Here is a 70,641-nt window from a genome sequence, read left to right on the forward strand (position 1 = left end):
TGTTCTTAAATTTTACTAAAAGTTTATTTTTCATCCCTAAACTATTGAAGAAAAATTCTTTTTTCATATCTATTTTTGTCTATAAACTATTGAAAAACTCTTAATTAACAAAGTTTAGGGATAAAAATAAAAAGTAAAAAATAAAAAATAAAAAATTTAAAGTTTGGAGATAAAAAAACAAACTTTTATTAAAATTTAGGGACCAAAATAGTATTTTTATCCTATTTTTTATTTATCCACATAGCATTGTGGGCCTTGTGGCTGCTTTAATTGAATGGGGCAGGGGGCTGACGGGCCTCTTTTTGGGTGGGGCTGATCATCAAGTCTATATTCTAAAAACCAATGGTTGGGTTGGGTCCAACTCTTGATTGGGCTAAGCTCCATTAAGGTAAACTCAGCAGCCATTGCACTAATTTGTTTTTAAAACCCCGTGGGGAGGAAGTATTGTTGTTAAACTACACTCTTGCAATGCTGGTTATATATAAGCGGTTTTCATACTTATTTTTTTGGTGGATAAGAAATATATTTTGTGGTTAATAAAGAATATTAATTTTTTAATAAAGAAGAAAAATTTTCTTTCAAATATATATATATATATATATATATATATATAACAAGACCTCTCAACTTTCAATGACATCCATTCATCACATAACTCTCCATTTTCAAGGACATTTACTATGGAAAAAAAGACTCCTACACTTTCGAGAACATCTTCAACATTATAAATAAGAGGTAAAGCCTTGAAGACAGTCAAAACCAATGACAGTGCCAGTTTTTAGATAAGAAAAAGTCAGAACTTTCTCCTATAGACTTATATCTATCCTACTGAAAACCATCTCAAAAAACAAGTATTTCCAAGTGTAACCAGTCTACTACATTTGTAAGCACTTTCAGTTTCTTCAATAAAATCTTTCAGTTCAGTCAAGATATTTGCATTTTACTTTAAGTTTACATATTTTTACAATTTACTTGAATATTTCATATTCTTAACAGTAGGAAATCTCAAAATTATTCCCCTTATACTGGAATTTTAAATCACACATGTAATTTAGTATATAATAGTGTGTGTATGTGTGTGTATATATATATATATATATATCATATAATGCTTATATTAAACCTCATGGATGAATTCGAAGACAACTATTACCTTTTTCATAACTCTTATTTTGCCCCATTCAATTAATCAAAAGAGCCAACAACTGTGATCACAACCATCTTATTTATTTTAATTCACAAAGCAAAAAAAAAAAAAAAAAAAAAAACCATCTTATTTATTTTTCCATACAGCATTGTGGGCCTTGTGACTGCTTCTCTTATTTGAATGGGACAGGGAGCTAACGGGCCTCTTTTTGGTTCGGGCTGGTCATGAAGCTTATATTCTAAAACCAATGCTTGGGTTTGGGTCCAAATCTTGATTGGGCTAAGCTCCCTTAAATAAACTCAGTAGCCATTGCACTTTCAAAAGTATAATTGTAATTTTCTTCCCCACATTTTTGTTGCTAAGAGCATCCGCAGCCCAAATAGCATATGTCATATCTTGGTTCAATTTAACATATAAGCATAAAATAACCTCTGCATCCAGACTTGTATAATGCAACTATTGCAAAAAAATTTAGAATTGTGTAGCACAATTCTACATATAGAATTGCACTTGCACTGTAGTACAATTCTAAAACAAAAACTATTATTTTATTATCTTTCTCTCTCATCTGTCTCTCTGACTCTCCCACTCTCTCAAACTCTGTCTCCCACGTCTCTCTCTCTCAGACTTCTCCCTCTCCCTTTACCCTCAATGCCAAGCCCAAGCCGCCATTGGCCACTGTCTCACCCGACGTGGTTTGATTGTGGAGATCGTGGCCTAATCGTGGAGATCATGGCAAATCGTGGTTCAGGTGGTGGAATCGTACCTTGGGTTCGAGGAGATTGGGTTTGAGTTCATGGGGTTCGTGGGGTACGAGAAGATCGAGTATTTGATTTGGAGTGGGATTGATGGCTTGTGTTGCCATTTTGGTTTTGCACATTTAAGATTTTAGGTTGAAGAACAGATCAATGGCTTGTGTTGCCGTTCTGGGTTCTGGTTTTGCGTTTTCTGGGTTTTAGTTTTTTTTTTTTTTCTTCTGTTATGAGTTGTGACGCTGGGTTTTATTTTTATTTTTTAATATGGGTTTTTGCTCCAGTGGGATTTTGGTGGGCAGTGGTGGCGTGGTGGCCATGGTGGAGGCGCAGTGGTGGTGATTGGGCAGTGAAGGCCTGGTGATAGAGGTTGAGGGAAGGTAGAGGGGAAACTTGGGAAAAAAACAAAAAAGAAAAAATATATATTTTATTGTGTAGAAATATTATTTTAATGAGTAGAATAGAAAAATAAAAGTTGGGATGTTGGAAGTATTGTAAAATAGTATGATATAATTGATAAATTAGTTTTTTAGGATGGTAAAATAAAATGAGATATGAAAACCGGTTGAAGATGCTCTAAGCACAACCTAGGCGCTACCAAGATAATCCAAACTTGTTTTTAAAACCAGCGGGAAGTTAGCATTAATGTCAGAATCTACTACTACTGATTAACAAAGGAAGTACAGTCCTTTTACCAAAAAAGAAAAATCTATATTTTTATCCAATTACTGATTAATATTTTCACATCAATAAAAACCTCATTTACTAAATAGACACATTACTACCTTAAACAGAAATTTGAATATGCTAATACTTATCAATTTATACTAAATAGACATTACTGCCTTAAACAGATATTTGAATATCCCAATACTTTATCAATTTAATGTTGCCGCGTAGCGTAGCCAATTTTTTGACGCGGCTAAAATCTAAATCATAAATTTAGGCAGGAATTGAATTGATACAGCTGATGATCACATTACTTTTCGTTGCGTAACAGACAATCGGTGTCTCCCATGTGACAGCCGACACCGCCAGCTGCATACTACCATGATTCATGACCCGTGTTCTCTCCTATACACACCACCATTCTATTACAACCGCCACGTGTCCTCACTCACCGCTACAAAACCCACATAAAATGACGTGGCACCATGTGATGAAGACGTACACTTTTCCTTATCCTGCATGCGTACACAGAGAAACACCGCTCACGCGCTTTGATTGCCCCCAAAAAAAATTATCAGCGCTTTCCTTTACTTCACACTAAAGGCCTGTCCTCCTCTTTATTACTCATATCTTCTCTCACACACTTCTCACTACTCACAAATACACTTTCCCATTTCACAAATTTATTTCTCTCTCTCTCTCTCTCTCTCTGAAATCTGAAAAAACCAAAAATGGCGAAAATGGCGTTGCTCTTCGTGCTGTGTGTGCTTCCAGCTTTGGCTATCGGCAGCCGACCAATGAGCAACCCATTCAACGTGCAAGGGCGCGTGTACTGTGACACCTGCCGTGCCGGTTTCGAAACCTCCGCCACCACCTACATTCCCGGTACTTAAGTTCGTTTTCTCATCTTATGTTCTAGTTTTATATGTGTTGCGTTAGTTATGGTTTATATTTATGTAACTGGTGTTGTTGATTTCAATTTTCAAGTGGGTTAGAAAGGGATCTAGTAGTAACCGTTTCTAGATCTGTGACTTTTATTTAGCGGATCTATGAAACTAACTAGCATTATGTGACTGTCTCTGTGATGTTTTGTTTTGTCTTGTTTGGATCTGATTCTGGATGATGTTGAATTAAGGTATTGTTTGGATTAGGGGTAGAGAATTGGACACCATATGTTTTTTAAATTAGGCATAGACCTAAAATCCTGTCTAGTATTTTTAATATTTTAATTTTTTTATTAAAAAAAAAAAAATACTAGTTCAGTTGTCTAAAAACTAAAATTTGGTCAATATAATTACTTAATCAAAACCAATGAATTGGCCCATATTAGCATATCAGTTTGTTCAGTTCACCTTGAATTGATAGTGACTCAAAATATTAGCTTTGGGTTTTCTTTTATTTATGTAGTAGTATAACGCATTTAATTGTTGATCTGATCCATAGGTGCCAAGGTTAGAGTGGAATGCAAAAACAGGAGCACAATGGAACTCGTATACAGCAAGGAGGCTACAACCGACTCGACCGGAACCTACAATATCGAGGTTGATGAGGACCACCAGGACCAGCTTTGTGATGCTATGCTTGTTAGCAGCCCCCAGAGTGACTGTGCAACAGTTTCCCCAGGGCGTGACCGTGCCCGCGTCATTCTCACCGGTCTCAATGGGATTGCATCACAAAAACGTTTTGCTAATGCAATGGGCTTCATGAAGGAGAAGGCATTGTCTGGCTGTGCTCAGGTTCTCAAGCAGTACGAGGAGTACGACGAGTAGATATGATTTTGTGATTTGAGTTCCCCTTTTATGTGCCTAGTTATTAAGTTATATATGCTTGGTTTATTCTAGTATCTATTTACTTGTGTCTTTATGGATTGTTACCTCAACATTTAGAGGAAGATGATTTCTTTGTGAATTGGACTTTACTAATTAAATTAAACTTGGGTCTTTTTAATCTCTAGAAACTGTAGTGATTCGCTGCTGGTTTCAATAAACTAATATTCCTTATTATGGTTCTGATTACATGCTATACTACATTGCATAGACAAGTAATTCAACCACATTTCACTAGCAATGTTACCTCCTCACACATTATAGTAGGCTTCATTGATTAAGTTCATCCACTATCTATGTGAGAAGAATATGCTCTTTTCCTTGCATAAACACCTTTTCTGGAGGGAACCTCGATGAACTATATTTAAGAACCTTACTCCCGGCGGTGGGGGATCCTTAAGTGATATTTGTGAGGGTGACAGACGTATCTGCCTGATAAGATCAAGCCATTACTGAGTGTTTTTAGGGTTTGCTATGAATTAAGTTGGTCGTAATGTGTTCATCAACTTCTTTTCTTTTCTGGTAACCTGTTCCTTAGTATCAGCTTCAAACTACCAAATTAGGAAGAAAAATTTTAGAACTCTATCGAGTTGCAAACAAGTCGCCAAACCTTATTATCTCTTTTGTAATTTTATCTAATATTGTACAAGCTCTCATTTTAAATATTTGTAATACTTAATTTTACTAAAGAAATTAATCAATTTGAAATTAGGAGGAGAATTCACGTAGCTAAATAGTAGCTCACTGCGAGCGGATTGCTCAACTCTACCATCAGGATTTCATATTTCCCTAAATGATATACCCAGTGAATTGCAATGTGATGCAGCTTTTTCTGCTCCATCTCCCCCACAAGATGATTGCCACTAAGGAGAGTATAAAAATAGCACTGGACAGGGAAGGTTTAGAGGGGGGGGGGGGGGGGGGTGGTGTGCGGTGTTTTGGTTGGTGGCGGGCACCCATTCCAACGAGTGTTATTCAAGTCTATGGGTCTGATGCTTTTAGGGTTCTCAAGCTTGTGAGAGTCTTGCTCCATAGAGTGGGCCTATAGGGCAATTATTGAAGGAGGCCGTGTTGAGGTTAGATGAATCTTTACAAATGCCATAACAACAATGGAAGTATAGACCTATCAATTTTTAGTGAAACATCAAGTGTTCCCCATCCCATGCTACATTTCCTCTTCCTACCACTCATATTCTTCTTTACTATTATAAGTCTACATGGATTATCATTAGGAGTGTCATTCAGCTACTTCGTTTAGATGAAGTTGGGTATGTGGTTTCAATAACACAAATTGAGAGGGGCACACAGAGAGCAACTGACTGAAAAAAAATAAAATAAAATAAAATAGTGCTTTGTGTAACACTAAAGGAAAAAAAAAATGTGAATTTTATTTTATTCAAGACACACAAGGAAGATAAATTGTGAATTTCTCTAAGAAGATTCTTTAAATGTAAAACCACAAAGAGTTGAAGATCTTGCTACCGGGCTATGTGGTGAGGTTGTATTTGTTCCTAGAGGTATTGTTATGTTTTTCCAATTTATTGTGAACTCAGGTTCTGGATATAATTTGAGTGTTGTAATTTCTATTTTCTATTATAGTGGATTGATCGAATTTGTCTCGTAGTTTTTTCCTCTACACTTGAGGATTTTCCAAGTAATTATTGGTGTGTTCTTGTTGGTTGATTTTATTGATGCTTTCGTAGATTTCTACTTCTCTATGAGTCTCTTGCTTGGGTTATATTAGTTTAATTCATAGCGATTTATCCCAATAAGTGGATATGGATTATCTATATCTTTTGATTCACATTGTGTTTATAACAATGGTTTGTTATAGCTTGAAGATGCAGCAATAGTGAGCCACAATTCCATCATAATTCACTAAATGATGTACACTAAACATTTAAGTCACACAAGCAATGCATTAGTAGCACTAGCGCCAAATTACACCTAAGCAGCTGAGACTCTCAAGCATCCTCTTGTCAATTTATGCAAATTACTTCTCTTATATTATTGCTCTTCTTATATTATTAATTTTCATATAACATTTCAACCTTATGAGTTTGTCACAAACAATTTATGTAAGCCATTTATAAAGTTCAACCTTATAAGTCATTTATGTAATTTTTCGTCTATTGTTTAGCCATGATTATCTTTTACTTATAAAGTTCTACTTTCACTAAGGGAAAAAATGTATCCTTCTTGGAGCACCATACAATGAAGGAAATCTAGTCCTGACTCCCTTTGACGGGCTCGGGTCCAAAAACTCCTTAATCAAAGCTCGCATGTGGCAAGATGACAAAAAAGGCCCAAAACTTGCAACATTGTTAACAACAGAGTTATGGTTAATGTTGATGGCGATAATTAAAGTAATCACAATAGCAATGATACAATTTTCTATTGTGTAATTTTTTTTCAATGGCCATTTCTGGTAGGTGCTTGTAGGGTTAAGGGCCCAAATCATATATTGGGCTTTGGCCGAGAGCGTGAGTAGTCTGAGAACGAACGAATGGTAATGAATGGTTCAGACTCAGCACTTAATGAGCAAGATACAAATGGAAAGGTGATCCGAAGAGAAATATCTCCTTGAATAAGTTAAATATAGATCAGATGTAAATCCTAATAATCAAAGTGACCTTCCAGAAAGCTCTAATGATAAGAATGTGCACCATAAATATACAAGAAAGATGGAAACCCAAAAATATCTAAGGAAAAACTGCTACCAGTAACTAACTCCCTGGCCGCATTAATGAGGAAGTGGCCTCTGAACAGTACTTTTTCAACCTTATAACCATCCCCCAAAGATTTCTAGAGGAGGCTGATGGGACAAGTATCAGCATAAACCATCAATTGTCCACGTGTAGGGTAAAGATGAAGGAAGAGATGTAGTATAAATAAGAGTAGAGACCCCAGAGAAAGGGGACCGAGAAAAAGAGAGAAAAGGCACTGTAGCAATCCAAATTGCACTTGTAACGTGTCTAATTGATTTATATGAAAACTTACCTCCTCAGACAGTAAATTCATTCAACTCTATGTTCCTTCTTCTTGCTTAATCATCTTCTACATCCATATTAGCAGTTGTCAAATTCATTAGGGCCTAATTCTTTAACCCACTCTCTACAAATTTATTGTACTAGACTCACTAGACCAATATCCCACACACTTTGGGCTTGGGCTGCAAAACGTGTCCCTACAGTGCTCATAGATTTTTGAAATTTCATTTAATCTTAGCCTAAATAATGACAATTGATATTATGGATTTACATAATTTATTCACAAAACAAAATTCTTATGTCAAATTACATAATTGATTATAATTTTTTTATTCATAAAAAGTAAAAAAGAGTGGAATAGATGAATTTTTTTGGGCATAATTAATCCTCTAGCCCACACTCCAAAGAGAAAACTTAAGTGATATTTTGACTTCTATATAACTTACTAACTTTCAAACAAGAAAGGTAACTCCATTGATTTTTTTTTTCGTTGTTGTTGGGTGGGATACATGAGTAGTGAGATTAAATATACAAGACAACCCAATAGTCCTGTAACTCAATTGGTAGCATTTTTTGATGTGTTCATAATATCCTAGATTCAAATTTCCTCTCCCCATCACGTTATGAAATCTCTACCATTGATCTAAGTGGATTTTTTTTAAAAAAAAAAATTATGAAGAAACCATGACTTTCTTTAATGTCTTAACATGCGTGATTCTACTCATAAAAGAATGATTCATTGGTTCTCAAAACATTAAAATTACATCAAGAGTCTTGAATTGGACAACATTGCTTCATAAAGCGGTCACCTTTATAAAACTAATATTCAAATCTCTCTATTATTGTAACTATCAATTAAAAAATAAAACCCATATAATTATGGTTCATTTGACCTTCATCTTTCATTCTCTCTCGCTCTCTTTTTTTTCTTTTTTCTATTTTTTCTTTTTAAATCTTTCATTCTTATTTTTAACCAAATTCGAGTTAATGAATCATTCTCAAAAATTCTGCAAAATTTTAGTCTCACCCTAACGCCAATTTTGTATAACCCCATAGTTCTCAAGAAAGAACATTCTGAGAGCATATTCTAAACAAAAGAATCGGGCACAAAATGATACCATCTTTGCCACGTGAAAATAGAAAGAATACATCTGTACTTAGATGTCACAGTGACATAGTTCATAGTTCAAAGGCCTCATTTTTTTTGAAGCAGAGGAGTTAGGTGGGCGTTGTGGGCGTTTTGCTTTGGTCTAAAAGAATTTGTAAGTCATATTGTCATTACCACGTGTTATAACTCATATCAAACCCCACAAACAAAACAAATGAGGTTGGGTTAGGTGGTGTTTATTGGAGACTTTGAAGGGTTGCTTTGTTAGGTGTGTACACAGAGAAGAAAAAATAAAGAGTGTGGATCGTATGGCAATGGCTTTGGAGGGTTTGGTTTGGTCCCTATAACTTCGCGAATGGTTAGTTAGAATTTTTTTTTTTTTTTTTTAAATTTTACTGTAGCAAGTTGCATTAGTGAGTATTTAAAGTTTGACCGTTTACCCAAAAAAAAAAAAGTTTGACCAACCGTGCCAGTGTTTCACAAGAATAATTGTGATTTAATTGTGACCCAGGACCAAAAAAATAGACTTCATTCTATAAAATAAACATTTAAAGTTATAAAGTCTTTTGAAATCATAAAAGAAAGAGCTCTAAATTTCACTAAATAAGAAGAAACTCAAAAGTCTTTTTTTTTTTTTTTTTTTTTTACAAAATAGAAATTCTACTCTAACCTAATTTAGATGTATATGCATGTGAAACTCCTTTTTGGAAACTTAAACCCCGACCTTTACCTCCCATATCCCATAAGTACTTATACTTGTGAAATGACTATCGCACAAAAAATGTATAGTGGTCAAAAATGTTATTTATTAAAATAAGAATTGTTGTATGAATTATTTTTCCCTTTTACACATTGTATGTCTATTGATATTGATATACTTCAAGAAATTTTTTACCATTTTTTTTAAAGAAACCTTTTTACTAAGTAAGAATATATTTTCTATAAAAAAAATACTAAGTAAGAATATTCCAAAATATACCATAAGAATAAACTATAAATAAGGACCCGATTCTGACTAAATTTTTTTTTTAGAACAATTAAAGTAAGGAAATAAAATCCAAAAACATTGCATGCATATATATATGTGTGTTTTACAAAATCATTTTACCTACTAAGAATATTCCAAGAGATCAAGGAAAAAAAGTAAGAATATTCCAAAATATATCCTAGGAACAAACTAAGGAAACAATTTTGACTAAGAAAACTCTAAGGTGGCTCCTCTTTTTTCTTTTTTTTAGTCTAAGATGGCTCTTGTTTTGAGGAGGTCTATAATCTATTGAAGTAGTGGATTTTAATTAGTAGTGAAATTACTACTGCACACTCTTGGTGTGATGGTCACTCCATAAGTATAAGTGTTTGTGAGGTGTGAGACGCAAAAACTGGGGTTCAAGTCTTTAAAAGGGAATTTTATACATGTATACACTTAGATTAGGTTAGAGTATAATTTTTATCTTATATAAATAAATAAATAATGACATTAAACTCAATTTTAAAAAATAAGGAAATTTTTTATTAAACCATAAAGTCTAAATTTTCAAAAAGTAGAGGAAATCTCTAAAAACAACTAAGAATAGGAAAATAAAACTCCAAAATCTAAAATCTAGAATATCTCTAATTTATAGTAATATAGTATATAATTTAAGAAGTTTGACTTTTAGTTCAACTCATAATATTATACCACATGAGCTAGCTTATGAAATCTCACAATTTTATACGTTGCTAATGGAGGTGCCAATGGGTCACATATAAACTCAACCCTTGAGGTGAATTAAGAGGCGCCACAGCCCACAAGGCCAAGAGACATTTGGCCATAAAATATCAGTAAATAATAAATAACAAAAACTAACTTTCATATTTTATCACATCAATAATTATCTTTTTTTTTTTTTTTTAGAGATAATTATAACATGCTGCTAACCCCGCAACTCGAACCCTTTCCCTCCTAAACCCCCAAGCACTCTGTGCATGGGAAAGTGCCAATTCAACTACAAGGCCTTTGGCGCATCAATAATTATCTTATATATTGATTATATATGCTTTCTTCATCTTCTAATGTGTGAGTCTTATAGTTGTGTGAAACTCACACCTTGAAGATGCATATATCCAATGCATGAAATACACTATCCAAACATTAATTCATAATTCAAAAGAATATAATAGTACAAATAGGGCAAAGTTGAACATAAAACAATACTTTTAAAGATGTAAATGTAAGAATTAAGGTACTGTGGATGGAAAGTTATGAGATTATGATTTTTACTATGTTTGACTAATTAACTTTTCGCATAATCTTACAAATTAGTATATCATTAATCACAAAAAAAAAATGCATTTTTAAGCTTTATTTATTAAGTTGCTAAAATGATGTGATCACATTTCATTTATGTCTCTCTTTGCAACATTTTTACAAATTAATGATGTGGCTAATTTTAACTAGTTTTCATTTAGGCCCACTATTAACATCACATTTTTAATTATCAATAATCACTCTGCAACAACAGTTTGAAAAATATTTCTGAAAGAAAAAAAAAATTGTAATAGTTTGTAACTCTAATATTTTTCTAAAATTAAGAGTAGATTAAATATTTTCCATATTAGGTATAATTTTTAAAACCTCACAAACTACCTTATTTATTAAAAATGGGCTCCATATTGACCTCACTGTTAAAAACAAGTCAATTTAAATTTTAAACCACACACACTAAAAATACATTCGATCAAGATCAAGCAAAAAAAGTCTACATATATTCATTAAAAAAAAGCAAATAAAAACAAAATTACCTTAAAAATAAATAATAAATGTCAATATCAGGCAACCTAGTAGTAAGCTCCATAAAAGGCCTCCAAAATTTGGTTACTGTTAACAACAGTGGTGTGGCGTGCGTGTGTTAGCCAACTTGTCATCATACCGTTCCTCGTATGCTATGATCTGACCTGAAAGACAACAAAATAGCAACGATTTCTTCAATGTAAATATAAAAGGCTTAAAGCCAACACTCTTCTAACTATCTTTCCCTCTCAATATATATTTTGGTTTTGTTTTATGCTTGTATAGCTGGTCGTCTTTTTCTTCTTCTTCATCAGTGTTTCTTTTCTTGTAATAAACTCTCAACCCCTTATTTGCACTTATTCTCTTCCTCGGTTTCTTCGCTCACTCCTTTATATATATATATATATATATAATCAGGTAATACTCTCCTACCCATTTTATTATCAAACTCTCTGATTTTCCATCTTCCATTTCTTTCTTCCTTCTTGGCATTTTTGGTTTCTGGGTCTGTTTTTTTCTACATACTTGTGGAAGGTGCGTTTCTGGGTCTCTATGATGTTTTTGGCTTATGATGTGGGTCTGTGTTTCTGGAAGATTTTCAATGTTTGGTTGTTGGGTTTATTTAATTTAGGATTTTTTTGGAAATCCCATGTGGGATATTGTTGATTCTAGCTTGAGAGTATTTGGGTTTGCTTGTTGCTTTTGTTATTATGCAGAGCTATTAGTATAGATCCGTAGTTTTTCTTTTTCAAATAATATATTGCATTGGATTTGATTTTATATGGGTTATGATCCTCAATTGGTGAAACAAGTTTATTGAGCTTGTTGCCTCCTTTTATGAGTTCAAACATTATGGGTGCCTTTTCAAATCGTTGTTCTGTTATTCTATTAAGTTTAATCTGCTTTAGGTCCATAAGGACCATAACTAAATGATTTAGAATGCATGGAATCCCTTGATTATGTCATGTGATTGGGATCGTGTTCAATGCATTTCTTTAATTTCCTTTTGGTTCTTTTCCCCTTCTTTTTTACCATGGTAAAACATGCATAACATTCTCTTTATTCCTTGAGCAAAATTAGATTTCTATTAATGCTTTTCCCTTTGAGTTTTTGGTAGGGCTGAAGTATGTGCTGCCAACTTTATGTTTTATTATTTTCCAAAATGGACAGGACATATACGTATAATTTGTATCCTTACATTGTTAATTCTGACATTTTGATTTTCAGAATGGCTGCTGCAGTATTTCACCAAGCTATTGGGACTCCTTACTCCAGTCTTCATCACGAGTTTAGGGAAAATTCATTGCGATTGAATTCAAACAGTTTCAGGCTCGAAATTGGAGTGTCAAGAAGAGGATGTCATCGCTCTGACCAGAGGAATTTTTGTGTAGTTCAAGCCTCAACATCTCAAACTTCAGTGTTTGATCCAGTTTCATCCCCCTCAACTAACAACACCAATAACTCCAAGAAGAAATCAAGTAAGCCTGTTATATTGAATCTAAATTGGATAAATAATCTGAAGAGCAGACAAGCATTGATAGATGTCTTTTCTTGATCATAAGTCATATTTTCTCAATAAACCTTAGTCCTCTTTTTATGGGTTTAGTTACAGATATCATTTCTGCAAAAAAAAAAATTCTGAGGCTAAATATTTACAACCAAGTTGTTTCCAATTATTGATATCTTATTTAATGCAATCTTGTCACTTAGAATCCAAAGTTGTCCCTATTGTGGAATTGTCTAACTGCTGTTCTGTTTTTTCATTCAGATGAAACGGCTTTGATTCTGATGCGGCATGGTGAGTCATTATGGAATGAAAAGAACTTGTTCACAGGTTGTGTTGATGTGCCACTAACCAAGAAGGGTGTGGAAGAAGCAATTGAAGCTGGCAAGAGAATCAGCAATATACCTGTCGACATGATCTATACATCTGCACTGATTCGTGCTCAGATGACTGCCATGCTTGCCATGACCCAGCACCGTCGCAGGAAGGTAAATTCAGGAAATATTTTTAGGTGTTCAAACTTCGAAGACAACCATTTTTTTCGTGGGTGCTAAATCTGAGAATTCAGTGACATTTCAGCTAGTGTTACTCGGCACCCAATGTCCATGTAGAGTTGATTGGTAATTTGTTACTGGTCATCCAGCCAGTAATAAATTTTGGGATGAGAAAATTTTGAATCTATTTCTAACCCCCCCCCCCCCCCCCTCTCTTTCCCCCCCTTTTTTTTGTCCAGGAAAAAATTCAAAAAAAGAAAAAGAAGAATGCATTACCAAGTTGTATCATGTTCCTTGCGCTTGATCCAGATATTAATATGATTAACTCCATTATGATTCACGGTTTTACTTTTTCGTGGAAATATGTTCATCTTGATGCTGTAGAAGATTTGTGTCCAATTTCCTTTCATATGCCAACTTGTTAACTGTCAGCCTGCTTACAGGTGCCAATAATCATTCATAATGAGAGTGAACAGGCAAGGATATGGAGTGAAATTTTCAGTGAAGATACCAAAAAGCAATCCATTCCAGTCATAGCAGCTTGGCAATTAAATGAAAGAATGTAATCTTTCTGCCTCTGCTTTAGTTATTGCTTTTCTTGCCTGTGATTTCTGCTTTAGACTTTCCTGCATCTAATGTGGTTCTTCCTTTCAGGTATGGAGAATTACAGGGCCTCAATAAGCAGGAGACGGCAGATAGATATGGGAAGGAACAAGTTCATGAGTGGCGTCGCAGTTACGATATTCCTCCTCCTAATGGCGAGAGTTTGGAAATGTGTGCTGAAAGAGCTGTTGCATATTTCAAAGATCAAGTATGGATGACTACATGCTTGCTTATATGTAGTTCTCCTCTTTTCTGTTTCTTTTTCCATATGATGTTTTATGTCCAAAATCAAATAGATAAGCATCATAGGTTCAAGTGATCATATAACATTTCAGTAGCACCTGACTACAGCAACGTTGTGCTGCAGATTGAACCCCAGCTTCTGTCAGGAAAAAATGTAATGATTGCCGCCCATGGGAATTCATTGAGGTCCATCATTATGTATCTTGACAAATTAACTTCGCAAGAGGTAATATACATTGTCTGCTATTGGGATTTCCTGTATTTCTGCGGCACTCTTGTTTTTAACAACAATAGAACAAATATCATGGTCACTATTCCCCCCCTAACCCCCTTTTCTCTTTTGCCTGGCAGGTTATCAGTTTAGAACTATCAACTGGAATACCCATGCTTTACATTTTCAAAGAGGGAAAATTCATTAGGAGGGGAAGTCCTGTAGCACCTACTGAGGCAGGAGTTTATGCTTATACTAGGGTATGCAACTTCTGCTTCTTGTTCTTGTTCTTCTTTTTATTTTATTTCCAATATATTTTTATTTTATATTTTAGCTCATACTCATATATTCATGTTCATTGTGTAAATGGTGCCACTGAATGCGTCCATGAACCCCAGCTTAATAGCACCTCCTTACCTTGTAAGAGCAAGGTGGAGGGTAAAGCATGTGGGTACAAAACTCTCTGGGCAGGTCTAAATAGTAAATACCAATAAAAAAATGGTTCCATTTAATGATATCACAGTACTTAGGGTAAAAAAAAGGGGGAGGGGAGTGTGGAAGAAGGAAAGAATCCACTCGAACCATTTGTTGTTGACAAGAAAGGGTGGATAGATGAACCTTAAATTAGGCCAATCTTTCTTGAAATTTTTGGAGAATTCTAGATGTTCTTTGAAGAGTCATTACTTTGGAAATCTTTTCTTTTTCACTTGTTTCTCAACCTTCATTTTAGGCCATGATACTTGTCACAGACATGGACCGGCTGGTATCTCCAATATAACTGTCCTTTGGCTTCAATGTTGATGGAGAAATATCACTAAATAATTTATTTTTTTAAATAGAAGTATAAATGGTGGTCAAATGGTAGGATTCCATTCAGTGATATTTGTGTTCTTCTCAGAAAGGAAAATGTGTACAGAAGATAATAAGATGAAAATGAAGCATTACATCATCTGGCTAATGATGCTTAGCACCCGTCACATACTTGAAACTGCTTGTTGAATGAATCAACTGATTAAAACACAAGAGTTTCAGGAAATGACTTCCATTAAGAGAGAGAGAGAGAGAGGGGTTGGGGGGGATATCTGTTTTGGAGATAATGAATGACCCTTTTGAGATTATATTCTTGAGAAGTGCTGTGGTATGACCTTGGGACTAAGGCTTTGTGGTGGTTGTTCGTAGTGGTGACTCTTTAATTATATTCTCTACAATAATCAATCCTGAGTAAAATACTGACATTTGAATTTTGTTGCAGGGTTTAGCTCAATACAGGCAGAAGTTAGATGATATGTTTCATTAATTTGCCTTGAAGTATAGGTAACCTCAATTACAATGGCTTTCTTTGGCTTATAACTCCTTTAGTATGCTAACATTTTGCTTAATGGCTTTGTGCAGTGGCTTTACCTGTTGTTTGTTTTTTTTTTTTTTTTGATGGGAAGACTGAGAATTAATATTGCTCAAAGACGGGGAACAAAAACATCATATAGAAGAGCTTGTTCAATAAAACAAGGATTCTCCTCTATCCAAGTAGAAAAATCCGCAATGCCTAAGGCATGATTTGCTAGTAGGTGGGACATAATTAGAGTACAAAGGCAAGAATTGTTCTTGATACTGTTACATATGTAAGAGCCAGCTGCATGAAGTATGTATCCGTACAGTTTACAATTAATAGGTCAGAAAGCTGGCTGCTATTCCTGTGTACTTTTTGGATGTGTGATCAAGCCTAGATTTACGTTCCTGTGGCAGATGTGTGGAGACATATAGGTCTTATATTTATTTTTTACTTCTTAAACCCCAATGTTTAAATTGTATTGGCAGACCTGAAATAAGAATATCATTTTGGCACTACTAGTATTTTTTTTTTACTTCTAATGTTTGCGATTTGCTCCTTGAACCCCCCCCCCCCCCCTTTTTTAATAATTATTATTATTTACCATTAAGGAAACCTTTTTTTTTTTTTAGGTAAACAACAGAAACTTTATTTATTTGTTAGAGATGATGTGGAACCTTACTAAAGTAAGGCTCTTTAGATTGACCTTCTATTAGAGATTTAGTATATAAAAAAATAAAAAATAAAAAGACAAGCTCTTTTTTTTTTTTTTTTTAGAAGAAAGACATAGGCTCTAATTAGTTTAAACTAATGGTAAAATACAAAATCCACGCCTAACTCCCTATAGGTGTTACTAAAACTTTTTAAAAATATCCAATTTGTATCCTAAGCACAAATGATACCTAATACCATTTATGCTCTCTTCCCCCCAAAAGTATTTGTGGTCAAGTGACTAATGTTGTTTCCTCCATTAATAATTTCTTTTGTAGTTTGATTCGATGAGTCAATGACATATCCTTCTTTCTAAAAAATAAGGGCACATTAACATTTTTCCCTTGCATTAAGTTTTGCCTCACACAAACCCTATAATTGTTGCAAGGAGGAATCTGTTGAGAGTAATCCTAAGATACTGGTTAAGAGTTCTGAACCTAAGATCTCATGGATTTTATAAGGTTTTAGGAACCACTAGGTTAACATCTTGGAGTTTTTCTTGCCATTTCTCCCTTATTGAAAATGGTCACATTACATGAGATCACATTGTCATCTAAAATTACATTTTATCAATGCAACTCATTATAAATGTATATATAATATATAAACTATTTGCATTACACTCCCTGTGTAATTAAATAATATTCTTCTTATAATTTAAACATCATGTTTGTTTGAAAGAAATCATGCTATATTATATGTCATGTCAATATTTTAATTTTAGTTATAATTTATGGTTGAATTTTAGCTGTAACAGTTAAGTTAGCAAATTTTTAGCTGAATATTACTTCTATTTAATTTGTCTATCTATATAATTATCTATCTTTTACAGAATTTCTATAGTTGATTTTTAAGAAATTATCACTGTTTTTATTGTAAAAAATATATATCATTGTTTAGAGATTAATCTTTGCTGACTATTTATTTCGTATTGTGCTTTCAATCCATGATTCCAACCCAATCCAATTAAATGCAACCCATGTTTCAAATTGGATTTTGGTGGGTTAGTTAGATGGATTGATTTTTTTTTCTTTTCTTTTTTGAATGTTAGGTTGGGCCAATAGGTAAAATTTTTAATATATTTATATATGTGTGTGCGCATGCACGCTCATTTCAAATTTGTTAGTTTGATTTATTTTCAATTTTGGGACTTGGGTTGAAGCTAAGTGTAGGTTGGCTGGATATGCACAACATGTATCCAGATTCCAGTCCATTGTACTGGTTGGAGCCTTGGAGGAAGCTCCACCTTGGGTGAAAGCCCAACTCCTCTCTGATGTATCAACTACTAAATACGAATTGTAATGGATTACATTTCAAGCTTCGTATAATGGGTTTGGGGATTTTCCCTCCACAAACAAAGTATTAAAAAAAAAAAAAAAAATTCGCTACATTTTTTTTATATATAAAAATGGCAACTTTATTAACAATCATATATATATATATACCATTGCAGTTAAAAGACCCATTGGAAGAATTACTCTTAACTACTTTTGAGTTTTGATTACTTTTAATGGATGTGAAATGAATTGTAAAAATTTGGCTCATACTTTCTCGATTCTTTCCACTGTAATGCCAAGATGCTCTTGCGCTTTCAACTACTTTTGCATGACAATTGAATGGTAAAAACTGGTTCTTACTACTATTACTTCCTGAATGTTTATTGTTGCTCTCTACGAGTTTCGATTCCAATTACCTCCCATTATGCAAATAGTGCTTATTTTATCTATAAGAGCATTAACATTAGTGGTACTAAAAAGTGATATTGCTATTTTTAGCACTGTCAATACTAAAAAACATGCTGCATGGTGGAGGAAAAGCCAAAAAAATTGATTACTGAGCTACAGAATCTAAGATGGTAAAAAAAAAACAATATTTTATTAAAAGTTATATTAGTTTATTGTGTTGGTGGTGGTGATTGTGATTGTTGTTTATTATAATAGATATATTATTTTATTGTATTGTTTATATTATTTCATTATATTGAATGCTAAAATAAAACCACTAATGTTGGGTGTTTTGTAAAGTGAAATAGTAAAATAAAGAAAGTAGTTTTCTGTAGTGCAAAATTGTTAAATTCTTGGCATCTCCAATGCTAATACTCTAAAAGAGCCATCCCTTTCAAGTTGTATTCAGAATTTTTTTTTTTTTTTTTTTTTTTTTTTTTTTTTTTTTTTTTAACTAGCTTTAAAATTGCCCTTCAGTCTTTAGGCTACCTTCCGAAGGTCCTAAACTAGTAATCTTTCCCCAATTCCTACTCAAGAAAATCTTGTATCAACTATACTTCCCTTAATGTTTTACTTTAAAGCTTGTATTATAAATTTTTAATATATATATATATTAAATTATGAAATGTGAAATTATGAGTAACCCTTTCTACTCAGTTCCAAGAACAAACAATGAGGCTGCTCATAGGCTCGCAAAGATGGCTAGCTCTGAATTGGTTTGGCTCGAAGAGACTCCTGGTTTGGGGAGTATTCTGGAGTCAGATGTATCTTCCTAGATTATTTCGATAAAATTTTAAACCTCTTATCACACACACACACACACACAAATAGTTGGTGATAACAAAAGGTTAATTTCTTGAAAAACATGGGCCGCAATCTCAATTTACTGATGGTTCATTTGCACTGCATTCCCTCCCACAACTGCACAAGTGTCTTACTCTTAAACTCTAAATACAAGTGTCGGGCCACCTACTATGAAATGCAATGGTAAAGAAAGGAACACAACATGCAATAAGCATTCATTGCCAAATTGAAGGGGACACCAACTTCTTACATTTATAAATGGGGGAAGTAGTGGTTACAACTTACAAGTGGTGTTGTAACCTAATAAGCAGTTCTCCCTTTTAAGGAATAAATCTGGGGTTTAACTACATTGGAGACACAGGAAAGAATGCTGAAGACAGAAACATGCATACAATGCCTGTTGTAATCTCCATTGGCTTTACTCCACATGGGAAAATCACCCATGGAATCTTCACAATGCTAACAAGATACATTAAAACGGTCAGCAAGGTACATTTGTATGGTTGAGTCACCATACCTTAATCAAGATAGGGTTCAAGTTTTGTTATTCTTCATTCTAATATACATCTTAGATGGCATGTTTGCTTCCATTAGTTGCCACCATATTCTCGCCTGGGGAGACAGCTTCCGATTCCACCTGGAGAGAGGGTGAACAATCTGTTTTCTCATCATCAGAAGCATCAGAAACAGAAACAGAATTTAAGTTGATTGAATCTAAAGCACATGGCAGAGATGGTTGTAGTGCTGTTGAGGCAGGGTGTTCTCTTGTCCAAAAAGCTGGTATCTTTTTGTCATCTTCTCTCATCCTTTCAGCATATTTATTTATGTCAAACCCCATGCTATCATTTCCACCAAATGCAAACTCAAGGTGTTCCATATCAAATATATCCTCCATTATTTTCTTGGAGTTGAGGTCATCAGAGTAAACAAACTTGACTTTATTTGCAGTTTTGGGCTCTAAAAAGGGCTTCACCACCTGCATTAACATGTTCTTCCGAAGTCAAAACCAAGTAGTATATAAAGCTATGCACAAACCTACTATCAACTAACAGATAAAATAGCAGATCACAATGTGCTAGATTGGTAATCTACCGTACCCAACAAAGAACCATCAATGAACAAAATACACCAGAATACGGCCCTAGCACAATGTTCAGTAATCACCTAGGAAATACCCTAAACGAGAAGCAAAATATTAAACTGATAGTAACAAAGTAAACTTTTGGCTATACAATAATTTTCTAAATCAAGTATTTAAAGTTGAATTTTGAATTAAGTTTTGTGAGGTTTAAAACAATATTGGAGACTAAAATTTTATCAGAACAATTAGAAATTTTGGTACAATGGCTGAAAATATCCAGTATTTAACAGTGTTAAAACTTCATAGTAACTCAAAATCTTAAGGAGACATAAATACCTAAATCCTGTTAAAGACAGAAAGGTGCTATTAATATGTGGCTCTACAAACTAAGAGTCCAAATATAGGTCACTCAGTATACAGTCCACAATCAAACCCGTATACTCCCAAAAGGCATAGTAACAACTTTTTACGAATGATAATGAACAACAACATTGAAAAACAAAATTTAATTTGGGTAATACCATCCAGAATGGCTCGAAAAACTTAGGTGGGTTGTATAATATTGCCAGACCAAGGCGTTCAGGATAACATTCTTGCAAAACATGGGCAGTTTCTCGAGTCACCTTCACGGAAATATGTGACAAATTGAAACCCTCAAAATCAATTAGCCAGACCATCTGTTCTTGGTCTGGTGCCAGGTTTAAAATAGCATTCTCCATGCAATACACCAAATACTTGATTTGTCCTTTTATCGACTTTGTGTTCTGCAATAAAAATAAATATGCAAATGTCATTAAGTAAACAAGCAACAGAAGGCAAAGTACTTTTATTCTAAAACTTGAACTTCCAGGGCATTATAAGATTGCTCTTAGTTTGACATATACCAATAGATCCTATAAGCCTAATATTATTTTGAATAACCATATCATAATTGCACAATAAGGGGAACAACAATTAATTTCAGACTCATATCATGGGTGATATGCTCAGTTTCCAGATTATTAATGTATTAAACCCTCCTTGCAATAAGAATCTTCTTAATTTAGTAAATATTTTGCTTCAAAATTAAAAAAGACAGTTTACATTGTACACAAGAAAACATTGCTTTTCTCCATTTTACTGCTTAAAACATATCGACATAAAAACAAATTTTCTTCTATTATTAGGTGATGACTGGTACATAAAAGCAGAGAGATAGGGAGGCATTGTCAGATGAAACCTGGCGACTAGGTCTCATGACAAGGACTGTTCTCCCATGCTTGTCAATAGAAGTTGATCTGTAGATTTTCCCTGTCTCTGCTTCATTCACAATGTCCTCCTACATTACAGGCAAAATCAATGGCATTTAGAAAAACCAGTTCTCGAGAAATTATATCACAAAGCTAACAAAATTTTACCAAAGCCTACAACTCTAGGCTAAAATATTTCAGGTTGATCTTGCTTATTAACCGTCGAAATAATTTAAATTATTTAATAAGCTTTACTCAAGCAGCTCTTCCATACCTAATTAACCAATTTCAAACTTTTCTATAAATTTTTAATTTATTCATAGCATTAGGATTTAGATTTTTTTTAATGGTAATTTACAAAACCCTCCAAGGATTTTAAATCCATGACCTCACCATCTACTAATTCTTGTGGGGGAAAGAGATGCAATTTGAGCCAGAGCTCATTGGCAGTTTGATTTGGAAAATTGGGTAGACTTCCAATCAGGTCTGGGTCTAACCAACATTGAGGCAACTGGCCTTAGATTGAGAACTTTGAACCAGACCCAAGGAACAGAGCAAGGAAAAATATCAAAATATACAAGTAAAAAAGTTCAAGAAAATGAGAGAGGGAAAGGAGAACTATTCAAACAAAAAGATGCACCAGTGGGACAAGATCATCAGGCCTCCTATTATCACTAACTATTTGTATAAACCTTCTAATAAAAAGACTGTACCAAAAAGTTTTTTTTTTTTTGGTATTCAAGCACACTTTCTATCCATGGATTCTAACTTCAAATTGCAGATGAATACAACAGAGATTATGGAAGCATACTGTTATGTGTCTAGCTTATTTAATTAATATTTGGTATATAATGATAGGGGTGCTGTGTTGATTCAAATAACTCAATTTGGATTAGGAATTAGGATGAGTTATGATCTGTTTTATTAAAAAAATCTAAGAAGTTGAAGTTTATTTTTACCTAATTGAAAATTATAAATAAATTCAGATATAAACAATAAATAAGATAGTCTTGATTTGCCAAGTTAGAAATTGTTAGCTAGTCTAACTTGAAGATATAGGTTTCCTCGAAGCAAATCTTACTCTTTCATTTCTCATAACCAAAATAGAGAAGAGTAAGAGGAGACTAGTTAAGAAAATTAACCCACCACTAGCAAACCAATCCATTACTACTTATAAAAAAAAAAGCAAACCAATCCATTACTTTTTTTTATTTATTTTATAAGTGCGTTAGTAAACCAATCCATTACTCGATCTATTACGTAAGCTCATAACACTTACCCAGCGTATCTCTTCTGGTTTGTACTCTAATCTCCACTTTAAGGACGCTTTCAGCATTTTAGTTGCTTTCTTGACATGCCAGTTACGTGCTCGTAGATATCTTGCGATGCATGCATCAGAACAATAAATAGACAGCTTATCAGGCAATTGCCCTATCAACCTTCTCACCTCCTTAATCTGCAAACATAGAAAAAAAAAAAAAAAAAAGAAGCTTAACAAGCTTTTCTTCCCACAATAACAGTAGCATTTTCAAGACCCAAATGAAAGAAGCATACAAGTGGCAGAGACCTTAGTCTGCTCCTCTTCAGATGTCGGAGCCTTCTCAAAGCCATTTGAAGGGGACTTCTTTGAACCCGAACTCATATTTTTCAAAGAAGATGCCTGTAGTTCAAAAGTAAGAACTTAAGAACTTAAAGTCTATTAGGTTTGTCTCTATCTAAGCACAAACTCATCTTCATCAGCTTAGTGAGTAGAATGAATGTGCAAGCAAGTGTAACAAAAAGCAAACTCTTTGTCCCATTTAAACAATAAAGAAACTTATTAGATTAATAAGAAGACATGCCAAAAAGCTTTGTCTCTTCCTTTTTCCAAGCCAGTCAAAAAGGAAGTTCTTGCCATGCACCTTTTGGAAAAAAATTTCAAAATTCTATCAAATATGCAGAAAATTGAATTACACTAAATTCATGTTTAGTTGCTAAGAAAAATATAGAACAAAACAAAATTTGAGAATTAAATTTGCTTTATACTAATCAAGGGGGGGGGGGGGGGGGGGGGTTGTAATCAAGTAAGAACTCCAATGACCACATGGTAATAAGCTCTAAATAGCATGAAAGTGAGATTAAAACTAAAGGAAATGGCATTTTGTCATTGTGAAAAATCTTGAGCACAAGCATAGCCATCCAGACAGGAACTCCTTGTATGTGACAAAACTAATTTAAACTACCTTTAAATTGCATCTTGTAGATGTATGTCCAACATCATTTAATTACTCCTTTCTAGAGAGGTAAGAAACTACCAAGCCTAGTACTAGGGGAAAAGGAAGACAAAATGAAGATTAAATGATTTTGGGAATATATTCCAAATGTACATATATCTTAATTTTAAATTGGGAAAAAAAGAAACAGATATTTTAGCCTCTAACTAGAATACAGAAATTTTGAGGATGTGATTTTTTTAAATAATTTTTGGCCCCAAGGGGAGGGGGAAAGGGAGATTCAAACTAGTGACCTCTGATGAATAAGGCGGAGAATGAGAATAGTTACAATAGACCCTTCAAAAGATCTGAATTGTTACAAGATCAAATTATTCTGCAAACAAAAAAATCAGATATTTTGGCGTACACCCAGTTATCAAAAGCCCAGACATGCCAAGTGTAACACATACATAAGCATGATACAATTCAAATAGCCTCAAAACACATTAATAACGCCATCCATGATTTTTCCCACGGGGTCCTCTGTAAAAAAGGACTTAAAACCGTTTTGGCAGCCAACTTGAGTGTGCCCAAGCCTATAAAACTGGGCTGAGATAACATGCATCGTAAAACTGTGATAAACACAAATTATGAGGATTGGATTGGAGATGACTATGTGTTGTGCAAGAATGTATCAAATGTTTACTAGGTCAATTTGGGCTAAATAAACAATTACAACGAGTAACCTTACTAGTACTTTTTTTTGGTATGGTGCAGACATGGCTAGCGCTTTTATTTGGGTCATGACAAATGGTATCATAACCAACATAATAATGCCATGTGGCTCGGGTGTATTGTGGCGCAATGTGGAGCCTAACTAGGACATTGGGAATTTTAGAGGGGGAGATTGTGATTCCTTGGAATATATGGATTGGATGAGTGTGTGCCACATTGGTAGATGTGACTAGTAATTTCCTTTAATTGTGAGAAAAACCATATCTATAATTAGTCACCCCTAGTGGAATGGTAGCAACATTATACGTTTTTTCTTCTTCATTGCCAGTTCAACACTAAAGCCAGTTCATTCAATCTCTTAGAGAGTGTTTGGTGGGAGGGGAACAAAATCACTCAAAATCAAACATTAATTACTCCAATTCCAACCCCAAGTTTTCATTAGTAAAATATATGGTCTTGCCAATCCAACAAAGCAAGATTGTTTATGTTAAAACATGGTACTTGAGTTGTTTGATCTACTGTTTGATCTACCCCCACAATAAATAAGAATTATAGTTATTTTCATTCTTTACACAACAATTCAAATAAGCTATTTAAGCTGGTAGCTTTTACATGTCAATGTGAAATTAACACAAAGTCATATCAACTCACTTTTCTTTTTCTTCTTCACTCCCCCAATAACACAAAAAAAGAGAAAAAGAAAACCAACCCACATGTTAGGTACCTCTCCATTTTCAGTCCATGGTTAAGATTTCATTTATTGTATCTATAAGTGTACATGCTCATGTTCTTCTCGACATAGAAACCCACATTTTTTAATGGAATCCAACCAACCCACAAAGGTATGAGCAACCAAAACATAAATTTAGCATTTGCCAACATAGTACCCACCAAATTATTAACATCAGAAACGGAGTTGTTGATAGTCATGAAAACAATAAAAGCATAATAATAAAGAAGATCCAGAAAACGAGTGCTAAAATGAGCGTATAAATTACCTGACCGATTCAAAAAAAGCCAAAGAAAGCACAAATCTTTCGGAACTCCTCCTCAGCTCAGCTGCCAGAGAGAGAGAGAGAGAGCATTGAAACCGGGTCAACAGTGAAAAAAGCCAAAGGGTCCCTTAGGAATAGGATTAGGATTTAGTATTGAAACTTAAGAGGCAAATGAGGTATCTACTACCATTTCGTAAGGAATATTACTCATCAATCATATGACAGATGAGACCATAAACACAATGCGACATATGCTAAGGTTGTTAAATATTATTATTATTAATACTATTAAGATTTTTTTTTTTTTTTTTTTTTTAATGGACAAAGACTTTCTAGAACATCCTTTCAAAAAAAAAAAAAAGACTTTCTAGAACACATGTGGAGATTATGGCCTATCTCTATCATTCATTTTCCATTTTCTACGTCTATATATAAATATATATGTGTGTATAAATATATATATATATATATATATTTTTTTTTTTTTGGAGATCCTAGCCCTTTGGCCTTTTCGAATTTGGGGCATTTAATGCTCTTTAAAGTTAAAAAAATGTACGCATGGCTTTAATGGCTTTTTCTCTTTTTTTTCTTTTTTGTCAAAGGGTTGTTTTGACTTTTCACAATTAGGGGAGCATTGTCCATTGTCCAATCCTATATTAACCAAGTTTCAACTTTAAAAACCTTTTGATTTGACTTTTGAGGCAATCATAGTCATAGATCACATTAGCCATTTGATCCTATCTAAATCATATGTTGTGTTTTTTTTGTGAAAGTGCTAAATGTAGTTTTGGCGGGATGCAGGAAGCTAGCTGTTGATAGTTGACACAGTCAAACTGTTCCCAAATTTTGTAAAATCTAGATGTAATTCTACTAACTTTCTCAATGAGTATCAAAAAAAAATAATCTTCCAAATCAACCAAGAGGGAGAGATTACCTCAAGATTTCTATGAGAATTTGTTTTCCCCTTAAATAATTCGATAATTAAAATAATGGAAGAGAAGAAATTTGTATTTTAGACATTTATATTAGAAACTCCAAAAAATGTTTGTTGAGTTACAATACATTTTGTATGATCATTTTATTTTACAAATATTCACATAAATTTATTTTATTTCATTTTTTCTTATTTTTATGACATAGTGTTGACATCATGACATGTAAAAAAATGTTGGAATCAATTTATGAAATTTTTGTAGAAGCACATCGTGAAGCTAAGGAAGAACAGCAAGAAACAAAACCAGAAAATAGCAAAGAGACAACAACCTCATGAATGTTATTGATTGATCCTAACACCATGTCGACAAGCTCAATCGAAAAATGAGCATCTGTTCAACTTTGCCTTAAAAAGAATGATCGACTGTTCAAACATGATCATCTTGACATTTATTACATCACAACTATTTCACATTACATTTAATGCGATGTGATCTATCTCTTTATAAGAGAAGTTATGGCCCTACAAACCAACACTTCTGCCCCAAAGTATAAGTTTGGCAGGACTGCCTAAGCAATAAAAGGAAAGGAGATCAATCTCCGCCTATAAATAGTCCCTCCATTTCCATATAAAGTTTTTTTTCTTTTTTTATCCCACCTCTAATTGCAAAAATCTCGATGAAAATGAGTTGGTAGGCGCCTATAATATTGACGAGACATTTTTAAATTTTAAAAAAATAATTACTTTTGAGTAGAATTTGTAAATTTAGAACTCATTCCCTCTCCCTTTCTTTATGTGTGTTTGCTTCTCGAAAGTTTTTATTTTTGGGTGAGAAATCATGGGTTTCCTATACTCGTTTTGAATAAGTTGAGCTGCTGCTCTCTTCCAGTTCCAGCTATTAATAAAAGTCACCAAAATAAAAACAAAACTGGACCCAAATTTTAAAAAGTTGTCTGAATTAAACAGATATACATCGATTGATGATTGATCCATCCACCTCATATATCCAAAGAGAGAGAGACAGGCACATCTTCACCTGCCCAACAGTCTGGAGGACCGAGCTCATACATCAATTCATAGCCGTTTGATTAGGAATGAAGCCACGTCCAACTCGTGTGCTGCCAAATATGCATTATCCATGCCATATTATATATGTCAATGTTAGCATACGTGGATACATACATGCATGAATGAATGATTATTATTGGTTAATAGTTGGGCCCCTTACATCACATGTGAAGTGGCCACCAAATTACATGGCTATGCTTAGCATTCTCCTCTCCCTCACCCTTTCAATCGTCACACATGAAAGTGTTTTATTATTGTTAATATTATTATTTAATTTACAACAAGTGAATAGATCAAGTAATGCCATTGAGATACACATGCCAATGGGCCGCAAAGTTTGATTGGTGTTTGGAGTTTGTCTTTGTAGTATATAATTATTGATAATGGAGATCATATTCTTGCTAAACCTTTTTTTTTTATACCAAACAGAGGAAGAGTTCGTACATGGTTACATAGAGCAGGATTGTACCACCTATGATACAAAGGTGTGTGTTAGTCTATTTGGCAAAACACCACACAATCTTAACTACTACATGAGGAACAACTAAAGTATTACAAAATAAACCATGTTGAGAAAGAAAGTTCAGATTAGCTATCCTACTGCTATCCAGCCAATTTGCGCTTTTCCTCGATTTGAAAACTTAATGGAGATTAACCCTGTCGATTAAGAACAAAACATGCTGAATGCCATAGTTTTTAGCTATGATACCAACTTCCACCATTGCTTCAAGTAAAGCACATATTGCTGTGTTGGCGAGACTGCAATTAACCCCTGAAAACATTTCTGCTCCCTGCATATTTACAGCTACAAAAGCATATGCACTCCTTTGTGGCTTTGTTCTTCTTACTTCAGCTAATTTGATGATGAGCTGATATGGCCCTGCAACTGTGACTCTGTGAGATGGGCTGACTTGACTGCTCTAAGCTTTCTAGTAAGATGAAGTTGACCAACGTAAGACTTCTTGTACCTGCAAGATAGAGTTTTGATTGTTAGTATAACCTCTTAAGGGATTTGGGTTCAAGCCTTGGTGAAGCACTTTGTTTCTGTAATTCCAAATTAACCACAAAACAATAAACATTGATTAAAGGATGACCAAACTTTGATCTTCATTATTTAAGCAAGAGATGATATGGTCTTTTAGCCAAAACTAAACAGACACATTGATGATCTCAGAAGTGTGTAGACCAAGATCCGATCCAAACCAACAAGCTTTAGAAAAACTACATAAGAGAAACAAATGTATAGAAGTTTCTTCGTCAGAATTACATAAGGGACAAGTGCCATCATTACTGATTCCTCTGTTATGTACAGTGGCCTACCTACCTTGCTAAACTTTGTATTAGCTCACATGTGCCTCAATCTTTTTTCTTTTCTTTTTTTTTTTGTGCGTGTAGTCTATTATATTTTTTTAGTTTTTTGTACTTGAGAGTTGAGACTGCATATAATGGTTACATTCCTTCTTCAAAGAGAACTCATTTCTTTCAAACAGATTTGCTTCTTTCAAGTTGGAAAATATTTTTTTCCCCATAATACAGGGTAATAATGACATTGAGAAAATATTATTTACATGGTAGAAACCAGCCATTAAGCTTTAACGGAAATTATTAAGGGAATAGATGATTTGTCATAAACCTAAAATCCTATTACTTATTGCTCAAACCAAAAGTACAAGGACTATCATAAACCTAACATGATCCAAAGACTTAAAAAGACCTAAAATTCCTAATAATCAACCAAATTCTCCTACTCGATTAGAGACAAATGCATGTCAAAAAGCATTTGCAGCAACAGGTGGTGTGAACCAAGAACCTATCATGTTAAAAGTCACCTTACCTGACGTTAAAATTATATATATTACTGGAGCCGTGTCATTAAAGGAGCTGACTTCTGCAAACGGATACTTACATCTAGAAAAAACAAAACTATCAATATTTATACTGCATAAATAAGCAACAAAAAGGCAACACGTAATTGCTTTTTTGCTATGGTATACATCTAAATAAATTCGAAATAAAGACATAAAAGAATTCTATGATTCTGACAAGTAATAAAAAAAATTAAAAAAAAAAAAAAAAAGGTGTATGTACAGGGCATTGGACCCCCACAAATGCCTCCAAAATTTGGATAAAAATCCTGTGCTTTTTTTTTTCCTTCCATATCTGTACAGAATTTTTGAGTTGATCTCACCCGAGGCAGGTATGTCAATTTTTTACCTCCCCTTCGAAACAATTAGAAGACAGGAGATCCAAAAACGCTCCAAAATTCTACATACCACTTCATCAGATGTCATCCTAGTGCATTTGCATGTCCAAAGAATGTACAATAGATAGCATCTTTTAAAATGTGAAGAACTACTACTTCCTAAATTAAAGCACTAATCTTTATCAGAGTACCAAAGAGCCAATGAGTGAGAACTGTACGTTTGAGAAGAGAGCTACAAAGTGACAGGGGCCATATCAAAGGAAGCCTTCCCCGCTCCTGCATCAGTTTAAATCCCCAATGTCAAAGGCAATGTGGGCTGGATTTTCCCCCACAAATATACAACTAAAAGATTTAGTAGGCTGAAGCTTTGCTGAGGCCACCCCTGGATTCTGGATGGATGGATTTACATGATTCTGGATGGATTACATGTATCAGAGACATGCAGTAAATGCACATATACAAACTACATGTTAGCATACACAAGTTCTGTTACCTTTGCACCCTGTAAGCTGGTGGATCAAGGTATGATTTCCCAAATTCTAGCCAACAGCATCCAGCTCCTTGCAAGAAATCACAGTAATCATGCAAAGACCAACTCTTGCACCATAGCAGCGAACTGCATGAATGGGTACAGCTGTCTCTTTCCAAATCCCTTTTTATTCCCTGACCAAGTACCAGAGGAAAAAGCATCTAGCATTTCCACTGCATGCAGCGGAAACACTAGATACCACCTTGTATCAGACACAGTTCAGTCCAAACTTGATACAAATCAAACATGTCCGGCAAAGAAACTCAGCATAGAGAATTTTCTCCGAGGGCTTAATGGCAATAGGAGCAAGCATCACAACATCAGGAAATTAATTAGCACTGTGAAGCTCTCCCCTTGAGGAAGAGAATTTGCAGACAACAATGAACAGCTAAATATCTCTCCTCCCCATAGACCCAGCAGGACTTTGCTTCTTCAGTATACCATATTGCCAGGCATCTCTAGATTTATCACCCAATTGATCAAAATCATCCAAAGAATTCTCCATCGGTGGCTTTAAGGGCCGGTAAGTCCCATTTCTAGAAACTACTGATGCACCCGACTTCTCATCATCTTCTGACGGCGTTCCTGACCTGGACTCCACGTGCATATCCAATGGTCTAGGTCTTTGTCCAACTGATCTCAAACCTCTCATATTGGAGGAGACCTTGCCTGGCAATGGTGTGTAGGAAGGTCCCTTAGGTATAAGGAAATCTTTAGGGAGAGAATCCATGTTCAAATAACAGTTCCTAGCCTTGGCATCAGTAATCAGTGCAGCCCAGTCTTCAGATTGCATCAAAGCATTAGCATTCCCCATAACCTGTCAAAGCATGAAGTTACATATCAGAAAATAAACCCAGAATTAAGCCATTTGGTCTGGTGGGCATGTAAAAATGCAGAAGCAGCTTATGTGATAATCTTAATCTTAAATGACAGGAATAATAGAAGACCATACCCAAAGAGCCCTTCTTGCACGAGTAAGAGCAACATTCATTCGACGGATATCTGCAACAAAGCCAACTCCATGATTTGATGCACGCACACAAGACATGATAATGACATCACGTTCTTGGCCTTGAAAAGCATCTACGGTATTGATATACAGATCCTTCCCTTCTTCTGAATTTAAGACATCATCGAATTCACGCTGAAGGCATTTTAGTTGGAGCTTGTACGGAGTGATTATGCCAATAGAGACTTTCCCCAAACCCAAAGATTTCAAAGTTTTCTGGAGATGCTCATACATGCGAAGACAAAACTGTGCTTCATGCATGTTCTGATAAGAGACAGATCCACCTCTGTGAGACTCCCGTCCATGTGTAATATCATAGAATACATAAGGTTTAAGTAAAGAGTCCTTGTAGTAAATCTCATCAGGTAAGTTTGCCACACTTTCACTGTCACTAAGGCGTCCTTGGTAAAAATACCTTGAAGGGAAATCCCGAATTTGAGGATGCATCCTATACTGCACAGATAACAACATTGTGGGGCATCCTGCTTGCTGGAACCTTTCAAAAAGGCTTCTACTGTATAACAAGGTTCCAGCTGCCTTGCTGATTACTGTTGCAGGAAGCTGTTGAGGATCCCCAACAAGAACACACCGTGCTGCACCAAGAGAAAGGGGAGGAAGGATCGCAACTTCACTGGCTTGGGCTGCCTCATCAATGACTACCATATCAAAACCGTGAGTGAGACGAGAGAATAACTTGCGACCACTGCTGGAGACAGTAGTGAAAACAATCTCAGCCTCATTTGCAAAACTTGCCTCAAGATTAGCACGGGCTTCTTCCAAATTAAAGTTGCTTCCAGCACGAAACCTACCTTCTAAAATAAGAAAGCGAGACATCTCAACTAAAATTTTATCCCTGCCTTCAACCACTGCTGCAAGGTTCTGCAGCAATGAATCCCGATTCTGGTCCCTGGCCACAAGAACGTCTGGATCAACACCAACAGATCCTTGGGAACGAACAGCAGCAGCAGCAGCATTTAGTTCTCTTTGAAGAGAAGCTATCTGCTGAGACAACTGAGCTTCACGGCCTCTTAACTGGTGCATCCATCCTAAAACTTCCTCACGAGTCTTGACCAAAAGCTGTTCAGTTCTGCGCTCAACAGAAACTGCCTGGGCAGCACGGGTTTGTGAATCAACCCCAACTCGAGCCACATCAGGCCGATAAACTTTCATCTCACCATCAATGAATCCACGATCAAGAACTCGAGCAAGAAGCTCATCAGTTGCCGCATTTGAAGGAGCACAAACTAACATTCTAGGCTTTGGACAGAGTTTTGGAAGAGTACGGAAGAGATTCTGGTCCATGTTTTGAAGAACCTCATCAATTGATCCCATAGGAATATTATCAGAATTGCTCTCATTTTGTTTATAGCTTTCAGGTGCTAGTTTCTTAAGCAAAGAAGTATAGTAGTGCTGGTACTGAACCAGATGGATGACATTTAGCATTCCCCACACTGTATGTGTCTTACCTGTTCCTGGAGGTCCTTGAACAAGAGTAAAAGGCCATGTCTTTGTCATACCACTACTTGTACCAGCAGCTGTATGCATCGCAGCCCATTGAATTGCTGCTAACTGGGGATCATTGAATGTCCTATGCAGATGATCAACAAAGTTCTGCGTGAAGCATTCAGGCATGGCAGGCGACTCCTGCTCATATTTTGGGAAGTGCTCTGGACTAGGCTGAAGGATTGCATTTTGCATCTACACAAATGAGACATCTGTAAGTTGTTATTCCATAAAAGCAATATGAACTAGAAACAACCACTAAAATCATATAAATGAATTCAATTGTCACCTGCAAATTGAGACGACGAAATGCATGCAACGCAACATACTCTCGCTGTGTTGTTGCAAGAGAACCAAGCACAGTAAGATACCAGATGCCTTTGGGTTGAAGCTTTCTCAGAATATGTTCATCATCAACCATGCTGGAAAATATAACAAATAAAAAAATTGTCAACATATTGGCCACAGGATACAAAACATTTATGATTAATAGAACAAAAGTCCTGGATAAGTGATAATCATCAAGCATCCACCCAACTTTAGGAAAGAAAATAGAGAATTTTGACATTACCTGTTAGATTCATATGAGTCCCCAACATAAAAATGGAGGATTGCCCCATGAGGATCACGTGTATCAATAGGTATGTGTCGCCTCACAGTACCAGCCATACGACCACTGATCTCAGGCTCCCCATCATCATCATTTAATGAGGTGTTGCTACGCTTAGCCCTGACTGCTTGACATAATGATAGTTAACATTAGTGGACCTGAGCTAAAAAATAATCAATATTCATACTGTAAATTCAAAAGGCAAAAATCTTATTATTGTATCAAACCTGCTCCAGGCCTGGGTGATGAAAGAATGGCAACATCACCCTCCTTAAATGTCCACTTGCACTCATGTACTGGAAGGGCAATCACATCATACCATCCTAAGCCAATAAGAGACATTCAGCTAATTAACATAACCAGAACAATAATAATACCTTCGTTATCTCAGCAGAGTATTAAACAAGGAATTGATGATATATATATAGAGAGAGAGAGAGAAAGAGAGAGAGAATGAGCGTGTAAACCCACTAAGAAAATGAGAAGTACGGTAAAAATTGTCCTAAAACACAGCTCCACTTAACTTATAAGAAAATTGCCTAGGATGGAGCAGTTGAGGAAAAAAAAAGAGCATCATGAGAAAAAAGGAATGCAAAAAGGACAAACCAAACATTCATACTGAGTTGCTGATGACATTGACCAACCCTATATGAATGTTTCAGCCTGTTCAAGGTAGCAAGCATGCTTTGAAGCTATATATAAATATATAGGACTACTACAGTTCTACAAATTTTCACATTAAATTATATTCTAAATAATCCAAGACAATAGCATGGTGAGAAAGCATCATTAGATTTATTTTCCATTTTCCAAATAAATTTGCAACTAAAAAAAAATGAAGTGAATGAAAAGATCAGGCTTGCTACCTCTTTCTCGCCTTTCAATGTTTTTTATACGGACCATGACATGAGAATCCCTTGAGACCGTTTCAGTTACCTCCTCCCACGTGCTATAAAGCTGTGCCCGGCATTCCTCAAAAAGCAAAGGCTCAAATACTCTAACATACTCTTCTACAGATTCAAAACGACCGGGAACACACTGGAGCTCAGTGTCCTCTGATGCAGAATAGTTTTAATTAGTTACACATATAACAAAGTGACCCAAAACAAAATTCTCTCCAAGAGACGGAAAGGAACAACCATACAAAAAGAAAATGAACAACACAATAGAATTGACAAACCAGACAAAAAAATACTCAAACTAAAAACATTGCCCTGGGCACATGCAATATAGGATGCAGGGAAATAAAATTAGTGAATCTCATTAATAATCATAGAATAAGCCATTACAGGAAAGGGGAACATTGGTTGTTATTTGTAGGAAGAAGTAAAAGTACAGAGAAGTAGTGGGTGGAAAAAATAAAAATATTTTTTTATATAAATTGTAAAATTATTATAATTAACAGTTTTCTATAGACAATAAAGTGGCGGAAGGCATTGTTGAAAACTAATCAAGACATCTCTTTGTTAATAGCACAGATATTATTAGCAACAATACTGCTTCTTATAAACTAACTATGCATATATAGGAACCTCCCACCAAGAGAAAAAATAAATAAAAATAACAAGTTAATCAGGAACTTTCCATACTCTACAGACGTATTTTCATGTACACATGATGAGACCAGAACTGAGAATATTAACTAAAATTCACCAATTTAAATAAACAAGAAATCTGAAAGCTCTAAAGTATTGGTGCCAGAAATGCAAGAAAAGCAATAAAAACAACAAAGTAAATAATATCCTTGTTATTTTACATTAGCTACATAATCCCTAAAACAATATAGAACTATGGCTCAATTACTCTAAACTTCAGTATGAAAGATATATTCTTCCATCCAACAGGATCTCCTGACGGTTGGACGCCCACCACATGTAGCTGTAGGAATCCCCTCCACTATGCGTGGGCCTGACCAATACAAACATCAGCTTTTACTTATTCAAAAACTTATGCAAGGAATCCTATTTCATCCAAAATTCCAAATTTTAATAGGAATAGGATACGCACAGATTAAGTAGCAAAGTCTGCAGATCTCATAACCAGTTAACCAAATGAAATACATAGGCAAATAACCTCCATCTCTCCCACACACAAACAAGCACAGCATGAGAACCATAACAAATAAAAGAGGGGGGGGGGGTGATAACAATTATATGGTGAAATTGAGTAAATCAACAGCGGTGTCAATTTTAAAGCTGACAACACACAAACACAATTATTATAGAAACAGGGCATTGACACAAGATAATAGGGAATGCCACAAAGCAATTCCAATTTCAAAGAGAAGGGGAAAATAGATCACCAATAACTCATTATAAACATAGTCAAAACATATGATTAGTTTATACCTGGACGGTGCCAAAACTTTTCATTGGTCACCTCCCGTATAAGGCGTTCCACTGACGTGTCCTGATACGGGGTACTAATAGCAGTTTGCTTCTTGGGTGGAAGAGCTTTCTTGTTTCCCAATTTAGGATCCATGGAGTTTTGACTTATCAGGGCTGGCTTCCTGTTGGACACCTGAAAATTCTTCGGTTGCCTCAAATCAGTGGGATGCTTCCATGAACTCTGTCTTGGAATGGGAGGCAGGGATCCCTCTGCAGAAATATCAGTGTCACTGTTTAGCCTCCTAGGCCTACCTAGTAGTCCAGAATTCATATCACCATTACATTCAGATTTAGGCTCAGTAGATTCCAGAGAAGTGCCTCCTTCGTTACATGATATGTCAACTAGTTTCTGGTCCCTCATCATTGGCTGAGTCTGCTTTTCTCCAATACGTTCAGAAGCTGGAGGAGCATTACGGACCTCTTTTATTGTTCGAGTGGTAATGGGTGGTGGAAAGGTTTGCCTTCTTGGCGTTGTAGTTTTGATAGGACCAGCTTGTTTGACATCTTCCAAATTAAGAAACATGGTCTGCCTATTACGTTTCTTGCCTAGCATTTCTTCCCTTTTCTGGTCTATCTTCCTCTTTCCAAGATTATTTGCAAACTTGCGTGCATGGGTTGCTTCAATACCTTTAACTTCTCTTTGTTTTGGGACCAAGCTAGATTCTTCTTGCCCATCAAAGGATGCCTCACCTTTGACATTGCCATCTAGATTTCGGCCATTAATGACTTTCTGATCATTGTGATCTGGATCCAATCCTAAAGAAGCATGACTACTGTTTTCATCCTTGATACTCTGAGACATTTTGACACCAGAAGATCTATTGTCAGCAGGTCCACTAGAAGCAAAAAGATCCCTCACTTCAGATGTCCCTTGCTCTTGTGAAGCTTTAGTCACTGCACTCAAGCTATTGTTTCCAAATGCATCAGCAGAGCCCTCAGCATCAGACCATTCTCCTTCTTCTCTTTCAACAGATGGAGCTTCTGCTGAACCCTGAACTAATGATGATGAGGCTCTCATCTCCTCATCATTACTTGACTTTGACAATGAGGTACTCTTGGGATTTTGATCCCCAGCCCTTTTCTGTTCAGCTCCCATTTCAGGGCCATCAGTGGATTTGGGCCGTATGAAAGGCTGAAAGCCAGATACAGATGATGCATGTGAAAAGGCATGATTATTTTGTATTCGTTGGATAGAAGTTGATGCAGCAACCAAGTCGGCAGTGTTGGGATTCACTGATGGAAGTGTCTTCTGTGGCTGGAAGCAGAATACACCATCACTCTCACTATCCTCAGCAGGGGGTTCATTGAGATCAAATAAAAGCCTTCCTCGAGAACCCATCTCATATGTAATCGCATACAATCCAAACTTTTAATCCAAACAAGTTCTCCAAGTGCTCTTCTAGTTTTATTTCTAACAAAAAATGAACATGACATGCCAACAAAGAGGCAAGGCAAAAGGATCCACAGAGAACAGGTAAAAGGAGTTCTAAATGGACAGTGTATTCTGCAAATCAAGTATTACAAACCAATCCATAAATACAGGGTAGGAAGAAAGGCGACATTTAGATAAAAGGTAATTCAACAAACACACACACACAAAAAATAAAAGCCCCAACAGAAAAAAGGATCACATTAAACCTAGATCTCAATGAGTCAACATATAAAGCAATAAAGTTCAGAAAAACAATTCATAACTTTAAATGCACAGAGTGCCCCAACCCCAACACCAGTTCCTAAATTTGACATGTACATCTATTTTTCCAACGCTAAACAGTTTCATAGTACTCAAAACATAGCATATAGTTTGCACACATAACACAAAAACACAACAAATAACACATACCCATCAAACACAGACATGATTTAATTAGGTATTATTCAATGTTTCCCAACTAAAACCCATCAATGACACCAAACAGTAGAACCAGTTTGCATATAACTACCCAAAAACAAACAAAAAAAAAACCCTAATCATCACAAACCAATTCAAACCCAAACCCTATTCTACAAATACATGTTAAAAACAGTGCACCAATCACTAATCAAGCAACAAAAAACCAACACCCAGATCATCAAATTATCCCAAAATCCTCACCACTCACCAACTAACCCTAAGCATTAGTTTTTTTTTAGGGTTTCCAAAGAAAATCATGCAGTTAGAGCAACTAAAAGCTCAAATCCTCAACACCACACACCTAATCCACTCCTCGAAACCAAGCATTCCAATCCATTGCAACCGCGCACACAAAAAAAATCCCCCTCACAGATCGAAGCTTTAAAGTCATATAAAAAAATCAACACCTCCACCACTCTCAAAATTGAATGCTTTTACTAATTCCCAATAGTCAAACCTCATAGATTCACTCACTGATACAACAAATTCTCATATATATCTTCAAGTTCATTCCATCAAATTCAAACAAATTTAAATTAAATTAAAAATTAAAATAAATTAAATTAAATTAAATTTTGGAGAGAGAATTTTACCTCTTAAGAGAGTACTTTTGAATCTAAAGAGGAGGAATTTTTAGATGTAATAGATTGAAGGCTCTCTATTTTGTGTATGTAAGTTTAGAGCTAGAGAGAGAGAGAGTCAGAGAGAGAAAGAGAGAATGCAAATATGTGGGGAACAAAGGGTATGGTTACGGGTTTATATAGGAAATATCGAACCCTTTTTACCGGCCCTTTTTTTCCGGCCACCGTTTAAGTTTTTCCGGCGAGTTTTTTTTTTTTTTAATTTAAAACTTTTTTATCATTCCGAGGTTTGAAATTACACAAATCGCCCTCATTAGAGTGGGGTAAAAAGGGTGGTTGGTGGGAGTAGTAAGAGGAACTGAGGAAGCGGAGTAAGGGTGTTTTGGTAATTTGGTTTTGGGGTGGTGCTGGACTTACGTGTATAACGCTCACAAGTAAGAATCTTGTGCCGCAGCGAGTAATGGACGTTTGATTTGGTTTACAAGTGGGGTCCATCACTGAGGGCCACGTGAATGGAAAGCTTGAGGGCAAAATGGTAATTTTACTGGGGGAATAGTAGTAGAAGTTAACAAAAGTAAGTGAGTGAACACTGTCCCCACGTGCGGTTGTGGCGTAGGAAACACACTGACCAATAAGTATTAGAACAGATTTTTTTTTATTTTTTTTTCGTGTGCGCCGATCTGAGAATTAAATTACGAGACTGCCAGTGCCACTTTGAGATTTTGGAGGGTGGTTGCACGCTCCACGAAAGTGCGTGGAAAAGAACAAGTTTTTGTACTAATTAGAAGGAGCACCTGTGCAGGGACCTAGAAACGGGACTGCTTTCTATTCTCTCTGTTGCTAAAATTCACATGAAAATTTCATACCCAATAATTTTTCTTTTTCTTTTTTTAAGTTCACATGAGACCATGTATTTTGCCACTTTGCCATCTGTATCCGTTTGATCTCCTAATTTTCAGTAGTTTATTTTTATAATATTAGTCAAAGAGTGTGTCTGGATACTGCTTGTTTTGCTGAGACTAAAAAATTATTACTGAAAGTACTGTAGATAAAGATAAAAATTAGTTAAAATAGTACAGTGAAACTCATGAATAGTGTCAAAAAGTACAATAAAGCCTATGAAGAATAACAAAAATAAGTTGAATAGTGAAATAATTTTAATTTATAATTCCTTCCCAAATGCACGCAAAGTGTCCATTTCGAAATAATTTATCTAAATTTTTATTGAAATTTTTTTTTAAAAGTATTATAAATAAAATAAGTAGACGATTCATATAAAACCCATAAAATAGTAAAAAAGAAATAAACAATAATCTGACTTATAAGCAACATGCAAAAAAAGTTAAAAGTCAACTTTAAAAAAAATGTTAAATAATTTGAAATAAAACTGAGTCAAAATATAGTGTAGAATTCGCAAAAAATATATAAATAAACAAAAAGTTAGTTTATAATTACTTCTCATACTCACGCCAAATCATCATTGGTGGCCACCTTTATCCAAATAGAAAAATTATAATCAGGATAGGTTTTTTTTTTTTTTTTAAATTAAAAAAATTAGTTATTTTCATCCTCAAATTATTTATAATTTTTAAATATTCAGCTTTTAATTGCATTGTTATACCATTTATTATGTAAATAAAATGTATTAATGAAATAAGTTTATTCAACCATATTTTTATAATTGAAAGGAATTGACTATTAAGATATAAATTATAATTTAATAAGAAGAAAAAAAAAAAAACTTATGATCAATGGTCTTGTACTAAAAAGACAAAATCGATGAATTAGAGATCCGTTTGATACACCCACTCAAACACATATTTTTAGTTTTTAAATAACATTACACATATTTTCACACAATTTTTCACTTATACGTATTTCCACACATATTTTCAAATACACATTTTCACTTTTTAAATACATGTACCAAACACCTCCTTGATATTTCTAGTGATGGGAAAAACCATCAAACCAATGTCCTATAGAAGGACAATTCGAGCCGAAAATTAATAATTCTAATGGTGAAAGTAGTTAGGAAACTATTCATATTCTCACCAGAACTTAGCCCAAACGTCCAAATTAGTTGATATTGGGTCAGATCCCAAGAAAGTGTCGAATAATTATGAGGCAATTGTTATACTGTTTTCTTCTTCTTCTTTTTTTTTTCTTTTTTTTTGGTTAATACTGTTTTCCAATTTTATGTACTTGTGTGTGTGAAACATGTACAGCACAAACTGGCTATCAATGAAAGCAATTATAAGCTCAAAATAATTGATTTTTGCATTGAATTTAGTAGGTTGACTATACCCTCCAGTCGAATAATTCAATCCTGCTTTTTCATAAGCACTACCATTGTACATGGTAGCCTTAATGTCTTTGCACTAATGGTTATTGGTTACCAGTTACCAGTTACCTGTTTGAAGTGGCAAGAAAAAAATATATCATTGGATGAAAGATCGAAGGCATGAAATGAAACTATTCAAAAAAACTTCTAAATAAGAAATTAATATGCTCACAAAATTTTATTGTTTTCTTTTTTTACTACTAATGATAACTAGTTAATCCAATGAAATAAGCAATAGTGGTATAGTTTACTATAAAGATGGTAACAACTAATACATAGAGAGTGAGAGTGGTGCTAAACCAATTCATAATTTACTTCTTCTTCTTCTTTTTTAATCATTTTTTTTTCAAATATAAAACTCACACAAAAGTGAAATAAAATAAAATTTCACATCACCCATCTAAAGAATAATATTTATAACCATAGTTGTTTCCTCTCTGTTTTTTATTTTTTATTTTTTTTAATCCTTAAAAGTGAAGGCATTTTGATAACTTAATGAACAATATTCGTATCTTCATATCTCAATTAAATTGTGTCCATATGAACATTTCATTATGAGAACAGACAAGAAAAATGATTCTATTGTTTTTTCATGTGTTTGCTAAAGAAAGGATCTTAGTGTAAAGTGCATTGGTGCGTGACCAAACTACCATACAGTTTGGTGGCATGCTTGGCTGGTGGCATTATTTAATACTCAAAAACCTAAGGCACGCTCAAAGTATAAAAATAAGTTGGATAATCTCTACCAAAAATATTTAAAAGGTGGATAAAAATGAAATAAAATAAAACAACAAAGAGGAGCTTGGAAATTTATAACAAATAAAATATGGATAAAAATATTTATGAAAAAAACAACAAAGGGGAACTTGGATTTTTTATTTTTTTTTAACAAAAAGTTTGGAATTTGGATTTGAGAAATAAATTCTCCTCATGACTCGGGGCAAAATGACACGGTCAGCAATTTTTGCTGTCACATAGGAGCCCATAAATGAACAGAAAAATAGGGCCCATGTTATTTCCAGATACTGGGCCCACAAACTCCTTAATCCTTATCTTGAAACTGTCTGGTACAAAAGAGGTAATATTGGATTTGGAGCCACGATTAGATAGGATTGGATAACAGAAATTTTTTGGTCCGTTTGTTAGGTGTATTTAAATAATAGTATTTAATTTGTTTGGAAATACAAGTGAGCGAAAAAAATGTATGAAAATATGTGTAATGTTGTTTAAAAACTAAAAATATGTGTTTGAACTCACGTCACGTACCAAATTTTTTGAGCTCTTTCATTTTGCATTTTTTTTACTTTATTGTTTTATGTACATATTTTTAAATCTTCATTGTTCTATTAGATACAATTACTACATTTTAATTAAATTTTAAGTTTTTACATATACATCATATAAGTACTGAAAATTTTGAAGGTTTAAAAGCAATTTCCATCATTCCAAGACAATTTATCATTAAAAAAAAAACTAATAATTTTTTAAACTACTAATAAATTACTATTATATATATATATATATATTAACTCTTTTTAATATTTCATATTTAAATTCTTTATTAAATATTTGTACATCATATTTTCTTAAAATAGTAAAATATTTAATTCCATTTACTAACACACTCATAATAATGTATATTAATAACTACCATAATTATCAAATTATATATGATAAATATGGTAGTTTTTAATTATTACTATACATTATTATGAGTGTGTTAGTAAGTGGAATTAAATGTTTTACTATTTCAAGAAAATATATTGTACAAATATTTAATAAATAATTTAAATATATATTTTTAAGGGTTTAGCTTATCTCCAGTACTTTTTTAACTAGAGATCTTCTTTTATTTTAAATACACAATGACAAGTTGTAGTGGGTTTTGTAGGTGCCAAGAATGAGTTGACATAATACAATGAATTTGTAAAGGCGGGAACTTGAATCAAATAACCTAGCACAGTTGAAGATGAAGAAAAAGACAAGGAACAATGAAGAATACTAGTCCTTGGCCAAGGTCCGAGGACAGATACTCATATTAGATTGATCTCAAGAACGATTTGCTATAGTATTTCTCTCTCTAGGATTCTCAATGAACCTCTCCCCCCCCCCTCTTTCCTTTCAGGAGGATCTCTTACATTATATAGCCTCTTTCAGCTGATCTTGGTCCTCCATTTGTTGATCATGTAGACCACTACTCGAGTACTTGTCCCATTAGATGCCTTCTCAAATCTTCTGTGAGTTGCGGTAACCAAGACATTACTGTTTAGGGGTCTTCTCCACATAAATGTGACCAGAAGGTTTGGTGGGATGCATTAAATGTGGTGACAGCTACCATCCCTTCAGACACATCAGGATTAACCCCTTCTTTGATGCTTTTCCTCTACAATGTGACCTCCTTTAGTAATGTGCCATTGACGCAGCCAAGGCTCGCCACCCCGGCCTTGTCGTCCGAGGGTATGGTCTTCTCGAAACTACATCAACCTCGGACATGACACGTGACACTATTACCATATTAAATTTCTATATCCCACAATAGCCCCTAAAAACTCCAGTTTTTCCCTCCTGTCGAGGAGAAAAATGGGGTTTTGATCTTGGGTGATTGGCTTCACATGCTTCTTTGATTTTCCTATGTGAGAACATCACTTCGTATGCCCTGTAATCGCTCCTGATGCTTTGGAGTACGTAACATCTCATTAAATGCTCCATACAACACCTTGTTCCCCACATCCTACAGTGAGATGGAGATCCTACGATTGATATTTTTCCTCAAAATTTGGGCAGGGTAACTCTCGCCCTACTCTACCTCCTATGTAAGGTGCTTGGGGGGCTCATTTCTCCCATTTTCCAAATCTTCAAACTTTCAAAAAGCACCTGAGGTGACTCCAGTCATTATTTTTGTAAGTTCCATGTTTATCCCAACCTTATTTTTAGGTTCTTTTCTCCTCGGCTAGTCTCCTCGACCTTCTGTTTTCTATTTCTTTCTTTAAAAAAGTTCTTTCCCTTCACCCTATCCTACTTAGATGGGTAGGTTTGCTCACTTAGTAGATACCCCCGCAAATATGGAGGGGTTTAGGGCCCTGTATAATATTTCCTAAGGTGTCTCCTTGCGGTATTGCCTTCGGGGTGAGTGGCACACCCTTAGAAGGGACGGGGAGGTCATTATTCCAATAATCGTCTTCGTAGAAGGGTGAATAAGGCTTCCCATGGGTAGAGTGACCAAGGACTACTTGATCGCCCATAGGATTTGCCTTCATCAATGTACGTCCAACCTGTTTAGAGTCTTAGGTAGTGTAGACGCTCTCAATGAGCAAATGAAGTTGGGCCTCACCTGGCACGATGTTTTCTGGATGTACGAGTTCCATCTTCTTCTAGACTCTAGCTATTACCTTAAGTTTAGGTCTTCCAAAGTTAGGCTTATCTCGTGTCTCCCCAAATCAAATAAATGCATGAAAGATGACTTTCTGATCGTCTCAAGTGAATGGAATGACGGTCTTCACTACCCAACCCAAGAGGGAGCACCAGGCAGGGTACCCTAGGTTTAGGTCCTTTAACACGAAAATTAGTTTTGTAGTTTCTTTCTTTCTTCACTTCTTTAGTAGTTTGTTTCCTTTTGACCGATGACTCACCTTTCTAACAGTGGTTTTGCTTCTTGACTTTTTCGCAGAAAAAAGATTCGTGGCCCCCAATCTTAACTTTGTCAACGTGCCAGATCTCAACAGGGATTATCCGATAAGTTTCAGGACGTGGGCAACATGATCAGAGCAAGTGATTCTCGACTGGCTCGGATTGACGTTTTGGTGCCCGTATTCCTAACCAGAGAAGGTACCATGCAGGTCAAGCTGCCCTCCCATCATTCTTCCTGTGAAGAAGTGGTTCCGAGAAAAGAAACAGCTTCCTCGCGCCTATCACTCGAGGAGGAGATAGACCAATTTCAGCTTGAGGAAGAAAGGGAGGAGCAGGGAGAACTTGTGATTGAGGTCTTGGACTCGAAAGACGAACTTGACAGATCTTTAGGTGTTCGTTCCACCGGATTTGTTGTTGCATGTATAACTAGTAGTTTGGAAGAAGAAATGCCACTGGAGAGGAAGAAAGGGCCAAGCCTCCGTGAACTCCTCATGGGCAGGTCCAAGGGGTCAACATCTAAGGATGCCTCAAGCTCTCAGCTTCCTCCTCCTCCTTCAGCTTCCCCTCCGTGTCTGCCAATCTGAGGAAGAGAAAGAAGGACAAGGAGGTAGTCGAGGAAGGGGAGTTGGTCCCTTCCAATGAGGGGGTTCCTCCGACGGTGTTAAAGGCAAGCAAAGGACTTCCTCGGCCAAGAGTAAGGAGGCTGAGCATGTGGCCGAGGTGTGCCCTCAAAACCCGGTGTGGAATCCTCGGCTAGAGCTGGACGGGGCCACTATACCATGGAACTCCACCATTAGGGAGTTTCAGAGAAGGAACGCCCAATATCTTGCAAACATCTTGAAGTAGCCTCTCTTGTTGCCGAAGGATATGGCTTCTCTGAAAAACTTAAAGCAGCAAAATCTCTTTCTGTCCCTGAAGAGGGACTTGGCATTGGTAAGTCTTTCAACACATCTTACTAACTTCATGCTAGGTTATCTTCTTCTTATATGATTGGGTATTCCTCTGCCCTTTTTGCACTTGCAATCCAAGAGGTATTTATGGCCAAAGAGTGGGTGAAAGATACCAAATCCGAGGCTAGACTCGCAGACAATCTTCGTGTAGAGACCAACAAGTCCCTGGCCACTGCTGAGAAGAGGAATAAGGAGCTTGCTCTGAAACTGGCTACTGAGGACAAGGAGAGGAAAAGTGCTGAGGCTGGCCTCAAGAACGCTCAGGCGAAAGCTGAGGAGTAGCGTAAAAAGCTTTACTACACGAAGATACAGCTAGCCACGACCAATTGGCAAGTTGAGGATTTGAAGGCAGAGCTGGAGAAAGCTAATGAGGTTGCTCGGGCGACTCAGACGGATGCGAATGCTTTAGAACATAAATTTTATGACCTTAGAGCGAAGGAGAATGAGGTCCGCCTGACTGATAAGTTGGCTGGGGTTTGCAAAGACTATTGCCTTGAGGTGTGGACTGAGGTATTGAACCTAACCGAAGTTCCTGCTACCTCAGAGTGGAGGAGGGTTAAGAATTTTTACTATCCACAAGACCTCTGAGAAGCTCCTGAAGCACCTTTAGGCCCTAAGATGGATGTTGCCCCTGCAAAAATTGCATTGGAGCAGCTTTCAATCACTCAGGCCTCTCTTCCCCCCTCAAAGACCTCCAAAGGGCCTGGCAAGGCTGGTGACCAAGGCCAAGGGATGGAGGTGGCCAAGGGCAAGGAGGCTGCCCATGGTAGAACTCGACCATAGGCTAAAGGCAAAGGGGTTGGTCACGGCAAAGTGGTCTCTCAAGCTAAACCTCTGCTGGAGACCAAGGGCCTAGAGGCTAATCAAGGCAAGGAAACTGTTTCCAAGACAAAGAAGTCCGAGCTGGTTAAGCCTCAAGTTGTAGCCAGGAAAAGAAGGCCACCTCAAGCAATGCTACCGATCCTCTTGTCTGCCAACCGGCCAACAAAAAAGATCCTTTTCCATCCCAGACTTAGCCAGGATCTTTCTTTTCTTCTTATGTATTTTTCTTTTGTTGTGGTAGCTTGTCATGGTTTACGATGTGCCTTTCCTTTTTTATTAATGAAAAAATGTTAATTTTTGCTTTATGACAAGTGAACGTTCATTTTCCCTGCAATATCTATCTCCGATTGCTGTAAAAATTGTACTGTCGTTTGCTGAGAAATTAGACTGATGATGCTTCTAAAGGTGAAAACCCATACTTTAACAAAAAGCTAACGTTAATGAATTGTTGTTAATTCAAGTAAATTAAGCCCACATAAATCGTGAGAAAAATGACTATGTGTCAGTACTAGAAATTGTATAATTGGTAGAAATGTTTAAGTCCTCAGAGACGAACGAAACACTTAGTAGAAAAGGGTGTTTGAGGTCTCTTATTTCAAGAGTACCTCATGAACGTACTTTCAGAACCTTTAACCAAAACCCAGGGTGACTTCTCCATTTGGGTGTTGCCACATGAGTCATTGTTTTCCCTTGATGATGCATATGCCGAGGTCTCATTCTTGGTAAAATTGCGAGGCGTTAATTTACCCAAGGCACGTGGTCCGAGGGACTAGGCATGGCCGAGGTTTTGTTTATCCCTTAGAGAATTCGTTGAGGCATTAATTTACCCAAGGCATGTGGTCCGAGGGACCAAGCATGACCGAAATTTTGTTTAACCCTTAGTGAGTTTGTGGGCCGTTAATTTGCCCAAGACATGGGTCCGAGGGACCATGCATGGCTGAGGTTCTGTTTAACCCTCAGAAATATGTGAGGCATTAATTTACCCAAGGCATGGGTCTGAAAGACCAGGCATGGCTGAGATTCTGTTTAACCCTTAAAGATATGTTAGGGCGTTAATTTACCCAAGGCATGGGTCCGAGGGACCAGGCATGGCCGAAGTTCTGTTTAACCCTTAGAGATATGTTAGGGCATTAATTTACCCAAGGCATGGGTCCGAGGGACCAGACATGGCCGAGGTTCTGTTTAACTCTTAGAGAATTCGTTGAGGCGTTAATTTACCCAAGGCATGTGGTCTGAGGGACCAAGCATGGCCAAGGTTCTATTTAGCCCTTAGTGAGGTTGTAAGGCGTTAATTTACCTAAGGCATGGGTTCGAGGTACCAAGCATGGCCAATATTCTGTTTAACCCTCAGAGATATGTAAGGCGTTAATTTACCCAAGGCATGGGTTCGAAAGACTAGGCATGGCCGAGGTTCTGTTTAACCCTTAGAGAATTTGATAAGGCGTTAATTTACCCAAGGCATGTGGTCCGAGGGACCAGGCATGGCGAGGTTCTGTTTAAACCTTAACTGCAATGACACGGGAATAACAAATGAGATATATTTGTATTAATAATAATATCTTTTCAAGTTACTTACATTCCAGGTCATAGTATAGTGTTTCCATCTAGATCCTCTAGTCTAAATGCACCTATGCCCGCTACTGAGGTGATGCGATAAAGACCTTCCCAATTTAGCCCTAATTTGCCCCAGGATGGGTCTTCCATATTGCAAACCACTTTCCTGATGACAAGGTCCCCTGGCACAAGTGGTCGTGACTTCACCTTTTTATTGTAACCCTGTTTCAGCTTGTGTTGGTAGTGGGCTGATTTTATCGTTGTCAACCCAGTCCAGACTTGCCCACAACTGACTATCATTGTTATGCTTTTCAAACTAATCTGTTCTCATCGTCGGGAATTCCATTTCCAAGGGTATAACTTCCTCCACTCCATACGTCATGGAAAAGGGGGTTTCCCCAGTTGATCTTCTCGAGGTAGTTCTATATGACCATAGTACATGGGGCAACTCGTCTACCCATTTCCCTTTTACCTCATCCAGTCTTTTCTTCAATCCATCAAGGATAACCTTGTTGATGGCTTCAGCCTGCCCATTTTCTTGTGGGTATGCAGGGGTAGAGTAGTTGTTCCTGATTCCAAGTTCACTACAATATCTCTTGAAAGCCTTGTTGTTGAACTGTGATCTGTTGTTAGATATGAAGGCGTAAGGTATGCTAAATCGCGTGACAATGTTCCTCCACACGAATTTCTTCACGTCCTGGTCTCGGATATTAGCCAATGGCTAGGCTTCTACCCATTTCGTGAAATAATTTGTCCCAATAAGCAACCATCTCTGGTTTGCAATAGCCCAAGGGAATGGACCCACAATGTCTAGATCCCACTGAGCGAAAGGCCATAGGATAGAGAGTGGGTTAAGAACCCCTCCGGGTTGGTGGATATTTGGGGCGTACCTCTGGCATTGATCACATTTCCTCATGTAATCCCAGGCGAACTTCTGCATACTAGGCCACCAATACCCCTGGGTAAGGGCTCTATGAGCCAAGGATCTTCTCCCTCTGTATCTCCCACAAATCCCTTCATGTAGCTCTTCCAACAACGACTCCATTGCTTTTGGGTGTATACATAACAGGTATGGCCTAGAAAAAAAACCATCAATACAATTTTTGCTCTTAAGATAGCCAGTATTGTGGAGTGCATCTCTGGATCTTCACGGCCTCTGCCTTATCCTTTGGCAGGTCTCCACTCCTTAGGAATGCCATTATGGGGTCCATCCAACTGGGTCCAGCTCAGACAAACTGCACCATGGTCGAGCTCTGGTCCTTCCACCTCGGCCTGTCTAATTCCTCCACTATGATTAACCGTGGCAGAGCACCATCGGACATTATTGCCAGTGTAGCTAGTGAATCAGCATGAGAATTTCTGCACCGTTGTACTTGCTTCATGGTGAACTCCTGAAAGTGTGCCTGGAGTTGCTTTATCTTGCCCAAATAGGCTTGCATCCTTGGCCTCATATTCTCCTAATACATGCCCCATTATTAGTTGGGAATCACTGAAGACCTCTATGTTGTTTTCTCCCAAGCCCTTTACTTCCTCCAATCCTGACCATAATGCCTCGTACTCGGCGTCGTTGTTAGTGGCTGAGAAGGACAGGCTAAAGGATTTCTCCAGAACTATCCCGTCCGGGGAAACAATAACAACTCCAACTCCCGAGCCTCTCTGGTTGGCAGCCCCATCAGAGTACACAGTTTATGGAGGGGAAATTTCAACGGCAAAAACTCCAACAGCTTCTAGCTTTGTACACCCTCCTTGGTTTGGTCTTCCGAGAACTCGATGACGAGGTCAGCCAGGACTTAGCCTTTAATCGATGTCCTCGGTTGGTATTTGATGTCAAAAGCCCCTAGCATAGTTCCCCACTGCACCACCTTTCCAGAATAGTCTAATTTGCGTAATATCGCTTGCAAAGGAAGCTGAGTTAGGATCACCACCGTATGTGCCTGGAAGTAGTGTGGCAACTTCTTGGTAGCGTGGACGAGGGCTAAGATGGCTTTTTCTACGAGAGAGTACTTCGTCTCGGCATCTTGCAGAGATTTGCTGACGTAGTACACTAGTCTTTGAACCTCGGAATCGACCTAAATCAAGACGAGGATGACCGCGTGGTTTATGACACCTAGGTAGGCATAAAGGACCTCCTCCTGCCCAGGACAAGACAACACTGACGGATTTGAAAAATACTCCTTTAGTTCTCGAAAGGCCCGATCACACTCCTTGGTCTAAGAGAAATCCTTCCACTTGTGCAAAAGTTGGAAGAATGGTCTGCATCGGTCAGCCGACCACGATATGAACTTGTTCAGGGCCGCTGTCATGCCCGTTAACCGCTGCACCTCTTTGGGGTTCCGAGGTGGATGTAGGTCGTTTATGGCCTTGATCTGATCTGGGTTGACCTTAATGCCACGGTGTGTTATCATAAAGCCTAGGTACTTCCCCGAGCTCACCCCAAATGAACATTTTAAAGCGTTTAGCCGCAGTTGGTGTTTCCTGAGCATAGAAAAAGCTCCCTCCAAGTCTTGTATGTGCTCGAACGTAACTTTACTTTTTATCACCATGTTTTATATAAAGGCTTCCATAGTCCTACCCAGCTGGACCTCAAACATTCTTGTCACCATCCTTTTGTAAGTGAATTCTACGTTTTTCAACCCAAAAGGCATCACCCAGTAGTGGTAGTTACCGAGGGGAGTCCTAAAGGCTATTTTTTCCTAGTCGGCGAGCACTAGAGGGATCTAGTGGTATCCCTGGAAAGGATCAAGAAAGCTCATCCAAGGGTGTCCGAAGGTGGCGTCTACTAGCTGATCTATCCTTGGGACAGGGAAGGGGTCTTTGGGACAAGCCTTATTGAGATCAGTAAAGTCCACATAAACTCTCCACTTCTCATTCTTCTTTTTCACTACCACAGTGTTAGCCAACCAATTTGGATAAAAAATTTCCTTTATTGCCCTAATTTGTTTCAATTTGTTGACTTCTTCTTTTACTGCATTGGAATGCTCATCGGAGGATCTCCGAGGTGGCTGTTTCTTTGGCCGAGTTTCGGGATTCATGTTCATCTGATGACATATGAAGTCCGGATCAATCCCCGGCGCTTCGTATGGGTCCCAAGCGAATACATCAATATGCTGCTTGAGGAAAGCCACCAACTCGTCCCTTTTTGCTAGTGATAGATGCGCCCTTACTTGAAAGTATTTGTTGAGATTGCTCCCAATAGCCACCTTAGTAAGGCTCTCACAGGCTTCTGCCGCTCCAACCCTATTGTCCTCGACCTCAGCCGCGATAAGCATTAACTGCTATAACTTTGGTGGCGCCTTGTCCATTCCTTCTAGAGGGGTTCGGTGGTTAATTGCTGTAATGAGGCATTGTCCCGCCGAGGCTTGGCATCCTCGTGTCTCTCCGATCCGACTTTCAGTCGGGAATTTCACCTTTTTGTGTAAAGTGGATGATATGGCTTCGAGAGCATGTAGCTACAGCCGAACTAGAATAGCTGTGTATGCCACCACAATGAAATCCACCAACACCTCCTCCTTCTCTACTTGGACCAGTAGCTTGATTCTTCCCTTTGGGATAACCATTTTCCTGTCAAATCCCATGAGTGGGGTTTCGTAACTCTCCAGGTCTTTCTTCTTTAGCCCTAGTCCTCTAAACAAATTGGGGTACATGATTTCAGCCCCACTTCCCTCGTCGACCATTACCTTGTGCACGTCGAAGCCCTCAATACGCATTATGACAACTAAAGTGTCAACATGGGGTTGGGCAGTACCGACCAGGTCTTTGTCAGAAAAACCCATGACCAGACTGGGTCTTATCTTGGCCCTCTTGCAAAGGTCTTCTCAGCTGAAGTTGATAACAGAGGGAGACATGGACATCACCTGTGAGAGACCGCGCTCCCGGCTCGTTTTTATAGGATGTTGGTGTTGGGGTTTATGCCCTAAAATCCAATTTATTGGCATGTCATAAATAATTAAATAGTTTAATTATATGAGACTATCTATAAATGAACTAATGGGACATTATCTTAATCCATGAGATGCATAGTATGTGATTTATGTGAAAAGTCACAGAAGATATAAATCACAAGTTTTTTGTAAACTCAGAATTTTAGTTCGTAGTCGGTGATAAAATTGGGCATTTCATCTGCGAAGACTATAACATATCAACTACGATGATTTGTCTTGATCATGGAAGTGGAGACTTCTAGTTGGTATGTTGATATGTTTTAAGAGTTAAGACATATTGAACTGGACCGCTGTGAGATTTATTATTCTCGTAAAGACTGTCAAATGAATAATAAATCTCACGACTTCTATTTACATCAACTCTAAATCCCGAGAGAATAGTGGACCTGATCATGAGATGTAGGTTACTTTGATATATCAGGAGTGAGATCTATAAGATACGGTCAAAACCTCAGTATGTTGGCAGCCGCATTTAGTATTGATAGAACATATATTCTTAAGATGGAATTCATAATCTCTTAACGGAGATATAAAATATTCCCTTGAGATAAATTTAATGGGTTTGGTTATTCAGAGTGTTGGGCACAACCACTTTAGTAAGGTGTTACTAAAGTATATATTTATGAAATTGGATTTCATAAATATATGATGAATAACATATAGGATTAAACCGAGTACTCAAGGATTAAGATGTAGTAATCTTCAAAGTGGCAGTCAATATTCATGACTTTGTATTACTACGAATATTTTAATGAAGGGGTTGCATGTACAATAAAGTCTTGGGATATAATTTATAGATAAGACCTAGAGTGCAACTATATTTATATAGTGGTATTAAATATAGTTAATGGTAACTTTGGACTTGTCAAGAGTTGACAGAAAAGTCCAAGGCCCATTGGAGCTAATGTCTTATTGGTCCCTTTTGGTCCCACTTCAAGCCACACACTTAAGCCCAATTGGAAAGGCCCAAAAGGTCAGCCCAATTAGATAATTGGTTAGATACAAAGGGAAAAAACGTACAGAATTTTATGTATGAAAAACATCATTGTGAAATGGTGTATGTGAGTGTATATCACTCTCAAATTCTTCCTTTGTAACCAATTGAGAGTCCACACTTCTTGGGCGTTAGTGAAATTGGAGTGAAGATTAAAAGTATTCCCAAGTGCTTCGATCTTTGGTTTTGAATTTCACCGCACCAAGGTACACATTCTTGTTCTCTAATTCTGAAACTTACATAGAACATGTTATCATTTTCTAATGAAGTAGATCCGTTTAATTTTCCGCTGCGCACATCTATTTTTCCTACAGTTGGGCCAAACCCACGTGAATGGGTGGAGTCATGTTATTGCCTCTCAAAATGGAGGTTCGACTAGTTATATTTTTCCCTTTAGATTAAGGGTTTTATAATGGAGTCGTCACTTATTTAATTATTGGAAAAATAAAAAAACCATAATTGAAAATTTTCTCATTTTATTAATTTGAAATTAAATTTACATTGATCATAGGAAAATTACATGGTTTTGGTCCTAGATACAATCTAAGATAAAGTACATAGCTTTATTTCCTAGTTACAATCTAAAAATAAAAAATTACATGGATAAGCATTTGATCTACTAACCCTTGACCTAAGCTCGGAGGCTATGTTACAAGATGAGAAGGTGTTAGGCACCCACCTTGTCCGGTTAAACTGGTCTTCTACATTATGGTAGCCAACATTCATATCACATCATCCAATATGTCAATCAATTTGCATGTTTAATTTAAAGTGTGTGCATGTGATAAACCCTAATTCCATTTATTAAGCATTTCATTTGGATTGAAAAATAAATTCTAGTGAATGTGTGTGGATGGTGATATCCTAGATTCAAGGATTTGAAAGAATTATTAAACAAACATGTTTTTCATATTTTTGATGTAGATCTAAGATTAAATCTAGTGATATGCATGAACATGTGATGAACAACCAAGAACATGTGAAGAACATATAAAAACAATTAAGAACATTTAAACATATTCAAGAGAATTATCATGCTTTAATCTTAAATTCTCATCATGGAAACATAAACAAATAGTTAGGGAAGGGAATTATACCTTTATGCAATATTCATGTGGTGGAGGAGGGGACTCTTGATGGAGGTCCTAAGGGTGGAGGAAAAGAAGAGCTAGGAGAGGGAGAGTGAGAGTGAGTCTCACTCAATACGTTGAGTCTCAGGAAGATTAAGATATGACAAGATTACTTAATTTCACTAGAACTCAAGAGAAGAGGAGAGATGAGATTTTTTGTGTGCTTTGGAATGAAGGAGATGAGGTGTTTATATAGTAATGGTGGAAGAAATATGAATGGAAGGTCATTTAATGAGGATTGAAAATGAATCATGAACCTAGACCTCATTTTAGTCTTGGGGGAAATCTGGTGCATTAAATGGAAAGATTGGTGGGAGTGAGGAGCAAGCTAAAATTCGGTTTTCCCATAACTACTGTAACAGCCTGTAGAGCCAATTTCGAATAATCATATCTGACTCAATTCTTATCAGAATTGTCTCGCTCTTGTGCTCAAATTGAAGCCCCGGATGTCTAGTTTCTAGAAAAATTAACCTCATTCACATATTCAAAATATTCTGAGAGATATCGATGAAATGGTGAACAGAGGTCATTTATTAAAAAATAGTTTCAGCACAATTAACACTAATAGGTCTCAAATTGGCTCCCAATTAACATTAAATGGCTCCAATCACTCCCATTTCAGATTTAATTGGTTCCCAAATTACCTTAATTAAAAGATAATTGCACAAATTATTCATTGAATAATTAATATTTATCTATCTAATTAATTAAGTGTATGCAACCTCACCATAAAATGTAGTCCTAACCAATCAAATCATGACACATCATTAATCTCAAATTGATTATAATTATAATCAATTGGAATCAATTGTTCATAATCACATATAATCGGATTCAATTTGTGATAGTGCACCTCGACCATTAAAACTTGATTTGATGATAACTTTCAATTTGATGGTCCAATTAGGGCTTATGACCAGTCGATTTGATCGTCACAACATCAAGATCATTTTGGTGAAGTGAGATTAAGGACTAGTGACCAAAATCAAGATGCATATTTCCAAGGCGAAATTACCCTTTTATAAGGTTAAATGCGGGTTGCAAAATGGGGTGTCAACATCACCCCTGTTGAAGTGGCCGATGTCTGTTCAGGTTCGGCGAGGATAACATGAATGTCCCCAAAGGGGGCTGTGGTGCTTGCCCTCCTTGGTATCCTTGATGTGGGGCTCCTCTTTGTGTCGAGGTCTCGTTCGTGAACTCTCCCAGCTTTCTTTCCCTAAACAGACGGTTCAAGTACGATCGTAGGGTTTTGCACTCCTCAGTGGTATGCCCTTTATCCTGATGATATTGGCAATACACTAACTGATTTCTTCGAGTCGGGTCTCCACCTATCTTATGTGGGCAATTGAAGTAAAGCTTATTTCGGATCTTCTGCAATATTTGGTAGATTGGGACCCTAAACACTGAGTTGACCAGTTAGACCTAGCTCGATTGTCCTTGATTACGGAAGTTTGCCTTGGGCCAATTTTCCCCTGTCTTATTGATGCGGTTATCCTTTCGGTCATGAAAACCCTTTGCCTTTCCCTTAATTTGTGCTCGGTCATCTTTTACCCTCTTATGCTCGTCTATCCGGTCCATTAACTATTTCTTGGTCCGAACAGGTCTCATGGTGAGGGACTCCCAAAAGTCGGACTCGGTGGGTAGCTCGCTCTTAAAGGTGCATACCGCAACGTCCTCAAAGTCCCCATCCAATTCATTGTACAGTTTCTAATACCTATTTGAGTAGGTTTTCAAGATTTCTCCCTCTCTCATCAACAGCACTAGCAGGAAGTCCAATGTCCTCGGCATCCTACTGCACGTAATGAACCTTGCACCAAAAGCTCCGGTGAGCTCCTCGTAGAAATTAATAAACCTTTCATGTAGTCCATCGAACCATCTCATTGCCACTGGGCTAAGGCTGGAAGGAAACACCTTGCACATCAAAGTCTCGTTTCCAGTGTATATGGTCATCTTCTGATTGAAGTGGCTGACGTGCTCTATGGGGTCGATCCTCCCATTGTAAACGGTGAAGGTGGGTTGTGCGAAGCGTTTAAGCAGCTCGGCCCTCTCGATCCACCTCATGAAGGGCAACTTGGATATCTAGGAAAGGGCCTTGCTCATGGCGTCCCTACCCCTATCTCCCCGGGGGATGGGTTTGTGCTACCTGTGATGCTGCCTTTCTCTGTGCGAATCTTTGGAAGAACCAATTTCCATTTTGTTGGGAGGCGTCCTACTTCTCCTACACCGGCCCCATTCTAGCTCTAAATTAGAGCTCGAGCTTGCAATGAGACTCCTACTCCATCAGTTTCTCTGGTTCTGCCTTATTTGCCTGCATAGATGGTTCACCTCCCGTCTTAGGCCAACTGTCTCACTTGAGAGATGGCTTCGCAATCTCGAATAACTGGGGCTGCGTTGACTAAAACGAGTTGGTCTCGAGCTCCTGGACTCAGACCTAGCTAATTCACGATCCCGGCGGTTTTCCAGGTTTACGAATTGGTCCTGCCACCTAGGACGAGAACTCACGGATCCTTCCCTGCTGGACATCCTTTGGCATTCTCCTTGAACGTGTGTAGATTAAGTGAAATTTCCCACAAACGACACCAATTGTAGGTGCCAAGAATGAGTTAACATAATACAATGAATTTGTAAAGGTGGTAACTTGAATCAAATAACCTAGCACAATTGAAGAAAAAGAAAAAGATAAGGAACAATGAAGAATACTAGTCCTCGGCCATGGTTTGAGGATAGATACTCATATTAGATTGATCTCAAGAACGATTTATTACAATATTTCTCTCTCTGGGATTCTCAATGAACCTTCCCCCCCCCCCTTTTCCTTTCAGGAGGATCTCTTACATTATATAGCATCTTTTAGCTGATCTTGACCCTCCCTTTGTTGATCATGTAGGCCACTACTCGAGTACTTGTCCCATCAGACACCTTCCCAAATCTTTTATGAGTTGCGACAACCAAGACAACATTTTTTAGGAGTCTTCTCCAGATAATGTGACCAGGGGGTTTGGTGGGGTGCATTAAACGTGGTGGTAGCTACCATCCCTTCAGACACGTCAGGATTAACCCCCTCTCTGAAACTTTTCCTCTACTGTATGACCTCCTGTGGTAATATGCCATTGACGTGGCCAAGGCTCGCCTGCCCGGCCTTGCCGTCCGAGGGTATGGTCTCCTTAGAATTGCATCGGCCTATTCAACCTTGGATATGACACGTGGCACTATTACCTTATTAAATTTATGTATCCCACAGGTTTTAATCTCCACATTTTATTTGGGTAGTGGGTGATATGACAGTTTCTTATTAAAATAAAAAGAGATTTCAGTTAAAAAAGTATTAGAAGTAAGTCAAATCCTATTTTTAAAAGCCTAGGGTCTAGGGACGCATGACTCTAAAAAAAAATATGTATAGAGAGACACAACTTTTGTTATAACTATTTTTATAAATTGCTTATATGTATAATTTAATAATTATGGTAGTTATTAATATACATTATTATGAGTGTGTTTGTAAATGAAATTAAATATTTTACTATTTTAATAAAAATATGTAATAAATAATTTAAATATAATTTTTTTAAATATATATTAGTTATTCTAAATCAATGCACCCGAAACATTGGTTAACATTTCCCGTTTATATTGTTGATTAATTTAGTTATATATGTGTGTGTGCATGTTTGTTTGCACACGCTTTCTTTTAATATCTTATTGGACATTTTGGAAACTTAAAAAAAAAAGGAATGCTTTATTTCTTTTATTTTCTTTTGTGACAGGAAAAATTGAGATTTCATTAAAGTTTAAACAAATAAAAATCAATTATAGAACTCTCTATCTTTTCCTCAATCTATCACTCAATAATTTAGGTTCATCTTCAATCCATACAAGATCATGACTTAAGTTCTTTGCAATAATATATATTATGCTAGACTTTTCACACGTGATAGTTATATATTATGTGTCATTATAAAAATATAAAAATTGTGGGGTGTTTTAATTCTAAATAAAAAAATTAAACTTTTTGATTGAATTTATTCAATGTTATTTTCCCCAAACAAAACAATTTGAAATTTAAAAGGTGAAAAAAATAAGGATATATACAAGATTTCATTTTTTTTATTATAACTTATTAATATGCCATAATACAGTTGATGCAACATAATTTTTACATAGGACCTTCAAGGAGATTCTGGCATTTTACCCTTAATTTTTTAAAAAATTGGCAATATACCCCTGTTTGCAAACTATATAGGGGCGTGCCCCTGTTTCGATACTCGATTACCCTAAAATCGAGTTCAATTAAATACTCGATTTGTAGAAAATCGAGTTATGCCCGATCAAACTTTAAATAAAAAAAAAAAAAAAAAAAATTTGCATCGAACTCGAGTTTCAGGAAATCGAGTTCCATGCAAAATTTTTTTTATAAGTATGATCGGCCCATATTCAAGGAGCCCTATAGTGGCGTTTTTAAGCACTATAGTGACGTTTTAAATCCCTATAGCGGCGTTTTTCTACAAATTTTTTATAAGTGTAATTGCCCCATATTCAGGGTGCCCTATAGTGGCGTTTTTAAGCACTATAGTGATGTTTTAAAACCCTATAGCGGCGTTTTTCTGTAAATTTTTTTTATAAGTCCCCATAGCAGGTTCAAGGAGCCCTATAGTGGCGTTTTTAAGCCCTATAGTGACGTTTTGGAACTCGACTTCCCTAAAATCGAGTTCCATGCATTTTTTTTATAGTTTTATTGGGCATAACTCGATTTTCTACGAATCGAGTATTTCATTGAAACTCGATTTTTAGGTAATCGAGTATCGAAACAGGGGCATATCCCTATATAGTTTCGAAAAATGGGCATATTGCTAAATTTTTTAAAAATTAAGGGCAAAAGGCTAGAATCTCCGGACCTTCAATACAACGCCTTTATTGTACGATATTTAAAATATTCCACGATATATTTTTCTTCTTCTCTTTTTGAGTGAATTTTTTTTTGAGAGAGTTTCAACTTATGGCATCCGCTCCTGATGATAGCTCTTTATCATCAGACCAAGACACCAATTAGTTTTTGATGTAGGCGGTGATTGAATCCTAGATCTCTTATACAACCATAAGAGACTTTACCAGTTGAGCTAACTGAAACCCACTCTTTTTAGGTGAATTGATTAAACTATTTTTGGGATTGTCCAAGTATCTGAGATGGCATGGACATCAAAGATGGGCGAGGCACACTCAACATAGATGTGATGGGATTGAGATTCTATGTAATAGTTTTAGGTGCAATATCTATGTTATGGGTGCAATACCCATGGATAATGATGAGCAAAAGTTAAAAAGTTAATTGTCTTCCAAGTAATTAGATCGAGCAAAAAAGTAAGATTTTACTATATGTGGACAAATGACAAGTAAGTAACTCGTGAACAAGTTCAAGCTTGTTCGATAAAAAAATTGACAAAACTTGAGTATAAAATTATGTTATACATCCTTACAAACTGAGGAATGAAACTCAACAGACACAATCATGCCTCAACCATGGAGAAGGCCTCTAAGGTTGAACTTTTTGCCGTTCCCCTTATTACCATCTACCGGCGATGGCTCCCTCTACCTCTCCCAAACTTCTCATATTCTCTCTCACACCTTCTCTAACTCTTTAACTAGGTTCACTCTAGTTGATTAAGACCTGTGAATAAGTTATTTCTCAAACAAAAAACTTATGACTTCTGAAAGACTACTCAACTCATATAGAGAAAAAATTACAAAGCAAGCTTCTCGATGGTGGAGAAGTAAAGTGATGTCGAATGACAAGTGGTGGATCATTGGCATGGTGGCACAAGGGCTGCAAAACTCGAAGTCTAAGAAGTTTCGGCTTTGATTTTTAGTTTTTTGTTTTATGGAAAGGTTGATTTAGATTTTAGAGGGGCGGTGACTATATGTCATTTTTGTTTTTTATTTTGATTGTTGTTGTTTTTTATTATTATTTATTTTTATAATAATATGATGTGGGATGTTATTATTGGAAAGTGTAAAAATTGATTTTTAGGCCGCACTAAGTTTATTATCTTTTTGATAATATTTTTTTAAAAAGTTTATACTCTGCATGACTAATAAGTAGACCACCACGTATTCTTGGAGCAATGGTCTATAAGTATAAGTACTTCTGGAATCTGAAGTATCTAGGAGGGAATTTTATACACGTATATACTATATTAGAATTTCTATCTATTATAAAAAATAATATATATATATATAAATATTTTTTTAAAAAAGTAAGTAGATTTAAAAAAAAAAAAAAATAGTGAGTACTAACTGCTGTACGAACCGTAGCGAAGGAACATAACTAGACGCGGAAGGGTCAAGTGGTCAACCACAATGGCGAACCCACTTCTTCCTCCTCATCATCCTCAAAGTCAAAACCCAAACCCTAGATTCAAGCGTCACCACATTCACAACAATGGCGTGGAGGCCAGTGATGGGTCTGATCCTAATCTTCGCTCTCGTCATTTACGAAGAATGGGTCTCCATCCCTTCCTGCAAACTCGTACCAACCAGTTCCACTGACCTCGAACTCGACCTTGACCACCCTGACGACCTCAAGGTTATGTTGGTCGCCAATTTGCTCTTGTTGGGCTCCGAATCTCCTTTCTTCAACTCCAACTTCAGAGACTATTACTTGTCCAAATTCTTTCGGGTATTTTCTTTGTTTTGCACAATATGTACTTCAAAAATGTATTTAGTTGTACCTTAATTTGATTATAATATCTTATCCTAGATTTTTTAAGAATTAGCGTATCTTTGTCGTGTCGTGTACTTAGTGACATAAATAAACTACTACACTATGTAAGATAGAATTTTGAACAATTTGACAACAATTTGAAAACCCAATAACGTGTGTATATATGTTATAATGTTGCACTTGCATCCATATTTATTAGCATTTCGTCACTGTATTGGATTTGGATCCTACTCTTTTAGAATTTTATTGTATTCTATCATATTCATGGTTCCTAGTGGACAAAGAAACTGCCACAATCTTCACTTCCACTATCTTTATTTATTTGAATTCTCTTTAAGTCATTTACTTTTGATACATTACTGCAATCAATTCTCCTTGTCCACAGCTCCACCAAGTATATTTGAGCTTATTTTGTGTGTGTGTGGGCGCACGCGTGTTTTGATAACCAGTTTACGATTGTGGTTGTCAAATATTCAACTTTGCTTAACCCAAAACTTCTTTTGAAAAATAAAATTTGAGTAATAACTGGAAACGGAAAATGGGGAAAGTTAAAAACATATGAACTTGGCCTTAATGGATTAAATTTCCACGGTAGAATTTTACCAGATTAATAAAACTTAACGATGCTGATTTACGTTTGCAACATCTTATAAGTAGTAGTAATTATTCACATCTGATAAGAGAGTGTAATTGATTCTTTTGAAAGTAGATGCAATAATCTCAATAACAACTCATTGAATATTTGGAGCTTTGACCCTTTTTTTCAATGTGGCTATTGTGGAAAGAGCAAAATAGTTGTATTTTTTATGATACAGAATATGTGGCTCAGTTGAAATCATTGTTGATTCGAACTCTATTTGATTGGTCTTGTGCGTGGGATCTACAAGTAGCATTTTCCATTTAGATTTCACATAATCACTTCGCTCTTGTTTATAATTCTTTTGCAATTATTTTAGGTTATGTTGTATTCATCATCGCAATCAGGAAGTAATTTTTCAATTAATAAAATATCGTTACTTATATATATAGAACCCTGCTGTTCTTTGTGATTTTCTTCTTTGAAATTGATTTATTGATTGATGCAGTCTGCTAACATGTCTACCAGAAATCTTTTGAAAGTTTGAAGCCTGATATGCTGCTAGTCTTGGGAGATGTTTCTGCAAAAGGTTCAGAGTTGACAAGAAGTAAATGGGTATCTGTGCTCCATCAGTTTCATGGACTGTTAGGCCCTTTTATTGGCCTTCCTTATCACGTTATTCTCGGTGACAGGGACATTGGAGAATGCAGCGAGTTAAATGTAAGATCGGTTAATTGGATGGCTAGCAATTTCCCAGGATTGGACTCAGCCGGTTGTGGTGCCTTTGAAATTAGTAACATCAGCTTTGTCTCGCTTAATGCTGTAGCTTTACTTTGTGGCAATAATAATCTACGGTTTGGTGTTGAAAAAGTGGTAGAGAGAGAAAGTGTGGATCTACAAATAGAAACTGAAGGTGCAGCCGAAGTAATGAATAAGGCTAGCAAATTGAGGGAGACAGAACATAACTTTGGTTGGAAAGAAAATTCTATTTCATCTGGATCTGGTCCTGTTCTCCTACTTCACTTTCCTTTATACCAAACAGTAGATAGTAACTGTAGTGGGTTTAATGCTTTTAAGAGGACTTTGAAACATTCGCGAGAGAGTTCAAATATGCTGGGTAGCAGGTGGGTGTATTTCTTTCAATCACACAGCATTTTCATTCTTCATGGGAGTTCGATAGAAATAATTTATCATTGCTTCTTGTAGTAACCTTGTTTTCGCAAAGAAGTTCTCTGCAAATTTTGTTTTGAGTTTGATGATAAGCTTAGAGCATTGCATTGAACCCACTTTCCTGGCAGCCAATGCCAATTCATTGAATCATAGACTGTTTTCTATTCCTCTATTTTATCGATCATTATTGCCTCTTAAAAATTAAAGTTGTGAGGAATGGTGGGAAATGATGTTTCAATAAAGACATTAACCACTTCCACCCCAATATCATTAGTTCATTTTGCCAGCTGTACTTCTGATCTTAAGACATGCATGTGCCATTCATTTACTGTGTCTTTCAATTGGTTTCAAGCACTTATAAAGCTCTCTTTGCTTTATGCTGAACTTTTCCTTCAGGAGGCTTGTCGAGACTGGGCCATACAAGTTATCGCAAACTCTCCCACGAAATGCTACCGAATATATTTTTCAGGCTCTTAAACCAAGGTAACTCCACATGCTTTTGATTTCAGGTCCATGTCCTTGAATTCTTAAGACATGTATATTACTCACTCCTGTTTCTTTCTTGTATTTGCATCTCATCTGTTTGTTAATCTTCTATATGTTTATCCTATATAGGCTTATTGCTAAATAGTCTTTATGTGGTAATATAATATACTTTAGATTCTCTTCAACGTGTCCCTCATATAGTCACATAGTCCTGTGGTGTAATGTAGTTTGGAGATTTAGTCTTATAGTTGAAGTGTGAAAAGAATTCTTGTTATTGCCAAAATTTCAACGGTCGTGTCAGTGACCTCTCTTGATTTTTTTTTTTTTTTCATCTTTTTTCTCTCTTTTAAAGAATACACCTGTGGGAAAGAGGTGTTCAGTGAAATATACACTATTCTATAAGCAGCTTATTGGTCATGGGCATAAAGGTTAATTGTAGAATTTTTGCCTTTTGTCATGATAATCCTTTAGATGTCTTTTCTTTACAGCAGTTGATATGTTGTGGGCTTTGTGGAAAATGATTCAGTGGAATATAACTTTTCATATTTTTTATGCTATTCTATAAGCAGCTTATTGGGCATAAGGGTTCATTGTAGAATTTCTGCCTTTTGTCCTGCTAGTCCTTTAAATGTCTTTTCTTTTCAGCAGTTGATATGTTGTAGACCTTGAGGTAAATCAAAGAATTGAGATTAGGTACAGAGAGTGCAAACAATTCTATTATGCTTATAGAGGAAGGGTAAAATGTTATGATGTTTGTTTTGTATTGAATTTCTTGATATTCAGACTTTGGTTTTACATTTTCCAAAAATTTTCTATGGTGAAGCGACAGATGATTTCCTGACTAGAGTGTGCCAGCAAGACATGATTTAATAACCAGATAGATGACTTCCTTGGTTATTAGAGATTGACCATGGTTTAGACACTAAATGCTTATTTTATTCTATTGCTCGTATACTTCGCATTGCAATGGTTTGGATATTAAAATCATTGACAGATATTATTTGATTTATAAAAAAAAAAGACATTATTTGACTATGAATGCATGATTTAAGTTAGTTTTACTATTCTACTTAACCTTTACTCTTAATGAATTTTCTGAAAAAATTCATGTTTTCCTTTTAACCTTGGGGCAAATTGCTCACTGCCCCTGAATGTCAAAGGACTGTCTACCCCTGGAAATTTTAACTATCAAAACAAGTTAAGGCTCTTAGCTAGATGCCATTCTGGGTGCCTTTTTGAAGTTTCTACTGCTTTTGTAGGTGGGACTTTTTTTTTTTTTTTTTTTTGGTTGGGGATTTGGGGGGGGGGGGGGGGGGGGTTGGATGGATTGATGTTGGTTAGGTATCATGTTCTGAATTTCAGATGGTAAAGTCATTTTGCCACAAATCACACTGGTTTAATCTGCAATTTTTGTTGTACTCTTTAATAATTTTGTGCAGCTTTGGTGCGTAAAAATGTTTGTCACAGCATTCTTTTTAAATAATTACAGGAGAATGGTTACAAATTTCTTAGTGTTTGGCTATTTTTTCATTTACTGTTGTGCATGGAATCTGTAAGTAGTTCACTCAATCACGCACATATATTTAAATGGCTTTTGACATTTTTATCAAATGTGGCCAACCCTGACTAGTTTATTGAGGATCCATAGCCAACCCCAAAAATGTTGGGACTAAAAGCTTGGTTGTTATTGTTGTTTCTTTCGGGTAACATGGCTTACAGATCTTGAATTCCCACCTGTAATATATAAATCATTGTTGGTGTGATTCTGATTTTGAGTTATTTACTTTCCATATAAACTTATAATGTAATTATTGTTAGTCATTTGATTCTTTCTGTAGTCAACCTTTAACCGTGTGTAGCGTCTACATATGTAAAATTAGTGCCACATGCAAGTTTGATTCCCACTAGTGTCGATGTTAGGATTGACTTAAAGCTCATTTGCATCAAAACTGACTAAGTAGGGAATTCTTGTTCTCTTAGATACAATTTACCTATTTTGATACTGGTTTCAAATGGGTTGGTGCCCGATTCTTTTACTCTAAAAGATGCTGCCACCATTTATATTAGTTGATGAATTGCTCTATTACTCCTTTTATAACTAAGTACCATGCCTATGTCTTGAGATGTCTCCATTTTCACATATAATTTATTGTTCATCTTTCCTCTATTTGTAGGATTGTTTTCAGTGCACACACCCATGAATTCTGTGATCAACTTCACTCAGATGGGACCCGTGAGGTCTCTGTTCCAGCCATGACTTGGAATGCAAGGGACGACCCTGGATTTGTTGTTGCCACTTTCCATAGGAACAGAAGGGCAGTAAGTGTGAGTTATTGCTCTCTTGCTAGAGAATCTCACGTTATAATAGCCTATGTATCTTTTGTAGTTTTGTTTTTGTCAACAATACCTCTTTTGAGATATCTAAGAATATTATAAATTAATAATTCCTCATGTGTTGAGCCTCAAATGAGTTTTGTCTTTTCAGTTTATTCTCTCTCCCACTATCTACCTATCTAAAAAATAATTCATGTGTTGTGCATTATTGTTTTTATAATCTCTTTTGGTGTGTACCAATTATGTAATATTTATTTTTAAATTAAATTATTTCTTCATTTATTAAAGATCCTAGGAAAGATAACGCTTACTGCTCTTTTTTTGTTTATATTTTTTGGTAAATGAAACTCTTGGGCTTTTTTTTTTGGGTGGGGGTGGAAAATCAAATCAGGGTGTTTCTGCCTATAATTTATTTCTTTGATAGTCCTTGCAGTCCTTTTTATAATAGGTCATTGTCTGAATTTGATTATTGGTAAAATATGTAATCTCAAGATGCAATTCAGACCAAACATAGACTTTATAGATAGTGGTTTTTAAAGGGAATGGTTGGGGGTCTCAAGCTTAATCTGTGCTTAGGCTCTAGAAGGGCGATAATGGAACCTGACTCAGAGGTTGTCTTAGGCATGGAAGCGCAGCTGAATTCTCAGATCGATTCAAGAAGGATTGTCTGTTTAATCAGTTCATCAGTTAAGTAGAGCTGATAGGAATCCCAGAAATGAACTTTTTCTAGAATGGCTGTACTAGATAAGATGGAACTGAAGGGTTCCAAGAATTCCTTCATATACATCCCAACAATTTGGCAGCTATCGTTTAGAGCAAGGTGATGACCGGCCAATATTTGATTCGAAGAATCTGTTCAAACAAGCCAGCCAGAGGAACTTGGAAAGTAACTTGCATGCCAGAGAATTCGTGAGGTAACAATGATTCTATTTCTAACTGCCACTTTCAGGTGGAGATACAGAGAGGGAAGTGTTGGCTATTGCTCTATTACTGGCTATTCTCACGTAGATTGTCTACATTATCCCCTCCCGTTTCTCATTTGAGGATTTTAAGATGATGACTGAAAATTCCTGTTTACAACAGAATGATGTACACCATTTCGATACAGTTTTCAGCTGATTACATAGATGATAGGCACGAACACTAAATGCTACATAAAACATATTTTTGGAATAGTTGAATTGCTTTTATTGCTAAATGAGTATTTCATTCAGCTTGAATATTTGAGGTTCAGCTTCAAGCAATAACTGGGTTCATAAACCATATGAACCCAGACTTTTGGAACTTAAATCCTCAATTTCAAACTATGGTGGTAAGTGGGTATTCTTCATCACCTACAACCAAGAAATGCAATCCTGGTTCCATCACCATCAAACCAGCTTCGTTGGCTCTACTAAGGTGGTCGCAAGGGCTCAACTCAAATTCAACTTCAGCTCTTTCCCCTGCCTTCAAAAAAATCCTATGGAACCCAAGCAACTGTTTGATTGGACTCCCATTGCTAGGCTTTGCCTTTCTCAAAAATAGAAATACCGTATGCTTACCCGCCATCTCCCCTTGATTTTTTACACCAACCCTGACTGAGAACTTCTTCTTGTCACATATATCCTGACCCAGCTCTGAAACTAACTTGTAATCGGCTACAGTTGATGATTGATTTAAGTGGAGCACACTTTTTGTGATAGATGAGACTTCATAAGCATACTTTGAGTAGCTGAGTCCATAACCGAACTCAAAAACTGTTTTACCTTTGTAGAAACGATATGAACGCCCAGGATAGCCTGATGAGGGGTCTGACCTCATCCTCATGTCTGTCATTGGTACTTTGACGTAATCTTGTGGATACCAAGTCACAGGCAATCTTCCACCTGCATAGCAAAATGAAGTACACTATGAAAGCTGCACTTGAAGGAAATGAATAATCTTTTTTCTAAAATTATTGGAATTTCTTTTATAAACTGTGTAAAGGAAAACAGTAAAATTACTACCGACTTTATTACAAAAGGCTTAAAAACTGATGTGAGAATACTGTGATCGGCATTGCTTCGACAACATAAAATTAAATTTTTTATAATGTTTTTAAGGGTTTTTTTTTTTTTTTTTTTTTTTGATTGATAGTACATCAATTTGTAAATGCGTATATAATAAAGTAAATGTCCACCTGGATTGTGTTCGCCAAAGATGATACTTGCAAGGGCAATTCCTCCAGCTTCACCAGGATAACCAGCCCACAAGATGCTACCAATGGTTCTGTCATCCTTGGCTGAAGATATATCAATTGGACCTCCAGAAAGGAGAACCAAGACAACTGGTTTCTTAGCTACTCTTGCAACATTGGTTAAGAGTTCCTGTTGCTTCCCAGGAAGCTCTAAGTGCACCCGATCATGCGATTCCCTCTCTTGAGTTTGGTCCAGTCCCATAATCAAAACCACATAGTCCACCTCCTTTGCTATCCTGACTGCTTCATCAATTGTAGCCGAAGCACATTCCACATTATCACAACCCGGATGGTAGATCGTGTTCTTAACATAGCTCTGCAATGCTTGAAGTGGGCTAATAGATTTGCATGGAACGCCTGCATAGTTACCTAGAAGTGTTTGTGGTGCATTGGCATTGGGGCCTATTACAGCAAGGGACAAGGTTTTTGATTTTGGCAATGGGAGTAATCTATCAGGGTTCTTTAATAAGACAATGCCATTTTGAGCGGCTTCAAGGGCTAGATCTTGGTGCTTTTTGGAACATACTTGGTCTGGACCAATGTTGCCATAAGGCAGTTTAGCTGGATTACCGTCAAACAGTCCTAATCTCAATCTAATGGAGAAAATGTTACGAAGGGCTCTGTCTATTTCAGACACAGGTAATTTTTTTTGCTCTACTGCTTGCTTTGTATGTTCTTTCAAGTATGATCCACAATTGAGATCCATGCCTGTAAAAATAAATAAAAACCCATCAAATCGACAATGAAACTAGAATCTAGGATGACTCAAATCCATAGACAGTAAAAAGACGACAACTTTAACTTGCAGAGTTCTTTCTGGTCAGAACCACAAGAGTCCAAATTCCAAAGAGAAGTACTATAAAGGCCCTTAGAATGCTAGTCCTACTAGGAAAGGGCCCATGATAGAAGAAGTGATGGACCAGCTGTTGATAATTATTGACTTTTGAAATTGTTTAGGACAAAAAACTAAGCACACCATGGTGGACCACACGATGAGCAATGGTCCACATTCATGGGTTTGATCATGTGTACAGGCAGTCGAGGGTCCAATCGATAGGAAAAGGATAAAAGGAGTATAAGGAGGAATAAAATGACACGAAAATTTATGACAAGAGACAGACGCATGCAAATAGATAAAGAAAATAAGATATATCTGTACTATAGGAAGATTTAATTTCTTTCATATTTTATAGTAGAATTAATTTGATTGGTTATAGTGGGGTTAATGATTATCCTTTTTACCCAAAAAAAGGTTAATGATTATCCTTAAAAGTAAAGTTATTTCAAACCGTATGGATTATGACCCAAAAAAGAAGAAGTTAAAAATATTGTTATAGTCTCTATGTTTTGATAAGAGCCAATATGACCTCTATCATCCATTCAATAATGAAAATTGATTGTAAATTAAAAATAATAGAGGCCAAATTAACAGTAAAATCTCAAAATTGTAATATTTGTGATTAACAAAAATAAAGAACAATATTTGTTTCTAGAATTAGGTAAGAAAATAAGAAATGGGATCCCACCTACCAGCTTTCAAGACATCAACAACAGCATCTTCTGGTGTTTTGGTATATCCATAACTATCGAACATGATTTTGACCGCATCACAATCTGACACTATGTAGCTGATCATTTTTCAAAAGCAGCAATTTAGTCAGCAATTATTTGCATGGAAGGGGTTTTCAACTCCTCAAATTATCATTTCAAACAACAATTCTTTGCACATAACTTTTTCTCTTTTTGGTAACCCTCTTCACACGTTGTAATTGATTAATGCATAGAATAACATAATAGTAATTACCCATTGAAACCCCATTTTCCCCTAGCAGTTAAGGACAAGAGATTGAAGTCGGCACAGGCTGGGACCCCATTGACTCGGTTATAGGCACACATTATTCCACTAGCTTTCCCTTGCTCTACACAACTCTTGAAAGGAGGTTGGTAGGTGTCTGCTAAATCTTGCAAGGAGACCTGAAACCCAGGTAAAAAATCAGTAGCTAAAAAGCTGAATGTAACTGCTGTTACAGTGTTGTTGATAAAGATTTTGGTACAGAAAATCTGTTGAAGTGAGAGTGACTTGACTTAAACACAAAAGAAAATGTTAAATAGATAATTTTAATACAATGTTTGTTTGTAAAATATGAAGGCATCCGGTTAATGTAATCTATTTTAGAAATTTAAAAAAAAAAATTGTCAACCAAAATTAGTTTTCTATAAAAAAATTTCTTAAAATAATTTACTAACATAGATATTAAAGGCGTGGGTTAGTAAAAACCAAATATGAATGATGCGATAATGATTATAATTTGATACCCATAATACAATAAATCTTATACTCAAAGTTCATAGCATTAATTTATAAAGTTCATATAATTGTTTTATTTATAAAAAAAAAAAAAATTTCAAGTTCATACTATGGTACATAGGAGTAGTGCCCATAGAATTTACTCAGGTCGGTAGAGTAGTCATATTCAAAAAAAAAAAAAGAAAAAAAGAAAAAAAGAAGAAGGTCGGTAGAGTAGTCTAGTGACTATTAAATTCATTAATAAAACTTTTTCACAAGTAACCAAACAGGATGCAGTTTTGTAAAGACTAAAGACAACCCTGTCAGTCTCTCACAGGTTAATTATAATTATATACGTGTTTATTGGAAATATCTATTTTGTCCCAAACGTACTACAGCTTTTGTAAAAAAAGAATCCCATTTCTCTAGTGGCTTGCTTTTCTTTTACTACTTTTCTATCGAAGGTGCTTTTTACTCCCAAACAGACGCAGAACTTAAAGATAAACCGATGAAAAACAATTATTTCTGTCATTAACTAAGAAATTAATTAAACAAAACCCACAAATCATGAGCACAAAACGCAATGACACAATAAAAGCCCATCCACGAATCTAATTTGCATTAAATTCATTTTAAAACAAAAAAAAGTAACGCACTTGTACCAAGGAGGAATAGTTGAAACAAAAACAGGAAAGAGCAAAAAAAAAAAAAAAAAACATTCTTGAAAAAGTAGAAACACTCACACGAGCATCAAAATGAAACCTGTCCACACCATTCCAATCGTCCAAATCATAAGCTGTAAAATGCTTGCAACAAGCCGAAGCTTGAAGATGCCGATCAGAGTCTCCTTGAACACCTCTCACATAGGCCACTGCATATTTCCCTGCAACCAATGGATCCTCTCCAGGTGTCTCTTGCCCTCTCCCCCATCTTGGGTCCCTAAATACATTGATGTTTGGAGCCCAAAACGTCAAGCCATTTGCTTGCCCAGCATTGTACACTGCTCTAGCTTCAGTTCCAATAGCCTTTCATTCAAAACATTCACAAATAACAATAAAGATAACACTTTCCAAGCATTGACAAATACTAAAAACAAGTAAAAATTTATAAGATCGACTGTATTTGGTGGAGTATAAAGTGGAACACTGACTTACTTGGCCTATACGATGCCAGAGACCGGTATCGAAGGAAGCGGCGGAGAGAATGACTTGAGGGAAGCTAGTGGCTGCCTTGATAGCTCCATTGAAATGGATTCCAGGGCCAGCGTTGGCAACGCCGTGTAAAGCCTCCGACCACCACTCGAACCCGGGGATACCGAGTCTGGGGATCGGAGGGGCTGTGTTAACGAGCTGAGAGATTTTTTCATCCAATGTGAGGCGAGAGACGAGGTCTTGTGCTCTTTTACTGATGGGTAGTGAGGTTTTGCAGAAAGGGTAGGATCCGGTTGATGGGTTGGAAGAGTCACAGGAAAATGGAGGCTGAGCTGAGCCGGTATGGACAAGGAGTAGAGAAAGGAAGAGAATGGTGGTTGTGAGAGAGATAAGGCTATGGAGTCCCATTTCTGTGGTTTCGTTGGGGCAAAGAAATGAATGCAGAGCTTGAGAGAGTGAAAGTTATAGACTTATAGGGCGAAAGGTCAGTGAAAGCAGTATGCTTTAGTAT

General features: G+C 36.3%; 6 protein-coding genes across 11 annotated transcripts; 3 read left to right on the top strand and 3 right to left on the bottom strand.

The window, feature by feature from the left end:
• Nucleotides 1–3,170: 3,170 nt before the first annotated feature.
• On the top strand, nt 3,171–4,521 carry LOC115972631 (protein DOWNSTREAM OF FLC-like). The gene is made up of 2 exons (XM_031092964.1): nt 3,171–3,453; nt 4,012–4,521. The coding sequence occupies exons 1-2, from the start codon at nt 3,300–3,302 to the stop codon at nt 4,335–4,337; spliced, it is 480 nt and encodes a 159-aa protein (XP_030948824.1). The 5' UTR covers nt 3,171–3,299; the 3' UTR covers nt 4,338–4,521.
• Nucleotides 4,522–11,356: 6,835 nt separating this feature from the next.
• Nucleotides 11,357–16,162, top strand: LOC115972629 (2,3-bisphosphoglycerate-dependent phosphoglycerate mutase). 3 transcript variants are annotated; one of them, XM_031092962.1, is made up of 9 exons: nt 11,357–11,461; nt 12,490–12,740; nt 13,031–13,254; nt 13,704–13,822; nt 13,915–14,071; nt 14,231–14,332; nt 14,458–14,577; nt 15,570–15,631; nt 15,710–16,162. In XM_031092962.1, the coding sequence occupies exons 2-8, from the start codon at nt 12,491–12,493 to the stop codon at nt 15,612–15,614; spliced, it is 1,017 nt and encodes a 338-aa protein (XP_030948822.1). In that variant the 5' UTR covers nt 11,357–11,461; nt 12,490; the 3' UTR covers nt 15,615–15,631; nt 15,710–16,162. The 3 variants fall into 3 exon arrangements, with proteins under 3 accessions (XP_030948822.1, XP_030948823.1, XP_030948821.1); XM_031092963.1 differs by lacking the exon at nt 11,357–11,461 and adding an exon at nt 11,468–11,679; XM_031092961.1 differs by lacking the exon at nt 11,357–11,461 and adding an exon at nt 11,703–11,796.
• Nucleotides 16,163–19,097: 2,935 nt separating this feature from the next.
• On the bottom strand, nt 19,098–25,362 carry LOC115972632 (phosphatidylinositol transfer protein 3-like). 2 transcript variants are annotated; one of them, XM_031092965.1, is made up of 6 exons: nt 25,119–25,362; nt 22,761–22,853; nt 22,473–22,649; nt 21,184–21,282; nt 20,486–20,728; nt 19,098–19,859 (listed from the first exon to the last, which is right to left on the bottom strand). In XM_031092965.1, the coding sequence occupies exons 2-6, from the start codon at nt 22,833–22,835 to the stop codon at nt 19,452–19,454; spliced, it is 1,002 nt and encodes a 333-aa protein (XP_030948825.1). In that variant the 5' UTR covers nt 22,836–22,853; nt 25,119–25,362; the 3' UTR covers nt 19,098–19,451. The 2 variants fall into 2 exon arrangements, with proteins under 2 accessions (XP_030948825.1, XP_030948826.1); XM_031092966.1 differs by having other exon boundaries at nt 22,748–22,853.
• Nucleotides 25,363–29,066: 3,704 nt separating this feature from the next.
• LOC115971541 lies at nt 29,067–37,990 on the bottom strand. Of its 3 annotated transcripts, none has more exons than XR_004087330.1 (9): nt 37,846–37,990; nt 35,320–36,862; nt 33,838–34,026; nt 33,199–33,294; nt 32,933–33,095; nt 32,651–32,783; nt 30,802–32,556; nt 29,814–30,666; nt 29,067–29,596 (listed from the first exon to the last, which is right to left on the bottom strand). XR_004087330.1 is itself a non-coding variant. In XM_031091524.1 (8 exons), the coding sequence occupies exons 2-8, from the start codon at nt 36,695–36,697 to the stop codon at nt 30,238–30,240; spliced, it is 4,143 nt and encodes a 1,380-aa protein (XP_030947384.1). In that variant the 5' UTR covers nt 36,698–36,862; nt 37,846–37,990; the 3' UTR covers nt 29,067–30,237. The 3 variants fall into 3 exon arrangements, 1 of the variants encoding a protein (XP_030947384.1); XR_004087329.1 differs by having other exon boundaries at nt 29,067–29,733; XM_031091524.1 differs by having other exon boundaries at nt 29,067–30,666.
• A 21,507-nt stretch (nt 37,991–59,497) lies between these two features.
• On the top strand, nt 59,498–64,594 carry LOC115972422 (metallophosphoesterase 1-like). The gene is made up of 4 exons (XM_031092707.1): nt 59,498–59,865; nt 61,016–61,611; nt 62,054–62,140; nt 64,318–64,594. Exons 1-4 carry the CDS (start codon nt 59,629–59,631, stop codon nt 64,577–64,579), a joined length of 1,182 nt encoding a protein of 393 aa, XP_030948567.1. The 5' UTR covers nt 59,498–59,628; the 3' UTR covers nt 64,580–64,594.
• Nucleotides 64,595–65,486: 892 nt separating this feature from the next.
• On the bottom strand, nt 65,487–70,638 carry LOC115971408 (probable beta-D-xylosidase 7). The gene is made up of 6 exons (XM_031091316.1): nt 70,134–70,638; nt 69,723–70,004; nt 68,497–68,666; nt 68,223–68,320; nt 66,636–67,400; nt 65,487–66,342 (listed from the first exon to the last, which is right to left on the bottom strand). The coding sequence occupies exons 1-6, from the start codon at nt 70,536–70,538 to the stop codon at nt 65,777–65,779; spliced, it is 2,286 nt and encodes a 761-aa protein (XP_030947176.1). The 5' UTR covers nt 70,539–70,638; the 3' UTR covers nt 65,487–65,776.
• Between the last annotated feature and the right edge of the window lie 3 nt (nt 70,639–70,641).

The sequence above is a fragment of the Quercus lobata genome, chromosome 12, assembly GCF_001633185.2.
Source record: "Quercus lobata isolate SW786 chromosome 12, ValleyOak3.0 Primary Assembly, whole genome shotgun sequence".
NCBI lineage: Eukaryota > Viridiplantae > Streptophyta > Magnoliopsida > Fagales > Fagaceae > Quercus > Quercus lobata.

Bases quoted from the DNA above. Each gene is read 5' to 3' on its own strand.
- LOC115972631 (XM_031092964.1), top strand. From the start codon at position 3,300: ATGGCGAAAATGGCGTTGCTCTTCGTGCTGTGTGTGCTTCCAGCTTTG. The intron at 3,454-4,011 runs GTACTTAAGTTC...TCTGATCCATAG, and splicing joins CGCCACCACCTACATTCCCG to GTGCCAAGGTTAGAGTGGAA.
- LOC115972629 (XM_031092962.1), top strand. From the start codon at position 12,491: ATGGCTGCTGCAGTATTTCACCAAGCTATTGGGACTCCTTACTCCAGT. The intron at 13,823-13,914 runs GTAATCTTTCTG...TCTTCCTTTCAG, and splicing joins TGGCAATTAAATGAAAGAAT to GTATGGAGAATTACAGGGCC. The intron at 14,578-15,569 runs GTATGCAACTTC...ATTTTGTTGCAG, and splicing joins GAGTTTATGCTTATACTAGG to GGTTTAGCTCAATACAGGCA.
- LOC115972632 (XM_031092965.1), bottom strand. From the start codon at position 22,835: ATGAGTTCGGGTTCAAAGAAGTCCCCTTCAAATGGCTTTGAGAAGGCT. The intron at 21,283-22,472 runs GTAAGTGTTATG...CCTGTAATGTAG, and splicing joins AACCAGAAGAGATACGCTGG to GAGGACATTGTGAATGAAGC. The intron at 19,860-20,485 runs GTATTACCCAAA...ATGTTAATGCAG, and splicing joins TTTTCGAGCCATTCTGGATG to GTGGTGAAGCCCTTTTTAGA.
- LOC115971541 (XM_031091524.1), bottom strand. From the start codon at position 36,697: ATGGGTTCTCGAGGAAGGCTTTTATTTGATCTCAATGAACCCCCTGCT. The intron at 34,027-35,319 runs GTATAAACTAAT...ATTCTGCATCAG, and splicing joins AAAGTTTTGGCACCGTCCAG to AGGACACTGAGCTCCAGTGT. The intron at 33,295-33,837 runs GTAGCAAGCCTG...TTATTGGCTTAG, and splicing joins CATTGAAAGGCGAGAAAGAG to GATGGTATGATGTGATTGCC.
- LOC115972422 (XM_031092707.1), top strand. From the start codon at position 59,629: ATGGCGTGGAGGCCAGTGATGGGTCTGATCCTAATCTTCGCTCTCGTC. The intron at 59,866-61,015 runs GTATTTTCTTTG...CATGTCTACCAG, and splicing joins ACTTGTCCAAATTCTTTCGG to AAATCTTTTGAAAGTTTGAA. The intron at 61,612-62,053 runs GTGGGTGTATTT...CTTTTCCTTCAG, and splicing joins TCAAATATGCTGGGTAGCAG to GAGGCTTGTCGAGACTGGGC.
- LOC115971408 (XM_031091316.1), bottom strand. From the start codon at position 70,538: ATGGGACTCCATAGCCTTATCTCTCTCACAACCACCATTCTCTTCCTT. The intron at 70,005-70,133 runs GTAAGTCAGTGT...TTTGAATGAAAG, and splicing joins TCTGGCATCGTATAGGCCAA to GCTATTGGAACTGAAGCTAG. The intron at 66,343-66,635 runs GTGGACATTTAC...TTTGCTATGCAG, and splicing joins CTTTGGCGAACACAATCCAG to GTGGAAGATTGCCTGTGACT.